The following is a 72,089-nucleotide window of genomic DNA, read 5'->3' on the forward strand; positions in this document are numbered from 1 at the left end:
CCAAAGTAATGTTGAAAAGATGACCAAAGCTGGAGGCATCACAATTCTGGACTTCAAGGCGTAATACAAACCTGTAATCATCAAGACAATATGATACTAGCACAAAAACAGACACATGGATCAGCAGAACAGCATAGAGAACCCAGAAATGGACTCACAAATGTGTGGCCAACTAATCTTCAACAAAGCAGGAAAGAATATCTCCAAAAGACAGTCTCTTTAGCAAATGGTGCTGGGAAGACTAGACAGAAGAATGAAACTGGACCACTTTCTTATACCATACACAAAAATATATTCAAAATGGATGCAAGGCCTAATTGTGAGATAGGAAACTATCAAAATTCTACAGGAAAAGAGAGTCAGCAACCTCTCTGACCTCAGCCACTGCGACTTCTTACTACACATGTCCCTGGAGGCAAGGGAAACAAAAGCAAAAATGAACTGTTGGAACCTCATCAAGATAAAAAGCTCCTGCATGGTGAAGGAAACAACTGACAAAACTAAAAGGCAATTGATGGAATGGGAAAAGATATTTACAAATGACATTATTGGACAAAGTGTTAGTATCCGAAATCTATAAAGAACTTCTCAAACTCGACACCCAAAAAAACAAATAATCCAGTGAAGAAATAAAAAGAAGACATGACTAGATACTTTTCCAAAGAAGTCATCCAGACGGCTAACAGACACATGAAAAGATGTGCAACATCACTCTTCATCAAGGAAATACTAATCCAAACCATGATGAGATACCACCTCACACCTGTCAGAATGGCTAAAATGAACAACTCAGGAAATAAGAGATGTTAATGAGGATTTGGAGAAAGGGGCGCACTTTTGCACTGTTGGTGGGAATGCAAACTGGTACAGCCACTCTGGATAATAGTATGGAGGTTCCTCAAAAAATTTAAAAAAGAATCATTTCTGGGTCGCCAGGGTGGCTCAGTCGGTTAAGCATCCAACTTCCTCTCAGGTCATGATCTCGAAGTTTGTGGGTTTGAGCCCCATATTGGTCTCTGTGCTGACAGCTCAGAGCCTGAAGCCTGTTTCAGAATCTGTGTCTCCCTCTCTCTCTGTTTCTCCCCCACTTGTGCTCTGTCTCTGTCAAAAATAAACAGTAAAAAAAAAAATTTAATAAAATAAAAAAGAATCTTTTCTTAATTTTTGTTAGTTACACGTTTAGTTCTTCACACCTTAAGTCATAAGATGTACATACACTTTATTCTGCTTCTTAAATTCATATTACAATGACTTTATGAGTATTTCTCAATATTAAAGTTTTCTAAGAAAATCTTTCAATGTTGTAAAATTATGTAATATAGTACAAAACCTGACATGGTAGAGACATAATAGAGATTTAGAAAACATTTGTTGAGGGAATAAATGAATAGGGAAGTACTAAGAATTATTTCATAGGATTTTAATTTGTAACTATGATAAACTACACTGTCATGAATGATGCCATGTTGAATGCATACAACTCTTTCTACTACATTTGGAAATTTGACTGAAAATGATAATGAAGGGATTTTTATGGCATAAACATAGACCAAAAGGATAAAGAGAATAATACAAGAGATGATAGGAATAAACTTTGGGAAGTAGGAAAGTAAAAGGATGAGTAACAGCTGAGTTCATGTATATGCAAATGTGAAATAAACTGGCAGTAGGAAAAATGGAAAAGCAAACCAATCCACAATGTAGACTTCACCAAAGATTCAGAAAATGGTGGCACCAGGTACCTCTTCTGCAAGTAGAAGTAAAGATCCTACCACAGACATAGTGGTTGGTTCAAAGATCCAACTGTGTATTTCCAGGTGACTGCCCTTCTCACTCTAACCAAAGATTATATAGTAATTCTCTGGAGGGGGAGAAACAGGGAGGCTGTAGACTAGGTGGGTATCAGGGGGATGTACCATAATGAATACACACAATTTAGCCAGTTGTAGAGAACTCAGCAGAGAAGTCCATTACTTGGAAAGAGGAAATGAATCTATTTGTGGGCTCATTCTCTTCCCTTGTCTTTCACTGGTCAAGGCAAGAGAGCCCCTTGGTCTCAGGTCCTGATTTGTTAAAGGGATTGCCAAGCATAAGCACTCACACACACACAAAATATTTATTATGAGACATGGGCATCTCTGTCACTCAGCCCTGGCATAGAGCAACCCTGAACCCTCAACAGTTGCTCTTGTAGCTAACACTACACAGGCTCCGGGGAAATCCTTCTCTGCAACTCTTACCCTGTTTATCATCTTTATGCAGAAGTCCATGGTGGGCCACTGCTGATGCAAGGATGGATACAGTGCAGAGTATGACAAAACTTATCAGTAGACACACTTAGGTCAGAGAATGTAAGGAATCATTCTTCTCAGACAGCAAGAGTGGAACGGACTCTTACATGACAAATAATTATTTTCTGGATATGCTAAGCATCCATTTTCCTTTGGTACCTATTCCGCATTCTATAAGTACCTAAAAATTAATGCAGCATTTACAAGATTAATACATAGCAGTTCAAAGACATCTTGCAATAGTAAACAATATTACTTTTAAATTTGTGCCAACTCCATGTAGATCTGAATGTAACACATATGAAATATGTAGCTGATTGTTTACCTTGGAAACTAGATTAAGTTTGAGCCCTTCCAATGAGAATAGTTTTGTTTAATAAAAATATTTAGTGATTTAAAGAACAAACATGGTTTCCAGAAGGGAGGTAGGTAGGGGGAAGGGTGAAATAGATGAAGGGGATAATAACTTATCATGATGAGCACTGAGTAATGAATAGAATTGTTAAATCACTCTATTGTACACCTGAAACTAATAAAACACTGTATTTTAATTGTATTTGAATAAAAAAAGTTTTTAACTAAATTTTCTAATTTAATAAATGTTTAAAGAAATAAGATGAGTAAATTTAATATTGATATTAATTCGTGTTTTGTTTTTAATTTTAACATAAAAATATAAATGTATATTACTTACTTTAAATAAAACTTTTTAAAAACCTAAGTGAAAAATAATTTATTTTACATCTCTTTACTTTTTTGACAAAATAGACTTGAGTTGTGTATAACTGAATAAACCTTATTTTTTAATCTTTTAAAGCACTCATATCAGTTCACCCCAAGTTATATAAAAATCTTGATTATAAAAGATCTTGCTGAAATAAAATTTAAAAAGTATATTAATTTATAAAATATATATATATATCATTATTTTTAATACTCCACAAAACATCACTAGTCCATCAACAAAATACCAAGATGTGTCGTGATTCTTAAATTCAGTATTTTGATATTTTATCAGTGTTAATTCATATAAGTAATACAGTTTGATTCATATTTTTCAACCCTGTCACTATAAAGGTATGCCTGTAAAGGTAGGAGATTTAACTTATTTGTTGTATTTTTTCCAAGGTTTATTGAGATAAAATCGATATACATCAGGGGCCCCTGGGTGGCTCAGTCAGTTCAGCATCTGACTCTTGATTTTGGCTCAGGTCATGACCTCATGATTTTGAGACAAAGCCCCAGTTTGGGCTCCACACTGGGTATGGAGGCTGCTTGGGATTCTCTCTCTCCCTCTCCCTCTCTCTGTCCCCTGCTCATGCACATGCACCTTCTCTGCAGCAGGTACAATGGAGGCCAGGCCAACCCCAGCCTCACCCTGAAGGAAGTTCACATAGGCGGTGGCCTCTCAGTGGCAGATGCAGCTAAAAGCCTTGGGTGGATGAGGCCAAATGAATTTAGGAAGACATATGAATGGATATACTTGCTAAAGATGTTCTGCTACTCAAGGAAAAATAGAGAGTATCATGTAATCTGACCCCTAACATGTCAAATCTGATCCAGCCCACCTAGTCCAGAAGCCCATGAAATGAAGTATCATATCTCTGTGTCTACCAATACTCTGTGTGTGACATTCTTACTCAATTGACCTCCACCCACACCCACCACAAGTGCACACTAGCTCCACTGGGGATATGGCAATTTGGAGTCCCAGGTCTTTTCAGTTCAGGGTAGAGCACTCTGTTTAGGATGAGAGATGACCTGAGAGTTGTGCCCCACAGTAGCTCATATGTCCTCAGCAGGGAACCTGAGTCATAGGAACAAAACCGTCAGAACCAGCAGGGCCATCAGGGCAGGAAAATAGGGGAGATTCGCTCAGATCCTACTTGCTTTTGGCATCTGTTTCCAAAACCACAAGAAAGAGTCTTGACCAGAGCGTCTATGCATATTCCTTTACCAGGACTCCTGGTAGAGGTGGTATGAGTTCCACATTCTCAGACCTTTGTGTTTAACACACAATTTCCCTTAACCATTTCTTGCTTTAGCACTCTGTGTGTGTGCTCCATCTAATTAAAGTGAGAAGTGCAGCAGAGTGAAAGAGGGGTCTTTTAAAGGGGGGAGGCAGTAATAAACTCTCGTAAAAGCCACGACTAACTACTCTACCGAAGAGGCATGAGCCATTATCAGACTGAGAGGGCACCGGGTGCCTCATGATGACTGATGGCCCCTACCTACATTAGCCATTATTCTTGAAGACAAGCGTAGAACTCAAATGCCCAGGAGTTCTAGGATATGTACATATATATCCTGTCTGTATGGATGGGTCCATGATTTAGTGCTAACAAACATATCTCTAGGAGGAAAATAGATGTACTAATCGACAAAGATTTAAGCTGCAGAAAGAATCATCAATCTCCCCCGCTGTAATGGTCACTTTGCCTTCCTTTTTTGTAATGTGATTTTTCTAAAGATTTTTTTATTGCTTACTTCTCAGTTTTCACACACTATAATTCCAAGTTGAATTTCTTCTAAGTATATTGCAGGGTACTGAAAGCACAATGATTCAAGAGTGCTCTCATAAATTAATGCTAATTATTCTGTCACTATGTAGATCTATGTATCTACTTATCTACTTACATAAATAAACAGATGGTAGGTAGGTAGGTAGATATAGATAGAAATAATAGATCTGTAGATTCAGACATTTTTAATTCAGGAGTTGAAAGGTATTCCTTTATCTAAGACAATGCATGTTTCCAGCCTCTATTTATTGAGCATTTAATAGTTCAGATCTCCTAGCTGAGCCTTAGCACATAGTGGGGTCTGATATATAGCTTCCATAAGGAATTAGAAAATGGATGGCAACTAAGGATTCAAATAGGATGCGAACACTTTACAAAGGCACGTGCCGTTTTTACAAAGCCGCTTTCACAAAGCCATGTTGACCACACAGATTGTTTGGTGTCATCATTTTTTTCTTTGTTTAAATTAAGAAGCAGAAGACATTTCTTGGGTCCTACTCCATCCCTGATTCCATTCAGAGGATGGAGTAGGCCTCAGGGCAGAGATGAATTAAGGTTCTGAGATCCCTTTTGTGTATAAAACTGGATCATTAGAAATTGTTCTTATATTGGGACATATTAAAATATCCCTAACCTCAAAGTGCTCATGTCAAATAGTAGAGCCTAATTAACTGCATTAAAATATAGTATTTGATGCCATCGGGCTTTATCTCTCCTATGCATTTGTAGGCAAAGAGTGAGAAAATGCTGTAGGAATTAATACACACAAACAATACTAGCAGAGATTGGTATTCCTGAAGCTCAGAGGAGAACTGGCATTATTTCAGAACAGGGTGTACCAAGCAAAGTTCATAGGAGGTGACATCCAAATTAGATCTGAAGGATGAACGGGAGAAACGACACGATCAAAGGCACGCGAGCTTGTGTGAGTGACCATATTGAAATGTCCATGCTGGGGAAGGGCCCAAATTAAGGACAGAAAAAAAAAATTGTGCAAGATTGCAGAAGGAAGATTACTGAAGAATTAGAACTTTGTCCTGCTGGCAGAAAGGTGCCCTTGCAACCTTGGGAGCCAGTAGCAGGGAATGTTTTAAGGAAGTGTGTTGACAATGATATGAGATAGGCCTAATAAAACCCTCAAGAATTATCTTTGATCTGGTTCTATGCTCACTGTACAGTAGGTAATATTGATGGACTTCCGAACAAGCCAAATATGGTGCTCAGTCCTCCTATCTCACTTAAGCTTTACAACTACACTATGAGCTTCACATTTTACAGCTCAGGGGACAAACAAAAGGTTTAGTAATTTGCCCAAATTACATGAGCAACTGGACCAAGGATGGGAGTCAAAGAAGTGTGACTCCAATGCCCATGCTTTTAAGCACAAAGCCATCTTGCTGCCTTCAATCAGTCTTGTTAAAAAATGGCTATCCTGGGGCATCTGGGTGTCTCAGCTGGTTAAGTATCTGACTTCAGCTCAGATCATGATCTCACAGTTTGTGAGTTTGAGCCCCATATTGGGCTCTCTGGTGCCAGCGTGGATTCACTTCGGGATCTCTGTCCCAATTTCTCTGCCCCTCCGCTGCTTGGGTGCACATGTACTCTCTCTCTCTTTCTCAAAAATAAACAAACATTAAAAGAACATTTGTTTAATGGCTACCCTGTAGCTTTCCTAAAGACAAAGGCTAGGCTAGCCAGCCAACTAGAACAGTGTCTTTTTGACAATGGTATGATACCACATTGCTTGTCATAACCCCATCACCACAGGATGGATAAATAAACAGTTCAAATCACAGCTCAATATCGGATTACTTACAGAACATTTAATCAGTTATTCAGTCTCTCTCTGCCTTAGCACATTTATCTGGAAAATGGAGATAACAGAATCTGGCTTTGGGAGTTGCTGTAAGTACAGGAACACATATAAAGTGTTTAGAAGACTGCCTGGCACACAGCATTTAATAAGTGTTTGCAACTATCATTATTTCTTTGGGGCCAATTTAATCAATTAGAAATACAGTTTTAAATTGGCTTCCTATGCAGTTTAGGTAGAGGGAAAGAATGTGATGACTCTATTCTAGTCTGTTTGACATTTATATTTTCCCTTATAGTATCAGCCTCTAAATTTGGAGGGCTAACAATAATCCACACTGTGGCAATTTTACCAAAGAAAATGCCACTTTTGGAAGTCTTTTGGAGCAGTCAGGCACCCCTACCCAAGTGACAATCACAATGTGTCATTCCAAGGACCTATCTGAAACTATGAAAATGGTCATGATTTACATTAATGGACCAATGAATGCTTAACTACAGAGGAGATAGATATTCTGTAAAATTGAACTCAAACTGTCTTTCTGTTCATGATATTGGGCCTTCTCTTTCTTCTGTACCCCCTAGCTACATCAGTTAGGTTTCTTGACCCCACCCAAAGGCTACATTCATCTTGATATTTTCTGACACGTTTCCTTATTCATCACTGTCTCGTAGGTGGTTTCCAATAGTACTTATGTCAAAATACATCTTTATAAATTTTGTATCACTCTCCATGACTACCCAGTAACTTTTACTCCATATTAACTAAGAAAAGAGGGAGTTGAAAGCTCCTTTCCTCTCCTTGTCTCTTTTCCCCAAACTCTTTCTAAATAAATGTGCCAATCCTCCCTCGAATACTTTTCTATTACAAGCCTGAACCAATTCCAGGTCTGATCTCCATGCCAACCCTTCCTTCCTCACTGCCAGTAGTCTCTCAGTTAGGTTCTAACCTCTTCTTCTCAACTTAATTCATCTATGGGAACAACTCAGATGAGTAAGTCAAAATGGGCTAGATATATGAGGCATTAACAAATTAATGCTGGGCTTCTGGGAAGATAGTGGCGTAGGAGGATGCTGGGCTCACGGCGTCCTGCAGATCACTTAGATTCCACCCACACCTGCCTAAATAACCCAGAAAATCGCCAGAAGACCAGCAGAACGGATTCTCCGGAGCCAAGCGTAGACAAGAGGTCCAGGAAGAGGGTAGGAAGGGCGGAGAGGTGGTGCATGCTACACGGACTGGCGGGAGGGAGTTGGGGCCGGGGACAGCCTGCCAGCAAAGCAGAGGCCCCCGAGTCGGGCTTGCGAAAACGGAGGGGCCGGACGGAGTGTGTTCAGACAGCAAGGGGGACTTAACATCTGGAAGGTTATAAGTCAACAGATCTGCTCAGAGAACGGGAGGGCTGGACGAAAACAGGAGGGAGAGTTGTTGACCCATGGACAGCAGAGCGCAGCTTGGCGGGGAACAAAGGCACTCGCCAGCGCCATCTCCCTCGCCCATCCCCCAGCCGAAACCACAAAGGGAACCAGTTCCTGTCAGGGAACTTGCTTGCACTGGGCAAACACCCAACGCTGTGCTTGTGTGGATCCATCCCTCTAGCGGGTCTGACTCCCTCCCAGTGCCACAGGGCCCCTCCCGAAGCGGATCACCAAAGGAAAAGCGAGCTGAGCCTGCCCTTCCCACCCCTGTGCACCTGGCCAATCCACCCCAGCTAATATGCCAGATCCCCAGCACCACAAGCCTGGCAGTGGGCAAATAGCCAAGACGGGCCATGCCACTCCACAGTGAATCCTGCTCTTAGGAGAGGGGAAGAGAAGGTACACACCAGTCTGACTGTGGCCCCACTGGTGGGCTAGGGGCAGACATCAGGGCTGACTGTGGCCCCGCCCACCAACGCAAGTTATTCAAGACAGCACAGGGGAAGTGCCCTGCAGTTCCACACCACTCCAGGGACTATCCAAAATGACCAAACAGAAGAATTCCCCTCAAAAAAACCTCCAGGAAATAACGACAGCTAACGAACTGATCAAAAACGATTTAAACAATATAACAGAAAGTGAATTTAGAATAATAGCCATAAAATTAATCGTTGGGCTTGAAAACTGTATAAAGGAGAGCAGAGACTCTATTGCTACAGAGATCAAGGGACTAAGGAACAGTCAGGAGGAGCTAAAAAATGCTATTAATGAGCTGCAAAATAAAATGGAGATGACCACAGCTCAGATTGAAGAGGCAGAGGACAGAATAGGTGAAGTAGAAGATAAAATTATGGAAAAAGAAGCTGAGAAACAGAGAGATTAAAAAATCCAGGAGTATGAAGGGAGAATTAGAGAACTAAGTGATGCACTAAAGAGAAATAATTTATGCATAATTGGTATTCCAGAGGAGGAAGAGAGAGGTAAAGGTGCCGAAGGGGTACTTGAAGAAATTATAGCTGAGAACTTCCCTGAACTGGGGAAGGAAAAAGGCATTGAAATCCAAGAGGCACAGAGAACCCCCTTCAAACGTAACTTGAATCAATCTTCTGCACAACATATCATAGTGAAACTGGCAAAATACAAGGATAAAGAGAAAGTTCTGAAAGCAGCTAGAGATAAACATGCTCTAACATATAAAGGGAGAGCGATAAGACAAGTGACGGATCTCTCTACTGAAACTTGGCAGGCCAGAAAGGAATGGCAGGAAATCTTCAATGTGATGAAAAGAAAAAATATGCAACCGAGAATCCTTTATCCAGCAAATCTGTCATTTAAAATAGAAGGAGAGATAAAGGTCTTCCCAAACAAACAAAAACTGAAGGAATTCATCACCACTAAACCAGCCCTACAAGAGATCCTAACGGGGATCCCGTGAGACAAAATACCAGAGACATCGCTACAAGCATGAAACCTATGGACATCACAACGACTCTAAACCCATATCTTTCTATATTAACACTGAATGTAAATGGACTAATGTGCCAACCAAAAGACATAGGGTATCAGAATCTCTACAAGAGACTCACTTTAGACCTGAGGACACTTTCAGATTGAAAGTGAGGGGATGGAGAACTATCTATCATGCTACTGGAAGTCAAAAGAAAGCTGGAGTAGCCATACTTATATCAGATAAACTAGACTTTAAATTAAAGGCTGTAACAAGAGATAAAGAAGGGCATTATATAATAATCTCAGGGTCTATCCATCAAGAAGAACTAACAATTATAAATGTCTATGCGCTAAATACGGGAGCCCCCAAATATATAAAACAATTAATCACAAACATAAGCAACCTTATTGACAAGAATGTAGTAATTGCAGGGGACTTTAAAGCCCCACTTATGACAATGGATAGATCATCTAGACACAGAAACAATAAAGAAACAAGGGCCCTGAATGATACATTGGATCAGATGGACTTGACAGATATATTTAGAACTCTGCATCCCAAAGCAACAGAATATACTTTCTTCTCGAGTGCACATGGAACATTCTCCAAGATAGATCATATACTGGGTCACAAAACAGCTCTTAATAAGTATACAAGAATAGAGATCACACCATGCATACTTTCGGACCACAATGCTATCAAGCTTGAAATCAACCACAGCAAAAAGGCTGGAAAACCTCCAAAAGCATGGAGGTTAAAGAACACCCCACTAAAGAATGAATGGGTCAACCAGGCAATTAGAGAAGAAATTAAAAAACATATGGAAACAAATGAAAATGAAATACAACAATCTAAACACTTTGGGATGCAGCAAAGGCAGTCCTGAGAGGAAAATACATTGCAATCCAGACCTATCTTAAGAAATAAGAAAAATCCCAGATACAAAATCTAACAGCAAACCTAAAGGAAATAGAAGCAGAGCAGCAAAGACACCCAAACCCAGCAGAAGAAGAGAAATAATAAAGGTCAGAGCAGAAATAAACAATACAGAATCTAAAAAAACTGTAGAGCTGAAAGATGAAACCAAGAGTTGGTTTTTTGAAAAAATAAACAAAATTGATAAACCTCTAGCCAGGCTTCTCAAAAAGAAAAAGGAGAGGACACAAATAGATAAAATCATGAATGAAAATGGAATTATTATAACCAATCCCTCAGAAATACAAGCAATTATCAGGGAATACTATGAAAAATCATATGCCAACAAACTGGACAACCTGGAAGAAATGGACAAATTCCTAAACACCCACATGCTTCCAAAACTCAAACAGGAAGAAATAGAAAACTTGAACAGACCATAACCAGCAAAGAAATTGAATCAGTTATCAAAAATCTCCCAACATACAAGAGTCCAGGACCAGATGGCTTCCCTGGGGAGTTCTACCAGACGTTAAAAGCAGAGAGAATACCCATCCTTCTCAAGCTATTCCAAGAAATAGAAAGGGAAGGAAAACTTCCAGACTCATTCTGTGAAGCCAGTATTACTTTGATTCCTAAACCAGAAAGAGACCCAGTAAAAAAAGAGAACTACAGGCCAATATCCCTGATGAACACGGATGCAAAAATTCTCAATAAGATACTAGCAAATCAAATTCAACAGCATATAAAAAGAACTATTCACCATGATCAAGTGGGATTCATTCCTGGGCTGCAGGGCTGGTTCAACACTCGCAAATCAATCAACATGATACATCACATTAATAAAAGAAAAGAACCATATGATCCTGCCAATCGATGCAGAAAAAGCATTTGACAAAATCCAGCATCTTTCTTAATAAAAACCCTCAAGAAAGTCGGGATAGAAGGAACATACCTAAACATCAAAAAAGCCATTTATGAAAAGCCCACAGCTAACATCATCCTCAATGGGGAAAAACTGAGAGTTTTCCCCCTGAGATCAGGAACACAACAGGGATGTTCACCCTCACCTCTGTTGTTCAACATAGTGTTGGAAGTGCTAGCATCAGCAATCAGGCAACAAAAGGAAATCAAAGGCATCAAAATTGGCAAAGATGAAGTCAAGCTTTCACTTTTTGCAGATGACATGATATTATACATAGAAAATCCAATATACTCCACCAAAAGTCTGTAGAACTGATACATGAATTCAGCAAAGTCGCAGGATACAAAATCAATGTACAGAAATCAGTTGCATTCTTATACACTAATAATGAAGCAACAGAAAGACAAATAAAGAAACTGATCCCATTCACAATTGCACCAAGAAACATAAAATCTAACCAAAGATCTAAAAGATCTGTGTGCTGAAAACTATAGAAAGCTTAGGAAGGAAATTGAAGAAGATATAAAGAAAGGGAAAGACATTCCGTGCTCATGGATTGGAAGAATAAATATTGTTAAAATGTCAATACTACCCAAAGCTATCTACACATTCAATGCAATCCCAATCAAAATTGCACCAGCATTCTTCTCGAAATTAGAACAAGCAATCCTAAAATTCATATGGAACCACAAAAGACCCCAAATAGCCAAAGTAATTTTGAAGAAGAAGACCAAAGCAGGAGGCATCACAATCCCAGACTTTAGCCTCTACTACAAAGCTGTAATCATCAAGACAGCATGGTATTGGCACAAAAACAAACACATAGACCAATGGAATGGAATAGAAACCCCAGAAGTAGACCCACAAACGTATGGCCAACTAATCTTTGACAAAGCAGGAAAGAATATCCACTAGAAAAAAGACAGTCTCTTTAACAAATGGTGCTGGGAGAACTGGACAGCATCATGCAGAAGAATGAAACTAGACTACTTTCTTACACCATCCACAAAAATAAACTCAAAATGGATGAAGAACCTGAAAGTGAGACAGGAAACCATCAAAACACTAGAGGAGAAAGCAGGAAAAGACCTCTCTGACCTCAGCCGTAGCAATCTCTTACTCGACACATCCCCAAAGGCAAGGGAATTAAAAGCAAAAATGAACTATTGGGACCTCATCAAAATAAAAAGCTTCTGCACTGCAAAGGAAACAATCAACAAAACTAAAAGGCAACTGACAGAATGGGAAAAGATATTTGCAAATGACATATTGGACAAAGGGCTAGTATCCAAAATCTATAAAGAACTCACCAAACTCCACACATGGAAAACAAATAATCAGTGAAGAAGTGGGCAGAAAACATGAATAGACACTTCTCTAAAGAAGATATCCAGATGGCCAACAGGCACATGAAAAGATGCTCAATGTCGCTCCTCATCCAGGAAATACAAAGCAAAACCACACTCAGATACCACCTCACACCAGTCAGAGTGGCTAAATTGAACAAATCAGGAGACTATAGATACTAGCGAGGATGTGGAGAAACGGGAACCCTCTTGCACTGTTGGTGGGAATGCAAACTGGTACAGCTGCTCTGGAAAACAGTGTGGAGGTTCCTCACAAAATTAAAAATAGACCTACCCTATGACCCAGCAGTAGCACTGCTAGGAATTTACCCAAGGGATACAGGAGTGCTGATGCATAGGGGCACTTGTATCCCAATGTTTATAGCAGCACTCTCAACAATAGCCAAATTATGGAAAGAACCTAAATGTCCATCAACTAATGAAAGGGTAAAGAAATTGTGGTTTATATACACAATGGAGTACTACGTGGCAATGAGAAAGAATGAAATATGGCCCTTTGTAGCAACGTGGATGGAGCTGGAGAGTGTGATGCTAGGTGAAATAAGCCATACAGAGAAAGACAGCTACCATATGTTTTCACTCTTATGTGAATCCTGAGAAACTTAACAGAAGACCATGGGGGAGGGGAAGGAAAAAAAAAAAGAGGTTAGAGTGGGAGAGAGCCAAAGCATAAGAGACTCTTAAAAACTGAGAACTGAGGGTTGATGGGGGTTGGGAGGGAGGGGAGGGTAGGTGATGGGTATTGAGGAGGGCATCTTTTGGGATGAGCACTGGGTGTTGTATGGAAACCAATTTGACATTAAATTTCATATATTAAAATAAATAAATAAATAAATAAATAAATAAATAAATAAACAAACAAACATAAAAATAAAAATAAAAAATAAACAAATTAATGCTGAAATTTCAGGGGCTTTTGGAAACAAAAGTTTATTTCTCATTCACTCTAAGTCCAAAGAGTGTTTGGCAGGGGCTCAACTCTCCAAGGTTTATCAGGGACCTAGGCTGACAATTTACAACATTTTATAATGCCACAATCTCATACATGGTTTCAGGAGTTCGCCAGGGCCAAAGAAGAGAGGAGCCAGAGTGTTATCAGGGCTGCTTCCTAGCATGCAAATGCATAGCCTCCTACTCACCCACCCAGTCTGCACTTAGAAGGGCTTACATTTGGTTTCATGCTCTATTGTTGCTGTCTTGAAATTCATCATTTTCTAACAAAAGGCTTCACATTTTCATTTTGCAGCAGGCCCAAAAAATTATGTAGTCAATCCAGAAAGTTGCAGACGAACTCTTCTGGCTATTCCTTCCACCCACTGATCTGCACCAATGGGCAACATGCAGGCCATGTATGGCTTTGATTTTTGCAAAGGTGGCTGACAAATGTAGTTTTCTATACATTGGTTGCTCATGAGCACATGTTATTTTCCCTGCCACATGAAGTTGTCTAAGCAATAACCCAAATTCCACAGAAAGCTACTATGCTAAGAGTTATACAGTCTGACAAAGGAACAGTTTACATTTTATGCAGCCAAGCATGTTTAATAATTCCTGTACACCCAGGTTCTAGATGACATGGGAGAACATGGAAAGATAGGAAGTACTTGCTTTCTAGAACCTTATATTTTTGAGTAGCATTTTTCATGCTTTAATGTACATACAAATCTCGAGTGAAATGGAAATCCTAACTTGATAGCTTTGAGAAGGGGCCAATGACTCTGCATTTCTGATAAGCTCTGAAGTTCTTCTAATGTTACCAGCCTACAGAACCACACTTCAGATATCAAGGTTCTAGGTAATACCATGAAACATAAAGTAACAAGAAATCAATGCAATATATAATTAAAAGTATTTCTGCTAAATACTCATCCAATAAACAAAAAAACATTGTTTGTTCTGATTATTGAAAATATTACATAAGGGGCGCCTGCATGGCTCCATTGGCTAAACATCCTACTTTGGTTCAAGTCATGATCTTGCGGTTCATGAGTTCAAGTCCCACATCAGGCTCTGTGCTGACAGCTCAGAGCCTGGGGCCTGCTTCAGATTCTATGTCTCCCTCTATGTCTCTGTCCCTCCCCGTCTCGTGCTTTGTTTCTTTCTATCAAAAATAAACATTAAAAATATTTTATGAAGTTTTTTCTGTTGGAGATATTTATCTTTGAGCAAATTCGTTTTCTTTGCATTTCCAATATGCTTGCATTATTAATTTGAGAGAGGAACAAAGGGCTCTTCTTATCTGCAGGTTTATTCTTGGTCTGCTTCCATAATTGATAGTGTCAGAGAAGTGTGATTAACACTCCATTTGTGAAAACCCTCTCACCTCAGAATGCACGATTTGGCAAAATCTTCTCCAGCATCTATTCCCAGACAATAGCCTCTTTGTTCTGCTCAGCCATACTATAATGGGTATTGTGGGATCCCATGAGGCAGTGTTGGCAGGCAAGATATTGGAAGGCGGGCTTATTTGGAATAGTATCAGGAAGGATGTATTTTCACTTCAGTAGAAGGTGGCTAGCCAACAACCTGACTAGGCAGAGAAATATTCATCTTGTTTCTGCCCCAACTCTCAGCACCTAAAAAGTTGCAGCATTACATTACTTGGCTAACTTCATGGTTTTAAAACAGAAAAGTCAAACGGTTTATGTAAGAACCAAGGTATAGTATAGTATCAAAAAATAAACAAAATTGAGAGAGGGCATCAGCATCGTGGTGGTGTGAATTATACCTTTTTTTCCTCCCCTTTGATTTACAATGAATCCAACTTCCATTACCACAACAACAAAGTTCCTTTGTGCAGCACACCAGGACACTTAAGGGATCTAACCACTGGTGCTTCAAGAAGTGGGTGAACCGGACCCTGGAGCAGGCAGCAGAACGAAGGAAATGTGGTGGAGCTACTGGGGCAGAGGCAGTGAGAGCAAAGAAAGCAGTGGCCAGCCAGGCACTGAGCCAGCATGACCATTCTAGCAGGGGAGAGGGAACATGAAGGAATGAGTAGGAGTCTGCCCTGTGGGCCATGTGCACTATAGCTGTAGGGACCAGTTGCTCTCTCAGGAGATACTGTGTGAATCAGGGAAGGGAAAGGAAAGAGATATAGGCAGACAAAAAGAGATGAAGGACAGCATCTCCTGCTATGTGCCCCAAGGGCAAGAGGATCACCCACAGATCTTAGGAACTTGAGGATCCCCCATAGGGCCATGGGCATACTCAGTGTATCAAGTGCTAAGTACATACTCACCCCACTGTGCCACTGCCATTTGTTTTTTTCTCTTTCTTTTTTTTTTTTTTTTTTTCAATATGCTGGCTCCCAATCTTAGCTGGGAGTCACCTCCCTTAAGAGAGACTAAACCCTTGTGTTACAGCACCATGCTCTGGAAAATAAGGGTAGGGCTACTATCAACCTGTAGAGCTCTTCAAATCAAAGTAAACAAATATTAAAGCATTATTTACAATAGCCAAGGTTTGAAAGCATCCTAAGTGTCCATTAATAGACAAGTAGATAAGGAAGATGTGGTATATGTACACACACAGTCAAGCACACACACGCTGAAATATTACACACATAAAAAAGTATGAGATTGTGTCATTTATGACAACACGGATGAACCTGGAGGGTATTATACTAAGCGAAGTAAGTCAGATTCAGAAAGGCAAATAACATATGATTTCTCTCATATGCAGAATCTGAAAGAATATATGAGGAAAAAGACAAAAAAGCAGAATCAGACTTATAAATGCAGAGAATAAACTGATGGTTGCTAGAGAGGAGGCAAGTGGAGGGTTGGAAAAGGGGAGTGAAGTGGAGTGGGAGATAGAGGATTTGAGCTGTGGAATGAAGTCACAGGAATACAGAATATACTAGTCAGTGTTATAGTAGCATTGTATGGTGATAGATGGTAGCTACACTTGTGGTGAGCACAGTATAACATATGAAGAGATTAAATCATGATGCTGTACAACTAGAATTAATGTAACATTGTGTGTCAACTATACTTAAATTAAAAAAAAAACAATTTTCATAATGAATCAACGTAAACAAAGCCTTCTCTAAATAAGAAAGGTGTTCACCTCTTCAAATGTAGTGGCAGAGTCACTTCTCATCAAACGTCATGGAAAAATCTTGGTATTATGTATCACAGAAAGAAAATGACAACTTTCCAACAATCAAACCCAAAGACAGGAAATAGTGTCATCTAAGGAATAAAGAACTAAAAAATAGCAGTTATGAAGAAATTTACCAAGCTACAAGAAAACTCAGAAAGGTGATACAATAATCTCAGGATAAAATTAATGAGCAGAAAAAGTACTTTACCAAAAAGATTAAAATTCTAAAAATGAACCACACAAATTCTGGAGCTGAAGAAATCAGTAAGATGAAAAATGCATTAGAATGCATTGGAAGGAGAGCTGATTATATGGAAGAGAATTAATGAGCTTGAGGATACAAATATAGAAATGGTGGAAAGGGAGAACTAAAACTTTTCAGGTGGAAAAGGAGAACTAAAATTTTTTAAAGATGAACATTTTTAAAACCCTATGAGAACTGTCTGACTCCATTAGAAAAGCCAAGAAAAAAATAATGGGCATCCCAGAAGAAGGAGAAGGGGACAATGGAGCAGAGAGCATGTTTAAAGAAATAATAGCTGAGCATTTCCCAAATCTGGGGAAGAAAGTGGATATACAGGTCTATGAAGCTAATAGAACACCTTATTATCTGAATGCAAAAAGACCTTCTCTAAGACCTATTACATTTAAATTATCTAAAGTCAATGATAAAGAAACAATTTTCACGGCAGCCAAGGGAAAATAAAATGGTAACCTATAAAGGTACCCGCATTAAGCTATCAGCAGATTTACCAGTAGAAACTCTATAGAACAGTAGAGAGAGGATGACATTTTCAAAATACTGAAAGATAAAAAAAACCTGCCAGCCACATTTCCTTCTGGCAAAATTATATATGGAGGAGAAATAAAGGATTTCCCAGACAAAGAAATACTGAGGGAGTTCATCACTCTAGACCTACCTTACAAGAAATACTGGAAGGAACTCTTCAAGTTGAAACAAACACAAAAGTATATGAAACTCTGATTGAGGTGATAAACAGTCAGAATTAGAAAACTTTAACTATTTTTTACAATAGCATATTTAACTCTGGGGTGTCTGGGTGGCTTAGACAGTTCATCCCATTTCAGCTCAGGTTCACGATCTCACATTTGGTGAGTTTGAGCCTTGCATTGGGCTCTCTTCTGTCAGCACAGAGCCCACTTCAGATCTTCTGTCTCCCTCTCTCTCTGTCCCTCCCCCACTTAATGCCCTCTCTCTCCCTCTCAAAATTCAACATTAAAAAACAATATTACTGATAAATTAAGAGTATTAAACTCTTAATTATAGCATAAAAGCTAAAGGAAAAGAATATTAAAAATAACTACTACAACTTAGTAACAAACTCATGCATAAAAACAGGTAATTTGTGACATCAAAAATATAAAAGGGGAAGAGTAAAAGGATGGAATATTTATAGGTGAATGAAGATAAACTGCTCTCAGCAGAAAAGGGACTATTTTATCTATGAAATGCTTTATAAAAACATAGCAACCACAAAGCAGAAATCTACAGCAGAGACAATAAAAAAAAAAGGAGACTGAGCAAATCACCATAGAAAATCATCAGCTTACAAAGGTAGAAACAGAAGGGAAAACAAACAGTGGAGAAACAAAATAACCAAAAGGCAAAAGATAAAATGGCATTAATAAATCTTTACATATTAATAATTACCCTAAACATGCGTGGATTGAACTCACCCATAAAAAGTCACAGTAGCTGTATGAATAAAAAACAAGACTCAAATATATTCTGTCTACAGGAGATTCATTCGAGCTCTAAAGACACACACAGATTCAAAGTGAAATGATGGAAGATGATATTCCAAGAAAATGGAAATGAAAAGAAGGCAGGTGTAGCCATGCTTACATCAGATGAAATAGACTTGAAGACAAAAAGAGTATAAGAAAACAGATCATGATGTAATGATAAAGGGGTCAGTGCATGAAGAAGATATAATCATTGTAAATATATACACTGCCAGCAGCCAAGCACCAAAATAAATTAAGCAATGAAAAACAGATCCTAAGAGAGAAATAATCAACAATACAATAATTGTGAGGGACTTCAATATTCCGCTACCCATAATGGATAAAATTTACATATAGAAAATCAATAAGGAATTATTGGAACCACACTTTAGAACAAATTGACTTAATACACATGCATAGAATACTCTATCCAACAGCAGCAGAATACACATTCTTCTCGAGTGCACATGGGACATTCTCCAGCAGAGATTCTATGAGAGGTCAAAAACCAAATCCTAGCAACTTTAAGAAGATTGAAAACTACCTTTTCTAAACAAAATAGTATAAAAACTAGGTATCAACTAAAAGAGTAAAATGAGAATATCTACAGATATATGAAAACTAAACAATACACTTCTAAGTGACACTTGGGTCAAAAATATCAAAAGGGAAATTAAAAAAAAATACCTTGAAACAATGAAAATGAAAGCATAATATATCAAATATTATAAGATGTATCAAAAACAGCTCTGAGAAGAAAGTTATAGCAATAAACACATATATTAAGAAATTGGAAAGATCTCAACCTAACTTTACACATCAAGTTACCAGAAAAAAAAAAATTAAGCCAGAGTTGGCAGAAAGAAGAAAATAATAAGGATCTAGGGGGAAATAAGTGAAATAAAACCCATAATAACAATAGAAAGGATAAATAAAACTAAGAGCTGGTTCTTTGAAAAGATAAACAAAACTGATCTTTAACTAGACTAAGAAAAAAAATTCAAACTTAGATAAGAAAGAGGATACATTTTACAACTGATATTACATAAAAATCATAAAAGACTAGTATGAACAATTATATGCCAACAAATGAACATATTTGCGGAAACACAGAACCTACAAGACTGATTCAAGAAAAAAAATAGAAAATCTGAACAGATCAATAACGAGTAAAAAGATCCAAACAGTAATCAAAAGTCTTCCAACTCAGAAAGCTCCAGGACTAAATGGCTTTATTGGAGAATTCTACACAACTTTTAAAAAAGAATTAACATCAATCGTCCTCAAACTCTTCCAAAAAATTCAACAGGAGGGAATACTTCCAAACTCATTCTATGATGAGGCCGGTGTTACTTTCATATCAAAACCAGATAAGGATAGCACAAGAAAATTATAGACTAGTATCTCTGATGATCATAAATGCAAATTTCTCAACAAAATATTACCAAACTGAATTCAAGAATATATCAAAGGATTATACACCATGACCAGATGAGATTTATCTCTGGGATAAAATATTGTTCAATATTCACATATCAATAAATTTAATGCATCACATCAATAAAGTGAAAGATAAAAATCACATTATTATCTCAATAGATACAGAAAAACATTTAACAAAATACAGTATCCTTTCAGGATACAACTCTTAACAGACTAGATATAGAAGGAACTTACCTCAACATAATAAAGGCTGTGTGTAACAAAGCCACAGCTAACATTATAATTAAGGAAGGAAATTTGAAAATGTTTCCATTAAGATTAGGAACAAGGCAACAATGCCCTTCTCAACATTCCTATTTAATATAGTACTTGAAGTCCTGGCCACAGCGATTAGGCAGGACAAAGAAATAAAAGGCATCCAAATTATAAAGTAAGAAGTACAACTGTCATCTTTGTTAATAATATTCCAAAGAGTGTATCAGAAAAAATGTCAGAATTAGTCAATGACTTGAGTAAAGTGACAAGCTACAATATCAATACACAAAAATCAATCTCTTTCCTTTAAACCAATGATGAAACATCTGAAAAACAAAGAGTTATCCCATTCACAACAGCATCAAAAATAATAAAATACTGGTCTGGCTTGCAAAAGAGAAAGGGGAGGCCCCCATGAGTTCTGACAGCCAGAGAAACTTAACATCTGGAATGATAAAAGTCAACAGCTCTGCTCTCAGAGAGTGGGGAGGGTGAGGGGACACAGGAAGGGAGAGCTGTTGAGCCCCGGAAGACAGAGGTCAGCTCAGCGCAGTGGGGGAACAAAGGCGCTGGCAAGCACCATCTCCTTCTCCCAACCCCCAGCCGAAACCCCAAGGGAACCAGTTCCCATCACTGAACTTGCTTGCACCACGCAAACACCCAACGCTGTGCTTCTGTGGATCCATCCCTCTGACGGGTCTGCCTCCCTCCTGGTGCTGCAGGGCCCCTCTCGCAGGGGACCACCTACAGCAAAGTGAGCTAAGCCTGCCCCTCCCACCCTTGTGCACCTTGCCGATCCACCCCAGCTAATACACCAGATCCCATCAAAGAAGCACCACAAGCCTGGTAGTGTGCAAGTAGTCCAGACAGAGGCCATACCACCCCATAGTGAGTCCTACCCCTGGGAGAGGGGAAGGTAAGGTACACACCAGTCTGACTGTGGCCCCAGCAGTGGGCTGGGGGCAGACATTGGGTCTGACTGTGGCCCTGCCCACCAACACAAGTTACTTCCGACAGCACAGGGGAAGTGCCCTGCAGTTTGGAGCCACTGCAGGGACTACCCAAAATGACAAAATGGAAGAATTCTCCTCAAAGGAAACTCCAGGAAGTAGCGACACCTAACGAATTGATCAAAAACGATGTAAGTAATATAATGGAACAAGAATTTAGGATAATAGTCATAAAATTAATTGCTGGGCTTGAAAAAGTATACAGGACAGCAGAGAATCTATTGATACAGAGATTAAGGGACTAAGAAATAGTCATGAGAGCTAAAATATGCTATAAATGAGGTGTAAAATAAAATGGAGGCAACCACAGAGGCAGAGGAGAGAATAGGTGAATTAGAAGATTAAATTATGCAAAAATAGGAAGATAAGAAAAAGAGAGATAAAAAAAATCCAGGAGTATGAGGGGAGAATTAGAGAACTAAGTGATGCAATCAAATGGAACAATATCCGTATAATAGGAATTCCAGAAGAGGAAGAGAGAGAGAAAGGGGCTGAAGGTATACTTGACTAAATCATAGCTGAGAACTTCCCTGATTTGGGGAAGGAAAAAGACATTGATCCAAGAGGCACAGAGAACTCCCTTCAGACGTAACTTGAGTCAATCTTCTGCATGACATATCATAGTGAAACTGGCAAAATACAAGGATAAAGAGAAAATTCTGAAAGCAGCTAGGGATAAACAGGTTCTAACTTACAAAGGGAGACCCATAAGAGTAGTGGCAGACCTATCTACTGAAACTTGGCAGGCCAGAAAGGAATGGCAGGAAATCTTCAATGTAATGAACAGAAAAAATATGCAGCCAAGAATCCTTTACCCAGCAAGTCTGTCATTCAGAATAGAAGGACAGGTAAAGGTTTTCCAAAACAAACAAAAACTAAAGGAATTCATCACCACTAAACCAGCCCTGCAAGAGATCCTAAGGGGGACTCTGTGAGTGAAATGTTGAAAGGACCACAAAGTACCAGAGACACCACTATAAGAATGAAACCTACAGACATCACTATGACTCTAAACCCCTATCTTTCAATAATAACACTGAATGTAAATAGACTCAGTGCTCCAACCAAAAGACATAGGGTATCAGAAAGGATAAAAAAAAGACCCATCTATTTGCTGTCTACAGGCGACTCATTTTAGACCTGAGGAGACCTTCAGATTGAAAGTGAGGGGATGGAGAACTATCTATCATGCTACTGGAAGTCAAAAGAAAGCTGGAGTAGCCATACTTCTATCAGATAAACTAGACTTTAAATTAACGGTTGTAACAAGAGATGAGGAAGGGCATTATATAATAATTACAGGGTCTATCCATCAGGAAGAGCTAACAATTACAAATGTATATGTGCCAAAAAAGGGAGCCCCAAATATATAAAACAATCACAAACATAAGCAACCTTATTGACAAGAATGTGGTAATTGCAGGGGACTTTAATACCCCACTTACAACAATGGATAAATCATCTAGACACAGAACCAATAAAGAAACAAGGGCCCTGAATGATACATGGGATCATATGGACTTGACATATATATTTAGAACCCTTCATCCCAAAGCAACAGAATATACTTTCTTCTCGATTGCACATGGAACTTTCTCCAAGACAGATCACATACTGGGTCACAAAACAGCTCTTAATAACTATAAAAAAAATTAAGATCATACCATGCATACTTTCAGACCACAATGCTATGAAACTTGGAATCAACCACAGGAAAAAGTCTGGAAAACCTCCAAAAGCATGGAGGTTAAAGAACACCCCACTAAAGAATGAATGGGTCAACCAGGCAATTAGAGAAGAAATTAAAAAACATATGGAAACAAATGAAAATGAAATACAACAATCTAAACACTTTGGGATGCAGCAAAGGCAGTCCTGAGAGGAAAATACATTGCAATCCAGACCTATCTTAAGAAACAAGAAAAATCCCAGATACAAAATCTAACAGCAAACCTAAAGGAAATAGAAGCAGGGCAGCAAAGACACCCAAACCCAGCAGAAGAAGAGAAATAATAAAGGTCAGAGCAGAAATAAACAATATAGAATCTAAAAAACTGTAGAACAGATCGATGAAACCAAGAGTTGGTTTTTTGGAAAAATAAACAAAATTGATAAACCTCTAGCCAGGCTTCTCAAAAAGAAAAGGGAGATGACCCATTTAGATAAAATCACGAATGAAAATGGAATTATTACAACTAATCCCTCAGAAATACAAGCAATTATCAGGGAATACTATGAAAAATTATATGCCAACAAACTGGACAACCTGGAAGAAATGGACAAATTCCTAAGCACCCACACACTTCCAAAACTCAAACAGGAAGAAATAGAAAACTTGAACAGACCCAAAACCAGCAAAGAAATTGAATCAGTTATCAAAAATCTCCCAACATATAAGAGTCCAGGACCAGATGGCTTCCCTGGGGAGTTCTACCAGACATTTAAAGCAGAGATAATACCTATCCTTCTCAAGTTATTCCAAAAAATAGAAAGGGAAGGAAAACTTACAGACTCATTCTATGAAGCCAGCACTACATTGATTCCCAAACCAGACAGAGACCCAGTAAACAAAGACAACTACAGGCCAATATCCCTGATGAATATGGATGCAAAAATTGTCAACAAGATACTAGCAAATCAAATTCAACAGCATATAAAAAGAATTATTCACCATGATCAAGTGGGATTCATTCCTGGGATGCAGGGCTGGTTCACATTCGCAAAACAAACAATGTGATATATCACATTAATAAAAGAAAAGAACCATATGATCCTGCCAATCGATGCAGAAAAGGCCTTTGACAAAATCCAGCACCCTTTCTTAATAAAAACCCTTGAGAAAGTCGGGATAGAAGGAACATACTTAAAGATCATAAAAGCCATTTATGAAAAGCCCACAGCTAACATCATCCTCAATGGGGAAAAACTGAGAGCTTTCCCCGTGAGATCAGGAACACGACAGGGATGTCCACCCTCACCTCTGTTGTTCAACATAGTGTTGGAAGTGCTAGCATCAGCAATCAGGCAACAAAAGGAAATCAAAGGCATCAAAATTGGCAAAGATGAAGTCAAGCTTTCACTTTTTGCAGATGACATGATATTATACATGGAAAATCCAATATACTCCACCAAAAGTCTGTAGAACTGATACATGAATTCAGCAAAGTTGCAGGATACAAAATCAATGTACAGAAATCAGTTGCATTCTTATACACTAATAATGAAGCAACAGAAAGACAAATAAGGAAACTGATCCACTTCACAACTGCACCAAGAATCATAAAATACCTAGCAATAAATCTAACCAAAGATGTACAAGAGCTGTATGCTGAAAACTATAGAAAGCTTATGAAGGAAACTGAAGAATATATAAAGAAATGGAAAGACATTCCGTGATCATGGATTGGAAGAATAAATTTTGCTAAAATGTCAATACTACCCAAAGCTATCTACACATTCAATGCAATCCCAATCAAAATTGCACCAGCATTCTTCTCGAAGCTAGAACAAGCAATCCTAAAATTCATATGGAACCACAAAAGACCCCGAAAGGCCAAAGTAATATTGAAGAAGACCAAAGCGGGAGGCATCACAATCCCAGAATTTAGCCTCTACTACAAAGCTGTAATCATCAAAAAGCATGGTATTGGCACAAAAACAAACACATAGACCAATGGAATAGAATAGAGACTCCAGAATTGGACCCACAAAAGAAAGTATGGCTGACTAATCTTTGACAAAGCAGGAAAGAATATCCACTAGAAAAAAGACAGTCTCTTTAACAAATGGTGCTGGGAGAACTGGACAGCAACATGCATAAGATTGAAACTAGACCACTTTCTTACACCATTCACAAAAATAAACTCAAAATGGATGAAGAACCTGAAAGTGAGACAGGAAACCATCAAAACCCTAGAGAAGAAAGCAGGAAAAGCCTCTCTGACCTCAACCGCAGCAATTTCTTACTTGACACATCTCCAAAGGCAAGGGAATTAAAAGCAAAAATGAACTATTGGGACCTCATCAAAATAAAAAGCTTCTGCACTTCAAAGGAAACAATCAACAAAACTAAAAGGCAACTGAAAGAATGGGAAAAGATATTTGCAAATGACATATTGGACAAAGGGCTAGTATCCAAAATCTATAAAGAACTCACCAAACTCCACACACGGAAAACAAATAATCAGTGAAGAAGTGGGCAGAAAACATAAATAGACACTTCTCTAAAGAAGACATCCAGATGGCCAACAGGCACATGAAAAGATGCTCAACGTCACTCCTCATCCAGGAAATACAAAGCAAAACCACACTCAGATATTACCTCACGCCAGTCAGAGTGGCCAAAATCAACAAATCAGGAGACTATAGATGCTAGCGAGGATGTGGAGAAATGGGAACCCTCTTGCACTGTTGGTGGGAAGGCAAACTGATACAGCCGCTCTGGAAAACAGTGTGGAGGTTCCTCACAAAATTAAAAATAGACCTACCCTATGACCCAGCAGTAGCACTGCTAGGAATTTACCCAAGGGATACAGGAGTGCTGATGCATAGGGTCACTTGTACCCCAATGTTTATAGCAGCACTTTCAACAATAGCCAAATTATGGAAAGAGCCTTAATGTTCATCAACTGATGAATGGATAAAGAAATTGTGGTTTATATACACAGTGGAATACTACGTGGCAATGAGAAAGAATGAAATATGGCCTTTTGTAGCAATGTGGACGGAACTGCTAAGTGTTATGCTAAGTGAAATAAGTCATACAGAGAAAGATACCATATGTTTTCACTCTTATGTGGATCCTGAGAAACTTAACAGAAGACCATGGGGGAGGGGAAGGAAAAAAAAGTTAGAGAGCGAGGGAACCAAACCATAAGAGACTCTTAAAAACTGAGAATAAACTGAGGGCTGATGGGAAGTGGGAGGGAGGGGAGGGTGGGTGATGGACATTGAGGAGGTACCTGTTGGGAGGAGCACTGGGTGTTGTATGGAAACCAATTTGACAATAAATTTCATATTAAAAAGTTAACAATAAAAAAATAAAAATAAAATACTTAGGAATAAGTTTAACCAAGGAAGGGAAAATCTGTACAATGAAAATTGCAAAACTTTGCTGAAAGAAATGAAACAATACAGAAACAAATGGAAAGACATCCTGTGCTCATGAATCAAAATAACTAATACTAACTAATAACTAATAAACTAATACTAACTAATACTAACTAATAACTAATAAACAAAATAACTAATAACTAATAACTAATACCAAACTACCCAAAGCTATCTACAGACTCAACACAGTCTCCACCAAAATACCAAAGTCCTTCACAGAAATAGAAAAAACAATCCTAAAATTTGTATGTAACTACAAAAGACTCAACTAGTCAAAGATATCCTGATGTAGGTGGAAAAGCCAGAAATATCTCACATTGTCTTTCAAACTATACTACAAAGCTGTAATAATATAAATCGTATGGTACTGACACAAAAATAGACACACTAACTGATGGAACAGAAGAGAGCCCAGAATTAAACCCCAGCGTACATGGTCAACTAATATTTGACAAGACAGCCAAGAATACCCAATGGGAAAAGGTCGTCCCTTGAACAAATGGTGCTGGGAAAACTGGAGAAACACAAAAAGAACAATGAAATTGGACCCATATTTCACACCACTCACAAAAATTAACTCAAAATAGATCAGAGTCTTAAACATAAGACCTGATAACATAAAATTCCTAGGAGAAAAAGAAGGAAGAATGTCGTTAATACTGGTCATAGCAATCTTGAGGTGGTTGGGGGCAAGGGGACATGATGCCAAAAGCACAAACAACAAAAGAAAAGTATCAACAAATGGGATTGTATCAAACTCAAAAACTTCTGCACAGCAAATATATATATATATATATATATATATATATATATATATATATATGTGTGTGTGTGTGTGTGTGTATATATATATGTACACACATATATATACATATATGTGTATATGTATATGTATATATATGTATATGTGTATACATACACATATGTATATATGTATATATATGTGTATGTATACACATATATACATATGTATGTGTATATACATACACATATGTATATATACACATATGCGCACACACACAGAATGAAAACACAACCTATAGAACAGGAGAAAATTTATGCAAACAAAAGTGAGATCAAGGGTTAAAATATATAAAGAACTCAGTCAATCCGATACCAATAACAATAAAATCTCACTTAAAAATAGGAAGAATTAAATATACATTTCTCCAAAAAGGACCAAAATGGCCAGCAGATGCATGAAGAGATGTTTGACATCACAATCAGGAAAATGCAAACCAAAACCAAAATCAGATATCACCCCACACCTATTAAAATGGTTACTGTCCAGAAGACAACCAATGTTGATGAGGATGTGGTGAAGAGAGAACCCTTATACACTGTTAATAGGAATTTAAATTGGTCCAATCACTATGAAAAATAATATGCAAGTTCCTCAAAACATTAAAAATAGATCTACCATATGATCTGGAAATCCCACTTTTGCATATTTACCCAAAGAAATAACAACAGCATTTCAAAGAGATGTATACAGTCCTGTGTTTATTGCAGCATTATTTGTAACAGCCAAAATGTGAAACCCAAATGCCCATCAAGAGATGATTAGATTAAAAAATGTGGTACATATACAAAATTTTTAAAACATGAAGTAATTCTCTAAAACAGCCCCCAATTTTTAGTAGAAAGGGGGATCAGTGAATGTTGTGAGCTAATAGCACCCTAGGCTTTTCTTCTAATGGACATTTCAAAGTATCTATTTTTTAAAATTTTTTTCATGTTATTTTTGAGATAGAGAGAGAGCACCAGTGGGAAAGGGGAGCTGAAGTTGGATGCTTAAGTGACTGAGCCACTCAGGTGTCCCTCAAAGTATCTCTTTTTCAATTGAGAGCTTAATATCCTGTCCATAAGTAATCATGATACCCTAGAAAGCACTGTAGAGTTTACCAAGCATTTTCAACTGTATTATGTCATTTCATAGTGAAGAAAACATTAGAAATAGGCAGGGACCATGAGATCTTTGTCATCGCTAAGGAAAGGGAAATGCCAAGATGTCTTTGCATAGGTTGCTACTTAAGCAACTTTAATTCAGACTAATCAATATGCCACCATGGCATACCTGGGGGCAGCCTACCATGAACCCTATCACCATGAATTCTATCACAGTGCTCAGGGATTCTCTGGTATTTGACGAAAAAGACTGGAGTTTCCCTAATAATGTCAACTGAAGCAAGTGGTACCTACCTGTCCGATTCCCATATCTTTTCTCCAATAATACAGCGTCTTCTCAAGTTGGAAACTAACCCCACCAGTGATTAAAGGTGTTTATTCATGAAACTACTTTGGCTTCTCAATGCTGAGATCTACCCCGGGTGATAAGCATACCACCAGAGTCCAGGTGTCAGAGTATAAAGCATCTCGGCTTTTACCAGAGGATTATTTTATGTTCATTACCCCTGCAAATGTGTGTGAAATATATACCACTGTGCTTTTGTCAATACCGTTTTCATCACCGCCAAAGCCAATTTAATAAGCTCAGTTCATCAGCCCTATCCCTTTGAGTACTTCTTTTCCCAAAGGGAAATATAATCCATTTTTAACCATTCACATATTTAAAAGATTCTCTTATGTGCAGTCTCAGTTCATTACAAACAAAATACGTTTTATTCTTCTGTTCCATTGACTCTGGTTACACGTTGGATTGGATTGAAGATGCAGTGTCTTATCATATTTTTAGTCAGGATATAGTTTTCCTGAGTGCTCCCGAGGCTACCTGCACCTGTATTTCCTGCCTGCACTTTCCACATATCAAAACCTGTCCAGGCTCAACAGCTCTGTCTACAGGGACAAGTAGAGCAAAGGGTTCAACAGTGACCTAGGACGTAGATTAGCATAAAAAGGATATTTCATACCTGGGCAATTCATACAAAGGATACACCTTTCCCAACGATCATCACAGAGACATTTCTCCTGATTTTGCCTATATTGCTGTGAGTAATGTTGTAAGAGCAATGCTGGGAAAATTTTACCTTGTTTTTCTTGTCATTTGTCAATAGAAAATTAGGACATATTATAGTTCAGAATAATAATACCATAATCTGGAAAGACTGAAAACCGAAGGGGAAAATGCTGACTTTTTCATTGTTTTCCTCTCTAGTTTAGAGGGTGTATAATCTAATCAAACATGTCACTTTCCTCAGGTTAACTCTGTTATGGTGGGCAGGGTCATTGTTATTAAAATTACTAACTACCATCTGTTGAGCATTGCCTACATGCCAAGCACTGTGATAAACACTTTCATGCATGATCTCCACTAATGCTCACCACACCCCCAAAGTCACGATTATTAGTCCCATTTTAGAGATAAAACAATTGAGGGTTAGAGAAATTTAAAAAATTGATCAACAATTTAGCTTAACAATTCAAATAAAAAGCAGACCCTTCAGGTTTCAAGCCTCCAGTTCCACAACATTACATCCTTTTAATAAGTCAATATAGCAGAGTGTTAATATTTGGCATTGACTGGAAAGAGACCTGTTAGTGATCAGAAATTTTAGGAAGACCTTTGAACTCTCCTGTATATACAGACATTCCTTTGAAAGTAACTAAGGGGAAAGAGAAGTTACATATTGACAAGAATCTGGACAAAGGCAACAAGAACTCCATTTACAGAGAAGCTAATTTAAATAGTACTTTTCTTTGCAGTTTCTTCCTGGGTAGCTGAGTATGCTACAGAAAGCAAATGAAACTGACTATTCCACCTGGTAAAAGACACTGGGCATGTGTCCCAATTAATTGAGTACACAGCTTATACTATATAAATACTGATCCCAGGTAATTTTCATGGCCTGCTAACAGTATCAGTTTGAGAGCAACATGACATTTTGCCACTCTACTGACAAATCACCCTTAAAAAAGCTTTAGCTTCTCCTTCACTTGCCCCAAGGACCCTATTTTGTTACATCAGTCATAAGAAGGAAGGAGTGCCAGGGGTGTGGATACTGATTTCAACTCGTCAATTACCCCTGAGGTAAAACTAAATTTTTTGAAGCTATAATTTGCTAAGTTTTTGTTTTAAGGGAGAAATACAAATTTATCTCTGTGCTGAGAGGAGTTCTCCATGGTATAAAGCAAGGTGTGCTGCCGTCCCTTTATCATGCAAATAAATTAATACACAGAAATGTAATGTAGAATGTAATGTAATAAGGGAGGCAGTCCAATTCAATGTGGAGAGTCCATCATGATGTGGCTTTGGATTTCATCGCCCTGACAGGTGATCTATGTATACTGAGTTTGAGATTTTGATTGATTTTTGTGTACAAAACATTTCATAGTTTGACTTCTACTGAAGACACATTTATTTTATTTGCATGTGCTTTCCCACTCTGATATATACCAATAACTCCGGGTCCTTCTTTGTGAATTGCTGGAATGATTTGAAAGTGACTAAACATGTCCAAAGGATGAAAAAAAAACTATCTCAGAATAATGCTAACCATACTAAGTTTCCTTGCCCTTCTGCAGGTCTTGTGTAAGCACTGAGCACAAGGGTTATATTACATTTTCCCAAAATATCCCTCTTGTAACTAGACACTTTCCTTGAACATGAGAACTTCTTCAGGACTTGAAGGAGTAAGGCTTCAGCTCTCCACCCTGAAAACCCAGTTCCCAAGTCACTTGATAGCTTCTTTTTCATCTGGTGTATTACTTCCTCTCAGACATAATGCTTTTACGGCTAAGCCAAGATGAGAAATCCACCCAACACAATCTAGAGACCTAAAAATGCAGTCACTTAACAACCACCTACACACTTTTGTGTTAGGGTATATCACCTCCAAAGCCTCACCTCCTTGTCTAGTGACACAAGAAAAAGGATAGAAAGTAAATTTCAAAACTCAGGCCAATACACAATTATTTTATTAGATATTTACTAGAAACCAGCACTGTGGTTGGCATTAAGAATATAACACAGAGGGTAGGTGATGGGCATTGAAGAGGACATCTTTTGGGATGAGCACTGGGTGTTGTATGGAAACCAATTTGACAATAAATTTCATATATTAAATATATATATATGTATATATACATATATATGTATATATATATATAACAGAGACGAACATAAAACTTAGAAAACTTAGGAAGTCTTATAACTTTATAAGTTTATATATTTATATTTATTGGGAAAATATTTAGTCCAATACCATATAAAACTTATATTCTACAAGCATGAAAACAAACCAAATAAAGTGTGTTTGTAAATGCATAATTAACAAATAGCGGTAAGTGCCAAGAAACAATGTAAACAGAGAGCAGTCTGCCAATTAAAGCAGGGTTTCTCCTCTAGAGTGGTTCTCAGAGACGATGTGAAAAGAAGAAAAAGCAAGCACATAAATACCAGAGGGGAAATGAATACCAGCAGAAGAAATGCTAAGGTTTTAAAGCTGGAAGGGCATGCTTGAGGACCTCAAAGTTAAGACTAACTGAAGCACAGGGGCACCTGGGTGACTCAGTCAGTTAACCATCCTACTTCGGCTCAGGTCATGATCTCGCGGTTCCTGAGTTTGAGCCTCCAGTCAGGCTCTGTGCTGACAGCTCAGAGCCTGGAGCCTGCTTCTGATTCTGTGTCTCCCTCTCTCTCTCTGCCCCTCCCCCACTTGCACTCTGCTTCTCTCTCTTTCAAAAATAAATATACATTAGAAAAAAGATTTAAAGAATACTAAAGAGTAACTGGAGCACAAAGAATGAGGGGAAAATGATTTCAAGTACAACGGCAAGTTCAGCAAGGGCCAAAGCATTAGGACCCTAGAAGCCACAGTGATACAGATTTCCTTCCAAGTCCAATGGGAAGCCATGAAAGAATATACTTTTAAGCAGGCAAGTGTATGACCAGAGTCACGTTGCTAAACCATTGGTCTGGTTGCTACATGGAGAATATATTTAATAAAGGATCAGAAGTCGAAGTTCTCATCAATGTCTCAGAGCTAAATATGCATCATTGAGAGAATGACATTAGTTCCCTCTCCTAGTCTCCATGAATTCCAACTCTCCTTGGAGCCAACACTATAGAGCAGGTACAAAACGCTGAATGACTCTACTTTTCAACAGAGTGGGACAGACTACTACCTTCTAATGTTTTTCTGTCTCTCTTTTAACCACTCACTTAAATGGCCAACTAACATAAAGAAACAGAATAAGACTGAAGTCCAAAACCAGGAATGGATTTCATGCTAATTTAACATTTATTAAATATCTACTACTAAGTGCCAGGAACTGTGCTAAGTGCTAAAGGCTCAAATGCCTCTTTTCACCAAGAGCAAAGTAACAGGGAAGCCAGACCTAGTAAAACAAACTGCAACTCAAAGAGAGAAGTGTTGTTGGCTGGAGGTACTTACCGGGTGCTGGGGAATCACTGTGGACTCTCTGACAGCACTGCTGGGAAGCAAGGACACTTGCTCTCTCCTTTCCAAAAACCCACCCAAGGTGGTGAGGAAAAAGACATGTCCAAAGATGTTCAGGCATTCTTCCTCCCCACCTGTGAAACAGATGGAACTCTTGAAAATAAAAATTGCACTTTCAACCCTCAAAACCAGGCTCCAAGTTGTAAACTGCATAAACTGAGATGTATTCAACTTTGTTGATGGTGAGTTACAGGAGTTCCTTAGATCTGGAACAAAACTGACTGGGGAATGTCAGGGTTCCTGCATACCTAATTCAGATTCTCCAAAAATGAAGTAGCTCTTACCAATAATTTTAGTACTACAATAAATTTGGCACTGTATATATTAAAAGTATAGCACAAGACCAAGAGAGTATTTTTATAATAATTGTTATTGAAAGCTTATTGAATCCTTGTATACTTACCACGTACAAGGTACTACTCTAAGTACTTCACATTATCTAAGTGCTTCATAATATTATTATATTATTCAATCCTCCATCAGCTCTGTGTATCAGTACTCATGTTAGCTCATTTTAGAGATGAGGAAACTGAGGCCTCGAGAGGCTGAATAACATCCTGAAGTTACAACTAATAATAATAAGAGCTCAGATCAGAAGTAGAGGAGTATGGTTTCAGGCTATAGACTATATAGAACTTATCAAGAAAACCAAGTATCTGTGGGTTCTGATTTCTTTGGTAAAATGAAACAAGGTAAGCTCTTTTTCTCATATATAAGCATTTGTGAAAAGTCACAGAGTTCAATTCTCCTGACGATGATAAGTACTAAACCCAAAAAAATTTCCATTATAAATATATATAGTCATGATGCTTTTCTTAAGCAATGATTTATTTGATTTTAATTTTTTTAAATATACAAAAATACTTTAAAATAAGGAAGTCTTATAAAATGAAGATTCTATTTTTCTAAATGAAAGTAAGGTTTTCTTGCTATAGCTGTCTTGATTGACCAAAAGCCCAAATCATATTATTTCTCAGGTATAATCTCATTGAAAAGAGGAAAATTTTCCCTACAAAATAAATGCTCTGGAGAGTGTTTCTTTCCAGCTGAGTGCTCAGAGGTGTCCTTGTCCTACTGCAAATGACAAAATAACAGAAAAGAAGAGGCATAGAAGAATCCTGAGACAAAGATCCAAGTAATTGGAGAGGTGGAGAAAAGTGGTCATCTGAGAGAAGGTTATATTTTAGTAAAGACTAAGAGAAGCTTAGTTGTGTTTGGTGCCTTAGATTTTAAGGAATGTTTTCACATTCATTCTTTATTTCACAAGTGACTTAAAATATCCCTAAAAAAAAAAACAAAGATAGGATTAGACCATTTTTCTAATAAGAAACTTAAAATTGGAATAAATTAAGTAGCTTGCCCAAGATCATACCAGTGTGAAATGAAGCCAGTACTCAGCTTTGGCTTTCCAACCTCTTTCTCTCTTATTTACCTTTCTTGTCTCCTTAATGATAAACTTTGACTAACTACATTAAATAGATTTTTCCAGTGTTCTTTTTTACTCCCTTTTTTCAAGGGGATGGGGAAAATTATCAAAACTAAAATTGGGCAAACTTTGGTTGCAGTTAGAGAATTATCACTAGCAATGGCCTATTTGGAATCTGTTTACAATTAGAACTGTCAGCTTCCCCTTCTGCCACAACAGAATAACTGCAACCATACTAGTCCTTTCAAACCATATGAGAAATATCTTTACAGACATTGGAAAGCAGCACATGTTCCCAAAACTCATTGTTGTTAAGATTCATTCTCAAACTGATTAACACAAACCCAGTCAAAATCCCAGTAGTTTCTTTCTGTGATTCTAAAATTCCTATCACAACGCAAAGAACCTAGAATATGCAGGATATTTTTGAAGAGAAGCAGCACAATATTGGAGGATGTTATCACCTTATTTCAAGACTTACTATAGAGCTATAGTAATAAAACAATGTGGTATTAAAGATAGACATGCACATCAATACAATAGACTAAGGAGTCCAGAAATAGACCCATACATATAAAGTCAATTGGTTTTTGACAATCACATCAAAATATATCAATAAGGAAAGGAATGCCTTTTTAACAAGTAGTGATTGAGCAAGTGTATACCCATATGAGAAAAATATTAACCTCAACCTCCTATACAAGAAAAGTAACAAAAATTGATCACAAAACTAAACATAAAAGCTGTAATATTTAACTTCTAACTGAAGATAGAAGAAAACCTTCACAGCCTCATGTGAGGCAAGGATTTCTTAGAGAAGACCAAAAAAAAATCACCAATGGTAAAAAAAAAAAAAAAAAAAAAAAAAAAAATAGAAGCCGATACATTAGAGTTTTTCAAAATTAAAACAGCTGTTTTCCAAAAGACATGAATAAGAAAGTGAAAATGTAGGCCAAGAACTGAGAGAAAACATTTACGAAACATACCCTGACAAATAATTTGTGTTCAAATATATGGAGCACTCTTACAACTCTAGAATAAGAAAAGAGTCCAATAAAAATTGTCCAGGAATTGAACACGTACTTTCCCAAAAAAAAGTTTTTGAATGGCCAAAGGCAGTTGAGAAGATATCACCCATCTTTAATTATCAGGAAAATACAAATAAAAGTGACATCGAAATATCAATATATGCTCACTAAAACAGCTAAAATTAAAAAGAGTGACAATACCAAGTATTGGTGAGGGTGTGGACTCCCTCAATATTCTATATTCCCTGTGGGGATGGAAAATGGTACAACCACTTTGGAAAGCAATTGGCAGCATCATTGCATTTGATCCAGCAACTACACTCCTAGACACTTACCCAAGATAAATGAAAACACAATAGCTTTTAAATAAATGTTCGCAGCAATTTTATACGGGACAGTCAAAAACAGGAAAGAGGCCAAGGGGGCATCAATATTAGAAGGGATAAGTAATTGTCATATATTCTTACTATAGAATGGTAAGCAAAAACAAAAAAAAAAGTATGAATGAAATGCTAAAAAGTAAATGAGTCAGCTAAGGTTCTCCAAGATGCAGATAATGTGGAACTGAACTTGAGGAGAGGCTTGCTGGGGAAAACACCTTCAGAGAAAAACGGGAGGGATAAAAGGAGGATGCCAGACACCAAATAGCAATGGACACCTGGCTCCTGTGAAAGAAAGAAGAAAGGAGAAAAGATTGGGTAAGAAGCATTTCACACAGCTGCAGAGTGCTAAGATTTTGGCCAGACCAACGAAGAGTGCTAGAGCCTAACTTGCTAGGTGGAAATTGACGCTTGTTACCAGATAACAAGCATCCTGCCCTAGCATCCTGCCATGTGCCGTTACTGGCTGGGAGCAGCCTGAGAGAAGTGGGGCCTCAGCCATGAACACACTTATGAACTTGAAGCACAGTGACTGAAGCTCTTGGTCAGTTATACCCACTGCAGCAAGACAACTGAGTGGCACATTTTCATGGCCGCCATAATGCAACATGGATGCAAAAACATGAATGAATCCGGAAGATATACACTAATTGAAAACAAGCCAGACGCAAAGACTACATAGCGTATGATTCTATTTTATGTGAAGTTCTAAACCTGGCAAAACTAGTATTCATTAATATTTAGTATTATTCACTAACAGTAATCACTGATATTTCATTGATAGAAATCCCATCAGTGATTAATCAGGTTGTTGGTGATAAGGATAGAGACATTTGTCAAAACTCACTAAGCTGTCATGCTCAAAATATGTATATTTTAATGTATGTGTACTTCATTAAAATTCATTTACAATGTAATTTAGAATTCCAAAACAGAAAAAAAAATGTTTAACAATATTCCATAAAAACATATGTATAATATGCTTCCATTTATTCAAAATTTTATTTATTAGTCTGAAGTAAAACATTAAAACATGGTCACAAAAAAATTTAGAAGCGTTGTCGTCACCATTTTTGATCCCTGTTGATATTCTTTCATGTTAGCTTCACTTATTAGACACCACTCTTGAGCAAGAACTTTGCTACTCTAATTTCAGACACAGATACTTCCTTACTTGCTTCTTGGCTGCAATGTTTATGCCTCTGAATCAAAGTTTGTACACCTGGACCACCTGTTAAACACATTCTTGTAACAAATCATAGGGACCTCCTGTGTTTTTTTAATTTAAAAAAATTTTTAAATGTTTATTTTTGAAGGAGAAAGAGAGTGTGAGTGGGGGAGGATCAGAGAGAGAGGGAGACACAGAATCCCAAGGAGACTCCAGGCTCCAAGCTGTCAGCACAGAGCCCAACGCGGGGCTGGAACCCACACACCACGAGATCATGACCTGAGCTGAAGTCGGACACTCAACTGACTAAGCCACCCAGGTGCCCCATGGGACCTCCTGTTTTTTATGACCTGGTGACATGAAACAGCAATCTTTCTTAAAACACACACATACACACCACATAACACATCAGTTTTTATACCCCCCTGACCATAAATTTTTTGCCAACAAACTGATCTTTCTTGCTAGCCTAACATTTGATGTGCTTGAAATAAATTTGCCTGATAAACTTTGATGTTTAATACCTCATCACCTTTCATGGCTACAAATAATTTTCCTTTTTTAAATCTAGGCCAGAAGCAACGAATATTAGGTGTAACTTTTTAATTGCTTAGTATATGCCAGCCACAATACTAAGCATATTGTATCTGATTCTCAATCACAGTGAGCCTTGTTTTCAAAATAGTAGTTAACACTTGCCCAACATCAAACAGCTATTGATTTGTGGTCATAAGATATATGAATCCACATTTATTTGGCTCAAATGCTTATGTTCATAACCACTATGCCCCTGTGTTGATAGTTTTACAACATCATATATAAATCAAGGTGGTGATGTAAATAATCAGTTAAATCAGACTTTGTAATTGGGATTGAAGGAAAATTAGATACTAGTTTTATCTATAATTACCTGCATATTTTAAGTCAATGTCAAAATTGAGCTATTTTTGATAAGTTAAGCCAAAGTTTTAAATATAGGTCATGTATTTAAACATATTTCCTTATCAACTCCCTTAAGTATGGCTAGAAGAGAGGAGGAATTTTTAAGTGAGTTACAAAGTAACAGTGACTCTTATGTAACCCATTTCAAAAAGCGTCACAGGATCCATGGGCTCTTTGTCATTATTCTCTCAAAAAATAACCCAAAGAGAAAGCAGTGCTTTCTAACAATATGTTAAGGTTATTTGCAAACAACTGCACTGTAAACTTAAAGATCCTGAGATTCAGATGATAATTTTCAAAACAGTTACCACCATTTAATCTCCTAAAACAAAATGAGCTCTTGTGGAAGTCTGGGTCCCATCATTCTACTTGAGCATCTTACAGAAGAACAATCAGCAGCATAAGTAAAGAAGTTGGGTTTTTTTCCCAGGAAAATCCATCCCTTTGCAAGTGACATCACATGCTTTTCAGACCATATGCATTTTTTTCTGCATGAGTTTTTTTGGGAGGCCAGGGGCCAGCCACCACCAAACACACCAAAATGGCTTACTGATTATTCTGAATTAAAGTTACTTAAGAGACATCCTTATCGTAAGAGATAGGTAATTTGAAACTGAATAGACTGAATCAACAAACCTTGTTACTTTTAGTAATTTACTACCTCAGCCTAAATCTGTTTAGAATTCCTTATTAAGTGAAATTCCCAATCCTAAGTATTCTTTGTGCTATGAATTCCTCACATATTTATTGTTTCTTTGTCTTTGGTCATTTCTTAGGGTCTCGTTTTATTACAGGGTCTCTGTGCACCTGTAATTAAACTTTGGTTTCATTCTCCTATTCATCTGTCTCATGTCACTTCAATTCTTAGACCAGGTGGAAGAACCTTAAAGAAAAAATTTTATTCCCCAACCATTTCTTCTGTAAAACTACCTTTAGCAGAGACAACCTGGGATAATTATTCCCTTTTTCTCTTGCCAGAATACAAGGGAAATGTGTGTTTTGAAATGTCGCTCTTTGAAATCCCTTCAGAGGGTTTTTATGTAATGAGGACAGAAGGCCACTTCATCTCCTTCAATCTGAGCAGCACCATATTCATTTTTTCAATGTATTGGTCATCCTCATAAGCTTTCCTTATAAATAAGGGTTGCATGGCTTAGATCCATTTAAAGACCACTGGGTTGGGTCCTATTCTTCTGTGGCATGGTAGTTAGCAAAAGAACAAGAACACAAGCAGGATGCTTGTGTACCTGTCATGCTTAGAAATGACCATGACAAAGATGGCCTTGGTCATCATAAAATGAAAAAAGTCCTGGATGCAAGTTAGTTGACCTGATGTTTGCGGCTGACTCATCCATTAATTATATGTCTGTACACAAATAAATGTATTTCCTTTAATGACCCAAAGTGTCTTCCCCTGCTGATTGACAAATTTCTAACTCCAGTGTAGCAGAGGCTGTTGTTGTCCCACCCAGGTGATCTTAGCCCTTAGTATTTCTATGCATGCCAGTCCATTTCCAACTACCCCAGTTTGCATCACTTTACCTGACAGTAAAGGTCAGAAATCTTGGAAATTAACACACCCCCGCCCCCAGCACCCCATCCCCAGGAGTAGCTTTCCACCATTAGCATTCCTCCTAATCTCCCTGAGTTCCTTAACAGAGTTAACCTCTAGTTCCTCCCAAAAGCAACTAACTTCCAAATGGAAACATCAGCAACTTTGTTCCCATCCCACTCTCATTTCCCCACTGTCCTGGGAAAGGCTCCAAAATTAACAACTTGCAGTTTACCTTTGTCTCAGACTCCCTGGAGAATCAAAACTAAAACTTCCTACATTTTAACATTTGGCCTTTAAAAAGTGAATATAATTCCCTAAAAGACCCAGTATGGTTTTAATAACATCTGCCAACTAATTTTGTGCTATTCTTTTGTTTTTTTTATTTTTAAATTAATTTTTATATGTATTCAGTCGAGAAATCAGAGTACATACAAAGAAAATTTATTTTGTTTTTTTTTTTCCATTTAATACTTTTCCTACTTTGTTGGCCATACATTTGTGGATCCATTTCTGGGTTCTCTATTCTGTTCCACTGATCTATGGGTCTGTTTTTGTGCCTGTACCATACTGTCTTGATGATTACAGCTTTGTAATACAGCTTGAAGTCCAGAATTGTGATGCCTCCAGCTTTGGTTTTCTTTTTCAACATTACTTGGTTGTTCAAGGTCTTTTCTGTTTCCATAGAAATTTTAGAATTGTTTATTCTATGTCTGTGAAAAATGTTGGTGTTATTTTGATAGGGATTGCATTGAATGTGTAGATTGCTTTCAGTAGTATACACATTTTAAAATTAAAGAACCACTAGTAACTCCCCTCCTCCACCCAGAGATAGCTACCTTCAATATTTTGGTATATTTGGTGTATTACCTTTGACAAATCTTCAACTTATGTATCATCATGTACATATAAATATATACGAAGTTTTTTCCATGCAGTAATGTATTATAAATATATTTCCATATCAGTAATTATATTTCTACATCATTCTTAATTTTATATTTTATATATATCAAATTTTAAGATTCCAATACATTCTCTCTCACTCTCTCTCTCTCTCTCTCTCTCGTTTTTTTACTTTGAGAGAGAGAGAACATGCAAGTGGGGGAGAGAGGCAGAAGGAGAGAGAGAATCTCAAGCAGGATCCACATTCAAAGAAGAGCCCAACATGGGGCTCAATTCCATGACCCTGGGATCATGACATGAGCTGAAATCAAGTGCAGACACTCAACCAAGTGAGACACCCAGCCACCCCAAGATTCTGATACTTTCTAATATATTATAATTTTTAAAACAAATTCCATGTTTTGGAACATTTTGGCTTTTTCTAATTTTTTACATCTTAATTTTTAAAATATTTTTTATTTATTTTTGAGAGAGAAAGAGACAGAGCATGAGCTGGGGAGGAGCAGAGAGAGAGGGAGACACAGAATTCGAAGCAGTCTCCAGGCTCTGAATTGTCAGCACAGAGCCCAACGTGGGCTAGAACTTGTGAACCACGAGATCGTGACCTGAGCTGAACTTGGACACTTAACCGACTGAGCCACCTGGGTACCCCTAATTTTTTACATTTTAAACTGTGCTTTAGTAGATACTCCTGCATGTTCACTTTGTACACTCTCTCAACTACTTCTTAAAAGTGCAATTTCTGGATCAAAAGGCAAGCATGATTTTAAGATACTGAATACATCATGCATAACAGGTTTACCAAACACCCCACCTGTAGTACATACATATGACACCCTCATCAATGCCTGGCATTATTATGTGCTTAAAGCCTCTGTCATTCCAACAGCTACAAATAATAGCTCCTTGTTCTCTGATACATAATTTTGCTTGCTAATAGGATTTAATATTTTTTCATGTTTATTAAGCACTTACATTTCTTCTTTAGTTTAATTGCCTGTTTTTGTCCTTTTCTCGTTTTCTCCTATTGGGATTTTTTTAAAGGTTTGCTGTGCATAACAAGAATTAACCTATGATGTCCAAGTTGCAAATCTCTTTTCCAATTTAGAAGTTCCTTTTAAACTTTGTATTGGGTTTTTCCATGTAAGAATTGATCATTTTATCTGATGGAAACAATCAACCCTCATTTGTGGTTTATGCCTGTGGCGTTACTTCAAATTTATGTAAATATAGACTTCTATTTTCCTCTAGCATTTTTCTGTTTCATTTTGTTTTTTAGACTGAAATCTTTATCCATCTGGAATTAATTTTATTTTTAGGTATGAGGTAAAGATATATCAGTTTTTTATTTCAATAATTATTATTGCACTCCCACTAGGCCCTGGGGGTAAAAAGAAAGAAAAAATAGCTTCTCTCCACAAGCTCAGGCTGCTGAGAAAATATATGTTCTTGTCTGTATTTCCTACTTAAGTGACTCTTATGACCATAGACTCCTTTTTTGAGGCACTTGGGTCTTTGGAATAAGATAGTCCAAACTGACCCATATGTGGAATGAAACTCTTGAAATTCACAGACTTGTAGTGTTCCTTTTCTGCAAGAATACTGAAGGAGGACTGGAGAGCCCAGGATTTAAGTCAGGACAGCTCTGACACCAACCATTTCTTAGCATCTGAGTTTAACTATCCAAGTAAAAGACCACTCTGCTTAGACGACATTGCCTGCTTCCAAACTAACAATAACCTTCTCATTTCAGCCTCCTTTATAAACAGAGTGCAAGCTCTGCAAAGGAATTGCTTTGAGAAACAAACAACAAACAAACAAACATGTGATCTGAAAGTAAATGCTAAATGCCAGGCTAGGAGCTTTCGACTTGTGAAAAAGCAATGCTTCGAGATGGACGAAACCAAAATTACCAGCACCCCTCCACATACATTCACTCACACAAGGGTACTCAGCCGTTTCACACACTTCCCACATGAAGCACACTGTGAGGGTAGCCATTTTTATCCCCACTTCCAGATATAGAAACTGAGGCTCAACTACAAATGAGCAATGGAAAATCACAGTGTCTCCGGGAGTCTGTGGGTCCCGAGGCTTCTGCAGACGGTGACAAAATACATACAATTTCTCCAACAGCCCACAGCACACTCCTCTTCTTTCTGCCTCTTCGTAGCTCTGTGACCTACGGCAAATTACTCAACCTCTCAGAACTTCTGTTTACTTATCTTCGAAGCAAAGGGACTGAACTAGATATTAAAAGCCCTTCAGTGCTAACACTTTATAAGTTAATTTTCCAGTGTTAACATTCATAACTCCTCTACAGCTAAAGGTAAAAAAAAAAAAAAAAAAAAAAAAAACCCTCAGAACTCTGAAAAACTCATAAGAAGTCAAGCTTACATTTGAATTGCAGTCAGTGAGAGCTTGGTGATCTTAATCTCATATTTATTGGGTTGCTCAGGTGTTCAAGATTGACAGCATTGATAGGTTCTCAAGAGAGAGTTTGAGGCGCAGGGTCACTAACACTGTCCACTGCATTAGCAACATCATTTAAGGAAATTGGTTCTCCTCCCCTTCTCCTATCTCTGCTTGAGATAAGGCACTACATTTTTTTCAGAATGGGAAGAGAATTATCGACTAAAGATAGTCTAACAGGCCTGTTCCATTTTAGGAGCTTTAAAACTAATAGCAGCTAAGAATAAGCTATAGAGGGGCTATAATGGCAAAATGAGCATCAGAAACCTGGATCTCTTTTCCTAGAGCCCAGCTATTTCTACCCTGTCAGAGTAAATTATTGACAAAACCATCTGGCCCTTTACAAGAGAACAGCCTACTCTCCGGTTCCGAGCAGGTGATACGTTTTAGTCTGTCAATGGAGAGAGAAGCTGATTTTGGTCTCAAAGCATTGATAATTTCTCTAGGCTTACATTTCCTGTGTGTGAACTGTTCTTATCTCTAAATGCCAGAAGGGAAGAACATCAGTTTTAAGGCTGAGAAAGATGAAATAAAAAGCAAACACATTGATTGCAAGCATACCTGGACTATGGGTATTCAGTGCTGCTTGACCTGGATAAAGAACTGTATCCACATTCTCCAGAGCAAATGTGGTCACAGCGTTCCACCCTCCACCTGTTTCTACAGCATTAAAGCTCCTGTGTCTGTACAGAGAGGGAAATGTCTTGTCCTCTGGGGGGAAGGAGAAGCTTTTCCTTTTTCTCATACCAGTGTAGATCTTCCTGGGTAGATACGGGGTCAGAGCATAAAGTGCTACATCTCAGGAAGTTTCTACTCAGCAGGACGGTACTTATTTCTTTCTGCTCAACGAGTCTCACCCAGGACTGGCAAAGCTGGATCTGGCTCCATTGCAAGCCTGGCCTCCAGGCTGCCACTCCGATTTAGGAAGCTGAGTGGGAGAAAGTAAAAATGGCATTGCCATGTGCTCATTTCTGTTCCACCTCTTGGAAAGCTTTGTGAGGAGGAAATGAGTCTCAGAGGGAATGCTTGTCTGCTTGTCCCCTAGTTCACGACGTCCATCGTCACCATGAGTGCACAATTTATACTGCCTTCCAGTTCCCTTTCCTGAAAATAGCCCCCATTACTCGAAAACAAGGCAGATGCTATCAACTTAGGTTTCCTCTTTGAATTCGAACCAAATTTCACCGTGGTTCAAAAATATCCTGGGTTTGTGATAAGGGCTTATGATAGCTATTTCTCTGTGTATCGAGTTTTCTTTTTCTATTTTTAGCTATTTGCACTCATTTTAGAGTTTCAGAGTACTTAGGTGAGTGTTCATTTGCTCATGCCTCTTACTAGACGCATTTACCCTCTTGAATCAATGAAAACATCCTGTTTGGGGATTTTCGGCGATTTGAAGTTATTTTTTATGATGGTATAACATTATGCATGTGTCAAAACCTATAGAACCTTATAGCATGAGCATATATAGCACATAGCATACAACAATTGTGAACCTTGATGTATGAAAATTAGAAGAAAAAGTCATTTAGTAGGTCAGGATCCCATGCATCAATGCAGACTATAAGGGAGAGAATCTAACTGTGTTATAAATGTTTGAAACAACCTCTCTGAAGGGTATAGGGAAGAAGAGGTACTAACCTAAGTAACTCTGGAAATTAGATTTTGTAAGGCTAGAGGCAAAAGGAACTATACACAAACACCGATTTCTAGTTGGTAACATTATTGCCCACGGGAGGGTAGGTAACAATTCTGACCTGCTATGTGTATACGCTGGAAAGGAACAATTAAATAAAAAGGTGGCAGATTATGGGAGCAAGGATTCACAATGTTAAAGTGAGGATTTACAGAAAAGCAAGGGAAAAGGCTAGAATGATCCACACAGTAATGGATGAGAGACCTCAAGAAGAAATCTTATTTAGCTTAATACAGATACAGACAAATACATAAATATTTACAGACACATGTTATACATGGCTTAGCATATACACATATATTTCTTAGTTGTGCCAACTAAGAGGGCCTAAAAGAATTAACATCCAACAGCAATCATCACACCTAGCATCCGGATTTTAATTTCTAATACCATTCTCTAATAAAATAAATGACAGCTCCTTGGAAAATGGCTGATTCCAGGACTGGAGCAGGACTTATACAAGATAAATATACTTATAAATAGAGAAAGCTCCCATGCAAAAGGATTCCAAATGACTCCCCACTCCTGCCGTGGGAACTGTGCATATAGCGACTTCCTTCCAAAGAATACAGTATAGAAAGAATGGAAAAATCACAACTTTATAGTAGAGCCTTATGACCACTTGGCTAAGCATTAACATCAAAAGTAGTAAGTCACATTGGTAGTATGTACTCCTAACACAGTATGATGACAATAGCTTTTTGCCTCTGTGTTCTTCCTCCCGAAACCCACAATACCAGTCTAACCATGAGAAAAAAATTACTTTTCAGTATACGGCTATCCTATGATATACCTGCCAGTATTCTTCAAAACTGCCAAAGTCATCGAAAACAAAGGAGAGAAACTGTCACCACCAAGAGGAACCTAAGAAGATATGACAACTAAATGTAGTATAATAAGTTGGAGAGGATCCTAGAAAAGAAAAAGGACATTAGGTAAAAACCAAGGACTTTTTTTTAAAAAGTATGGACTTTAATCAATAAAAACCTATCATGTCGATTAATTAATTATAATAAATGTACCACACTATTGTAAGATGTTAAAAGTAGAGGACAGTACATGAGAATGTGCAGGAACTGTCTGAACTAGCTCTTCAATATTTCTGAAAATCAAAACCATTTTCTAAATATAGATTTTCCCCTAACAGAACCAATGGGAAAGGGAGACTTTACAATTTTAATCCAAACATATTCCACGTTTTAGATCAGAGGCACTGTGCATTTTGGGCTGAAAGATAAAACTCTGGGCAGGCGGGGAGAAATACCCTCTCAAGAACAACATCTTCAAAGTCATTAGATGCCATAAACAGACCATTTATCCTGAGAGCCCCCATGTCAGTAACTAACTCACCATCAGTTAAAGATATCAGAAAAGTAAGTGGCAACAAACAGGAGAGATAAAAATGTCATCAATAATGATAAACAGACTAGTAAATGAGACTGCAGCTTTTCATTAAATTCTACTACCACCCTTTATACGTAAGTCCATTAAAACACATTCAGTGGATCTACAAATAAAATCACAGTATTTTCCTCTGATTCCTTTTTTTTTTTTTTTCCTGTGTTCCTAATCTGGGAAAATAGTATCATGACTCATCCACATAGCAAGCAAAGGACTTTGGGGTCATCCTTGAAAACATCTTTTTCTAAGAACTCGTATCCCAGCTAGTAACAAATCTACTCATTTACCTCTTGAATATAATTCTCAAATCCTTTCATTTCTTGCACCTCCAATAACATCACAATCACCACCAACAGAACCACTCTTCCATCAACTACCGTTATCTCTCACCTGAATTAATGCAATGAATTCTTAATTCTCTAAATGCATTCAGACTGGCTGTGTGCTAATCCATTCTTCACGATGCAGCCAGATTCATCTTTGCAAAATACTGAAATATTTATAATTCATTTAAAGTTTTCAATGCTTTCTCATGGTCCTTAGCATAAAGTCCAGGGACTTTAAGATAGACAACAGCGCTGTGTATGGTCTCCTGCCTACCTCTCCAGACTCCCTCTTATCTTCCGCACTCCAACCATAGGGATCTTGGCGATCCTCAAACTCACCATGCTGCCTTCTGTCCTGACTCCCCTGTGTCTGCTCTTCCTTTTTCTCTGAATGCTCTTTCCCCCTCTTAGTCCTTAGTTAACACCCACTCGTCTCTCAATATTCAAGTGGCACTTTCAAAGGACTTGTCTCCTAACTTTCAGTATCTCAAAGGCCAGATATCTTTAGTATATGCACTCTTAGAACTTCGTCCTTTGATTTCATAACACTTAGCTTGTAAAAGTATATTCATCTTTTATAATTATTGGAATTATGCTCATCTCTGTCATCAGGCTACACTACATAAGAGAGACTATGTTTAGTTACGCTGATACTCAAATATTTTCTCAATGAGTAAATAAAGCATACGGACTTTTTCATACAGTCCTGTTAGGTAAAACACTTAAAAAGAAAATTTTAGCCAACAGGTTTTATGTGGTACAAATGATCTGAAGATACATTTACCTAAAGAGATGAAGAAGGAATTTACCCAGATAAGTCTTCTCTTTCTGTCAAAATCATGACCTGGTTGACTGACTTCCAGGAAAGTGTCAAAACTTAGATAGTTGGTAATACTGTTCTTATTCTCATCTTGATAGAAGGCCAAGTTATAATCAAACTGCCTCTGAGAAAAAGAAGGGGCAGTTCACCTTCCCCTAACTTTCAGATGCTTCCCAAAGTGTTCCTGGGGCTTCTCCACCAATTCTAGATGTTGACTCCTTCAGCAGAAGTGTCAGAAAACTCACTAATTATGGCTTAAGCAAATAAATCTTTTGTCCTCACATAATGATAACCCAAGGCAGGAAGTTTAGGACCTTACTTGTTCAACTATACCTTCAAGGACCGGACTCTTTCTCTGGGCTCTGCAGTCCTTAGCATATTGACTTTTCTCTTTATGCTTGGCACTCCGAGGGTAAAAAAAAATTGCCAAATCTGTGAACATCATTCAAATTTCAGGCAGAAAAAGGGTATAAAGAAGCTGTCTGTGTACTTTTAAATGAGGAAGGTAATTTTTCCCCAGAATCCACAGGCAGATTTTTCTCATATTTTATTGGCCATAATTTGCAAACATGGACACCCATTGCTACAAAAAAGGGGGGGGGCATGGAAAACAAGTCCCTTTAATTGGGTAGGCAAGAGAGAAGAAGGCTGGAAAGACATTTGAATAGTCAGTCTGGAGTATCTACCATATTAATGTTTTTTTTTTCCTTTTACATATTAATTAATAATGAGGAGGGGATATAGTATAGTTAGACTTCAGGAGAGAAAAAGCAGAAATGTTGACTGAGAATAGTCTTGTCCAAACTGTTTGACTATTTGTGGAGGTGCGCGTGTGTGTGTGTGTTTACCTGATTTGACCATTATGACAGATTGATTTTAAATATAACTTTCCTAGGAATAAAGCTGCCTCCATATTTAACATGAACCTCTACTTCCTCTCCTAATAATATAAACGTCTGTCCTTCTTCTCAACCTATTAAACAAGTTGATAATATAAGGTACGTTTTGGGATCAATGTTCTCTGAAATTCAGTACTGAGAAAGTGTATTCCCTTGGACACAAAGTGTATACCTGTGCTAAATCTATAAAATCCAATGAATATTAATTGACTCTCCCCATAATATCCTCTTACATCTGATGCTTGAACTGTGTTCTCAAGTCCAAATTTAAGAATCAAAACACATATATACCTTTCAGCCTAGAAAAAAAAGAGGAATGCAGTCTCATGGTTATGTGATTTAATTTGAACCTTTGTTACAAATCCTATGCCTATCCCAGAAGGAGAACACGTTTTTCAAACTATAGACATGTGCTCCTATAGCAAATCTCAAAGGTCTGTCTCTCTCTCTCTCTCTCTCTTTCTATATATATATATATTTATATATTTATATGTTTATATATTTTGTATATATTTATATATTTGTGTATATATGTATATATATGCCCCTCATATACATCTTCAATTAGAGAAGTAGGGAGTGTAAGAAGAAATCTCCACAGCTAACATTATGAATTATATAATTACATGCATTAAAGACTAAAATCCATATTTATAAATTTTTCTAAGATATGTTCTCTATGATAAGTGCACACACAAAAAATAAAACATACTGTGATCTGTAATTCTGTTAATGTACTTCAAGAACAATGAATATCAAATCACCTAAATGTAAGTCCTAATGCACAACATTCACTCAAATATTTACTGAGAATGCATACCAACATTCATTCAGTAAGCAATTATTAACCTCCTGCTATGTGTCAAAGGGGGGATCTCAATAAGAATAAGATAAGGGATCCCAGCCTAGTAGGTAAGTTAGTAAGCCATAATATAAATAGAACCCTACTGGGCAAGAGCACAAGCTTTAGACATACTTTGAACTCTGCTTTCCATACTGGTGACCCTGGAAAAATTAAATTTTCTGAGCCTTATTTTCTTCATCTATAAAATAGACACGATCACAGAACCTACTTCATATGTTTTGTGTGTGCATCAGGTAAGATACAGACTAAAGAGTGCTTAACATTCAGGGGCTTCTCAATCATGATAGTCTTTAATATTTTTTTAATTTTATCATTATTTACACATGCCATGAAATTTATATGAGGAAGAGAGTATAAGTCTGAAAGACATTAGAAAGGATTTCAGCACAGGGTGGTATTTGATCTGAGTGTCAAATGATTAGAGGAAATTCACTAAGGAGTTGAGAGTCAAGGAAGGTACTTCTGGACAGAAGGCACAGTGATCTATGACGGCTCTAAGGCTTGAAATCTCACAAACTGTAGGGGAAACTAGGAAGGAGGGGAAAGGAGGAAATGTCACTATGATGTTGAGGGTGAAATAGAATATGTCACCACAAAATGTGCCATTTTGTCATGTGGATTGTTTTGAGCTGAAGGCAATTAAGACTCAGCAGACAGAAAAAGTGTTTTACCTTTGTCCATAACTGCCTGAAGAAATTCACACAGGGCAAATGTATCAGGAAGAGATCTATAACCAGAGATAACTTTTTATATCAGAAAGACATCTGCATGACATCTGCATGCAAACGTCGGTTAACTAAACATTTCCTCTTCATATCTTCTTGCAAATTGTCTTAATCCCCTTCGAGGCCCCAGGCCCCTACCCAATTCTCCTTTGCTGAGGATGGTATATAACCTTCAATTGCCTGTCTTAGATTTTCCTTTTTTTATGAGGCTTCTGTATAACACCAAATTAAATTTGTTTTTCTCCTGTTAACCTGCCTTGTGTCAGTTAATTATTTCCCAGCCAAAGAAAGTTGAAATAAAGAAGGGGAAAGCTTTTGGGGCACCTGGGTGGCTCGGTTGGTTGAGGGTCCGACTTCAGCTCAGGTCATGATCTCACAGCTCCTGAGTTCGAGCCCCGCGTCAGGCTCTGTCCTGACAGCTCAGAGCCTGAAGCCTGATTCTGCTTCTGTGTCTCCATCTCTCCCTGCCCCTAACCCACTCACATTCTGTCTCTGTCTCTCTCAAAAATAAATAAAAACATTAAAAAAAAAAGTTAAAAAAAAAAAAGAAGGGGAAAGCTTTCAATGGTGGTGCATAGGGAGATAGTGATTGGGTTGCTTGGGACACTTTGAAATTTAGCCACAGAGGCTGGAAAATTAAAGTATATTCAATTATTTGTTTTGTTCTCTTGTGAGGCATCACTTATCATTCACCCTCAGTTTTTATTCATAATTTCTCTTACATACATGTGTATGTCCACATGCACATGGACAATTTATATCTAACTGCCAAGTTCAGAAGGAATGAGGTTTAAGGGGACGACTACCACAGAACTGAGGTGATTGTAGAACTCAGCTCTATGTATAAGATTTCTGTGATCCAGAAAAAGAGGCAAAGATTTGAATATGTGACAGCAACCCAGACAGCGATAACCCCCCAATTCCCTTATTCTGGGCTGAGAATTTCCTGGAAGGCATTATTCTCGTTTATGACATTTAAGCCCAGAGCATTATCAATGGCCCCACTTACTGAACATGAAGAAGACATGTGTCAGGGTTCCAGACCCTCAACTCATCTGCTACACAAACACACCAAATTACACCTGTTTATATAGCCATTCGCCCTGAAAAACTAAATACTGGCCGAACAGCTACTGCAGAACAAAAAATGGAGAAAACAGCAGAAGAGAATGGCAACAGAGCTGGAGACACATCAACGCAAGGAACCCCATTCCCCATCCTGCAAAAGGCAGTTGGCCTTATAGTACTAAGGGATGGGAACAGATTCATTGGCCTTGGGCACAGACAAAAAGCTGTGGTTTAAAAGAACAACTACTGTATAAAAGGTCCAGCTCCAGAACTCTACCCAATGGCAGAGGAACTACTGGAACATTCTGGGTCACGGATGCTGGCAAGCAAAACAACTTACACTCCCCGTCCACCTTGACAGTGAAGACAGGAGCAGGGTCCTGATACCAAAGCTGGCCTGCCTCCTCCATGAGCCCCAGTTTCCTACTCACACCAGCCCCAGATGCACAGGAAAAAAAAAAGCTGTTTATTTTTGTTTGTTTCAAGTTTTTATTTAAATTCCAGTTATTTAACGTACAGTGTAATAATAGTTTCAGGAGTCATATTCAGTGATTCAGCACTCCCTTTTTTAAAAATTTTTAATGTTTATTTCTTCTTTGAGGGAGAAAGAGAACACAAGCAAGGGAGGGGCAGAGAGAGAGGGAGACACAGAATCCCAAGCAGGCTCCAGCCTCTGAGCTGTCAGCACAGACCCTGAAACAGGGCTCAAACTCATGAACTCCGAGATCATGACCTGAGCTAAAGTTGGATGCCTAACCAACTGAGCCACCCAGGTACCCCAATTCATCACTGCCCTATAACACCCAGTGCTCATCACAAGTGCCCATCACCCATTTAGCCCATGCCCTTGCCCCTCCAGCAACCCTCAGTTTGTTCTCTCTAGTTAAATGTGTCACTTGGAGCTCCTGCGTGGCTCAGTCGGTTACGTGTCTGACTTCAGCTCAGATCATGATCTCCTAGTTCGTGGGTGTGAGCCCAGTGTGGGGCTCTGTGCTGACAGCTCAGAGCCTGGAGCCAGTTTCAGATTCTGTGTCTTCCTCTGTCTCTTTTCCTCCCCTGCTCACTCTCTCTCTCTCTCTCTCTCTCTCTCAAAAGTAAACATTAAAAATTATTAGAAAAAAAACTCTCTTATGTTCTCTGGTTTAAATCTCAATGGGCATATAAAACAGCCAGCCCTAGAATAAAGCCACAAAGTGGGGTACCTTCTGGAACTCTCTTCAGGTCAAAGGGGCTCCCGGGCATGGTTTACACCCTCCCTCTCTCCTAATCCCATGAACAAGAGAAGAGTCCAAGTGCCCTAACTAGTCTGCCATCTCAGTGAGCCCTAGATTTTCTGACCCAGTCCAGCCTGGACTCCATGAAGCACAGAAGAAAAGCCAGTGTAAAAGAACAACCGACATAGAGATTACTAAAATAATAAATAAATAAACTTAAAATAATAAATAAAGAAGAACCAGCATATAAAAGAGCTAACCAAAGAACTCTTCCAGATAAGAAATAAGGTGCTGGAAGTCTGTCTGGGTTGGAGAGTTTGGACAATCGATGGTTACCTCCACCCTAAAAGCACAGAGCAGTGCAGGGTCTAGTCACCCTAAGTAGCCTATTGTCTCAGGGGGCTCTGGGATCCTAGCCCACACCAGCCCCAAATGTCCCAAGGCAATCACACGGCAGTGCACACCAGGACACACTGAGGAGTGCTCATGATAGCCCCAGGCTTCACGCCAAAATGACACAGGGGCAAAGCACCCTGGAATTCTTGAGACATACAGGCCTTTGGAACCTCTTGGTTGAGACCTCTTTTGGATCCAGCCACCCCATCAGGGCACCTCCTATACAGAGTGCTCTCTAACATCCACACCCACAGCAGTTTCAGCTCCAGTCACCCAGAGAGGGTACTCCCTGCACTGAGCACCCCAGGACCCCCCAGCTTGCACCTACTTTAGTCTCAGCTGTCCCGTCAGCATACCCTCAGTGTGGACATCCCCCAGACACCCTAGCTTTTACCCACTTTAGCTTCTGCTATTTTGCCAGGGCACACTGTGCAGAGAGCCCAGGAACTACACCCGCCCATGCCCTCTTCAGCTTATCTGTCCTGCCAGGGCACTCTGCCTGGAGCACCCCAGGAACCCCCAGCCTGCACCCTCGTAGGCTCCAGCCATCCCTCCATGGCACCCTCCATGCAGAGAATCTTAGAATACTCCAGTTTATACCCACTTCAACCTCAGATATTCTGCTAAAGTGTCCTCTTTGTAGAGCCCTGAGATCCATGACTCATACCCAATTCAGCTTTGGCTACCCTACTGAGCACCCTCAGCATGGAGAACCCAAGGTCATGCTGCCCACATACTGTGTGAGTTCAAGGCCCCCTGCCAGAACAGAGGTACCCCAGCTTGCACCCACCTCAGCTTAAACTGTCCTGCCAGGGTGCCCACTGTGCAGACAAGCCCAGGATCCCCTGGCTTGCATCTACTCCAGCTTCAGCTGTTCTTCCAGGATGCCTATTACATGGAGAGCCCCAGAACGTCCTGGCCCACACCGTATCTCAGCTTTGCCCAGCCTGCAAAGGCACTCCCTACACACAGAGCCCCAGAACACCCCAAATGACATCTACTTTAGCTTCAGCTAACTTGCCAAAATGTCCTCTGTGCATAGAGCCTTGAGAGATCCCAGTTGGCACCTATTTAAGCTTTACTTGTCCTGCCACGGGTGTCATCTGCATGTAGAACCCTGGGACAGCCCAGCCTGCACCCACTTCAGCTTTAGCTGTCCTATGTGGAGAGCCCAGGTATTGCACTGACCTGTGTGGCATTGCTTTGTGGGGAGCCCAAGTACTGCATTGACTTGTGCCCACTTCAGCTTTAGCTGTACTTCCAGAGCTCCCATTGTGTGGAGAGCCACAGGACCCCTCATCTTGAACCACTTCAGCTTCAGCTGTCCTGCCAGGGTACTCTCTGCATGGAGAGCCTCAGGACCACCCCAGCCCACACCCACTTCAGCTCTGGTCAGCCCACTTGGGCAGCCCCAGCATGAAGAGTCCCATGACTGCAAGTCCATACCAGCCACAGCTCCAGACAGGCAGCAAAAGTCACCACGTACATACGACCTACAAAGGGGATGACCATACACAAGGCCATTCCTCCAAGTTCCTGAGAAGTAGGTGTACCACCTAATCCTCAGAAATAAACAGAGATAGTAAAGCAAAATGGGGAGATGGGAATATGCTGCGAAAGAAAGAACCAGATAAAACCTCAGAAAAAGAACTAAATGAAATAAAGATAGACAATATGCCTGATAAAGAGTTTAAAGTAATCATTGTAAATGTGCTTACTGGTCTAGAGAAAGAATAGAACTCATACCTTCAAAAAAAGATCAAACAGAAAAAAAGAAGCAATCAGAGTTGAAGAATATAATAACTGAAATGAAAAATACTTTATAGGGAATCAACAGTACATTAACAGATACAGAAGAATGATTCAGTGACCTGGAAGACAAGGCAATGAAAACCACCCAAACTGGACAGCAAAAAGAAAACAATTTTAAAACATGAGTATACATCAAGTATTCTCTTAGTCAACAGCAATAAAAAAAACCCATTCATATTATAAGGGTCCCAGAAGAAGAGAGGGAGTTAAAGAGAGGGGTGAAGAAAACTTATCTGAAGTAATAATAGCTGAAAGATACCCTAGCCTAGGAAAAGAAACAGACATCCAAGTTCACCAATCACAGAGAGTTCCAAACAAGATAAAACCAAGGCAGTAGAACCCATGAAACATGATAATTAAGTATCAAAAATTAAACATTAAGAGAATTTTAAAAGCAAAGAGAAAAGAAAAAAGTTACATGCAAGAAAAAACCCTTAAGGCTATCAGCTGATTTTTTGGCAGAAATTTTAAGGGTGAGAAGGGAGTGGCATGATTTATTGAGTGCTGAAAGGACAAATCCACAACCAAGAATACTCTACCCAGCAAAGTTATCATTGAAAATTGAAGGAGAGATAAAGAGTTTCCTAGGCAAAAAAAAAAAAAAAAAGGAGGAGTTTATCATTATTAAACCAGCCTTACAAGAAATGTTAGAAGGAATTCTTTTTAAGTGGAAAAAACTATCATTAGACATGAGAAAATTATAAATCAAAAGATATGAACTATGTCAGCATATAGAGAAAATATGGAGTAAAAAAGTGTTTTTTTAGAATATATTTGAACTTAAATGACCAAATTAATATAGACTACTACATACCAAAATATAATATATGAAACTCATTGAAACTACAAACCCCAAACTTATAATGGGTATAAAAAAGATAAAGAGGAAGAAAACCAAGCATAACACTACAGAAACTCATCAATCACAAAGAAAGAGAACAAGAAGAAACAGAGAACTCCAAAACAACCATAAAACAATTAACAAATTGACAATAAGCTCAAAACTATCAATAATTATTTTTAACATAAATAGCATAAATGCTCCAATCAAAAGATACAGGGTGGTGGAATGGATAAAATAAACAAAACACAAAAATGTTTATATACTGCCCACAAGAGACTTACCTCAGATCCAAAGACATATGCAGACTGAAAGTGAAAGAATAGAAAAGCATTCACCATGTAAATGGAAGCAAAATAATAATAATAATAATAATAATAATAATAATAATAATAATGTCAGGGCAGTAATATTTACATCAGACAACAGAGACTTTAAAACAAAGATTGTAACAAGAGGCAAAGAAGGACATTACATAATGGTAAAGGTATCGATCCAAAACGAGGCTATAACAATTGTAAATATCTACACACCTAATACCAGAGCACCTAAATACAAAAGTCAGATATTAATGGATATAAAGAGTAACTTATGGTAATACAGTAATAGTAAGAAATTTTAACACCCCACTCACATCAATGGATAGATCATCCAGGCAAAAAAAAACAAACAAGGAAACAGTGTCTTTGAATGACATATTAGCCTAGAGGTATATAACAGAGACATACAGAATATTCCATCCAAAACAAAAGAATACACCCTTGTTTCAAGTGCACAGGGAACATTCTTCAGAATATATCACATGGTAGGCAACAAAAAAGACTCAATAAATTTAAGAGGACTGAAATCATACCATGCATCTTTTCTGACCACAACAGCATGAAACTAGAAATCAATCATAAGAAAAAAAAACTGGAAAAGAAAACAAATACATGAGGCTAAAAACAATGATACTAAACAACCAACGAACCATTGAAGAAACCAAGAAAAAATTTAAAAATACATAGAGACTAATGAAAATGAAAACACAAGGGTCCAAAATCTTTGGGATGCAACAAAAGCAGTTCTAACAGGAAAGTTTATACCAATATAGGCCTATAGTATGAAACAAGAAAAATCTCAGATGGACAATCTAACCATACACCTAAAGGAACCAGAAAAATAATCATGTCCACCCTTAGTTGGAAGAAATACTAAAGATCAAAGCAGAAATAACTGACACACGAACTAAAAAACAACAGAAAAGTTCAATGAAACCAAGAGCCGTTTCACTGGAAAAATACACAAAAATGATAAATTGTTAGCCAGACTCATTAAGAATAAAAGGAAGAAATAAATGAAAAATAAAGAGGAGAAATAAAACTGACACCACAGACTTGCAAAGGATTAAAAGAGACTACTACAAAAAATTATATGCCAACTAATTAGACAACTTGGAAGAAATAGATAAATTCCTAGAAACATACAATCTTCCAAAACTAAGTCAGAAAAAAAAAAAATAGAAAATCTCAACAGATCAATGACTAGTAACAAAATTGAATTGGTAATCCAAAAACTAAAAACAACACAAAGCTCCAAGACCAGATGGATTCACTGGTGAATTCTACCAAACACTTAAAGAAGAATTAATACCTATTTCCTTTCAATTATTCCAAAAAGTAGAAGAGCAATCTATTTCTTTTCAAATATATTCTACACAGCCAGCATTACCCAGATACCAAAACCAGACAAAAATATCACAAAAGAAAGGTAACTACAGGCCAATATCCCTTATAAACATAAATGCACAAATCCTTAACAAAATATTAGCAAACTGAATTCAACAATACATTAAAGGATCATTCACCACAATCAAGTGGTATTTACTCCAGGTATACAAGGATGGTTCAATATTCACAGATCAATAAACGTGACACACCACATCAAGAAAAAGAAGCATAAAAACAATCTGAACATCTCAATAAATGCTGAAAATTATTTGACAAAATTCAACATCAGTTCATGATAAAAACTCTTAATAAAGTAAGTTAGAGCTTTTCCTCTAATACCCAGAAAAAGACAAGGATGTCCAATTTCAACACTTTTGTTCAACATAGAACTGAAACTCATAGCCACAGTGACCACACAAGAAAAATAACATACATATTAGTTAGAAAAAATTAAACTGTCACTATTTATAGATGACATAAAACTGTACATAGAAAACCCTAACGATTCCACGAAAAACTACTGTAAGTAAGAAATAAATTTAGAAAAGTTGCAGGATACAAAATTAATACATAGAAATCAATAGTATTTCTAAACACTAATAATGAAGTAACAGAAAGAAAATCTAAGAAAACAATCCTATTTATGACTGCACCAAAAAAGAATAAAATTCCTGGGAATAAACTTACCCGAGGAAGTCAATGACCTGTACTATAAATATTATAACACACCAATGAAAGAAATTAAAGATGACACAGATGAAAAGATATTCCATGCTCATAGACTGGAAGAATTATTGTTAAAATATCCATACTACCCAAAGCAATCTACAGATTCAATGCAATCCCTACTAAAATACCAAAGGCATTTTTCACAAAAATAGAATACTAAATTTTGTATGGAACCACAAAAGAACACGAATAGCCAAAGCAATCTTGAAAAAGTAGAACAAAGCTAGAGTTATCACAATTCCAGATTTCAAGATATACTACAAACCTGTAGTAACCCAAACAATATGGTAATGGCACAAAAACAGATACAAACATCACTGAAAGAGAATAGAGAGCCTAGAAAAATACCACAAGTAAATGATCAATTAATCTATGACAAAGAAGGAAAGATTACACAATGCAGAAAAGACAGTCTCTTCAATAAATAAATGGTGCTGGGAAAACTCGACAGAAAACAATGAAAGTAGACCCCTTAATTACACCATATGCAAAAATAAACTTAAAATGAATTGAAGACCTAAATATGATACCTGAAGACATAAAAGTTCTGTAAGAGAACCTAAGAAGTAATTTCTTTGACATTGGCTATACCAACAGTTTTCTACCTATGTCTCCTAAGGAAAGGGAAACCAAAACAAAAATAAGCTCTTGGGACTACGTCAAATTAAAAAAAAACAAAAACAAAAACAAAAAAACTTTTGCACAGTAAAGGAAACCATCAATAAAACAAAAAAGGCAGCCTAATGAATGGGAGAATATATTCACAAATGATATATCCAATAAGGGGTTCATATCCAAAATATATAAAGAAATTAAACACTAAAAAAAAAGCTCACAAAAACTGTGCAGAGAATCTGAGTAGACATTTTTCCAAAGAAGAGATACATCGACACATAAAACCACAGACACATAAAAAGATGCTCAACATCACTAATCATCAGGGAAATACAAATCAAAACCAGAATGAGGTATTACCCCCACATCTGTCAAAATGACTAAAATCAAGAAGACCAGAAACAACAAGTGTTGGCAAGGATGTGGGGAAGAAGGAACCCTTGTGGGCTATTTGTGGGAATGTAAGCTGGTACAGCCAGTGTGTAAACCACTATGGAGGTACCTACAAAAATTAAAAATAGAAAGGTCATATGCTGCAATAATTCTATTACTAGGTATTCATTCAAAGAAAATGGAAACACTAATTCAAAAAGATACATGCACTCCTATGTTTATTGAAACATTATTTATAATAGCCTAGATATAAAGGAAACCCAAGTACCTATAAATAGATAAATGAAGAAGCTGTTATAAAAAAGGATGGGATCTTGCCATTTGTGACAAAATGGATGGACCTAGATGGTATTATGCTAAGTGAAATAAGTCAAGCAGACAAAGACAAATACCACATGATTTTACTCATATGTGGAATGTAAAAAACAGAACAAATGAACAAACAATGAAAAAGCAGAATCAGGGGCACCTGGGTGCTTCAGTTGGTGGAACATCTGACTCTTGATTTCACTCAGATCATGATCCCAGGGTCATGGGATCGAACCCTGTTCCAGGCTCTGCACTGAGGGTGGAGCCTGCTTGGAACTCTCTCTATATATCTCGCTCTTCTCCTGCTCCTCTCCCCTGCTAGCTCTCTCTCTCATAGATAGATAGATAGATAGATAGATAGATAGATAGATAGCAGAATCAGACCTATAAACACACAGAAAAAAACAAACGTTGTTAGAGGGGAGGTGGATAGGGTGGTATGGCCAAAATATGTGAAGGACAGTGGGAGATACAAGCTTCCAGTTAGGGAATGAGTAAGTTATGTGAATAAAAAGGTAGGGCACAGGGCATATAGTCAAAGGTACTGTAATAGTGTTGCATGGTAGCTACACTTGTAATAAAAGTAGAACAAATAGACATGTTGAATCATAATGCTGTACACCCGAAACTAAAATAAGAATGAGTGTCAAATTTTAAAACCTTTTCAAAAAAAGAGAACACATCTGGTAGAATGATAATAGCCAACAGGTATTAAGCATTTGATATAGACCAATCGATGAATTAAGGCTTGGAATGCCTGTGTAACTTAATTCGCACAACATAGCAGGTGCAATTAACCCCAAATTACAAACGAAAAAATCGAGGCTGTAAGATGAAGTGACTCTCCCAAGCTTACACAGCCAATGAGTGGCAGAACTAGAATTCCAACTCAAGTCTGTCTGGCTTAAGAGCCTAAGAGTCTCATTCATTCAGAGACTCTGGAAAGGGTAAAAGAGGCTCTTTGACAGTCATAAAGGATTTTCTCAGGTCTTTTATCCAGTATTCTAGATTCTTACTAACTTACTGAGTTGTCCTTGCTATATCCAATGATCACCTTTCCACCGACCATGTGTATAATTTATTATGGTAGGTAAACACTACACATTTCCATCCTCAAGAGCAAATATCCATTTGTTTTTTACCTCAACTCCCGTGCAAAATTACTTCAATAAGACTTTTAAAATCCCAACAAAACAAATCCATCACATCGGTAGACAGATAAAGCAATAAGGGTAGATTTCTTAAGTAACCTTGACTCACAGTATACCAGAGAGAGGGATGAATAGGTGAGTCTATATAATCCTTAATAAAATCATGGATTACTGTTAAACATTTTCATTATGTCCCTTTAGAGAGACAGAGAGGATTAGGGAGATCCAATCAACTACGCAAATTGAATTATCACACAATGTCTCCATTGTTCATTTGAGCTTCTCAAATGATTGAATAAGCTCTCCTTTTATTTGATCCTAATAAGGAAGTGTAGCTCAACTGGTGCCATTAAAGACCAAACAAAATTGACGATGCAATGAAAATCTGTTCAGTGGCTAGAATCACTAACTAGTATGTAATGAGCCTTTTTATTAAAGGTAGTGTTTAATATTCATGATTTATAATAATTAGTGATTTCTTTTAAGATGGACTAGTTAGTTGGGGTTTTGTGTTGTATATTATGGCAGTAAAATTTAACGATATTTTTCTGTAAAGAGAAAAATCATCTAAATTTTTTTAAAAAACAATGTACAAGCAGAAAACTTTTTTAAAACATGGAGAAAAAAATGCCATCGGGTTAACTACAGCATGGATAGGATGGATTTTGAGCCAATCTTCTAACATATGCAGTAAACACATATCTATGTGTTAAGTTAATGGAAATAATAAAGTTTAAATCAAGTATTCACAAGAATTTTTAACAATTTTCTCTCTCCATGTGTGTGTATATGTGTGTAGAGATTGAGGGAAATAACTATATTTTATTTCCTTTCATAAGGTGATCCTGCTGATGACATGGTCTCTTAGTAACTAGTTTTTAACACATCAGATGAGTTTAGAATACACCAGAATCTTGGGAATTTATGGAAGTCAGAGATAGCAGGGCATGCATACATTGTTTAAAGTTCCCACCAAGAAGATGGTTGTCTAGACATTAAGAAAAAGGAATCCAACAAAAAAGAACACAGAATTTAGAGGCTGGAAGTCACTGATTTAAATCCAGTTTCTGCCATTTACTAATGTTGTTAGTGAAAATAACCTCTTAGAACCTGATCTGTACAAAATTGTTCTGAAAGTTACACGAGGTGTTAAGTACCTTGTGTAGAATGGTGTTTCATAGTAGGCATGCCAATGTAGCAATTATTACTAGTACTATAAATACTGCTATTAACAGTAAAAATACATCATGTGCATATCCTATGCCAGATACTATAATGGAAACTTCAAACACAGCAACATTTTACTGTGCACAGAAACAACTATAGTTCTGTACATAGTGGCTTAACTGTGGCTTAACTGTATAGTTCTGTACATAGTGGCTTAACTAGTGAGAACTGTGAGAAGTGGCTTAACTGTGTGCCAGATACTATAATGGAACCTTCAAACACAGCAACATTTTACTGTGCACAGAAACAACTATAGTTCTGTACATAGTGGCTTAACTGTGAGAAGATGTTTTTTTCCTAACTTGGCTCAAAGTCCAAAAAGTAATTGTAATTTGAGTGTATAGGTACTGTAATGCATATACTCAAATAGTAACTTATGAAATGAACATATAATCACTTAGTCTCTGAAATTATTTAACAGATCAGGCATTGTGCCTATTTCATGGTCTTTTCTTAGCACCAAGTGTAAGTTAACATTAACTCAGAATCTAGTTCCATAACGTTGGGGACCTTGTCCTTCTTTGTGACTGTTACATCACCTGAACTTTGCAGAATGCTTGGCACATATGAGAAAGAGTTAAACATTTATGGATGAAAAAAAATACATGACTAGATGGTCTTTCTGCATGACATTGCTCCTATCAGCCAGTGAAGTATAATACATTTGAAGATATGGATTTCTGATGTCACACACATCCTTACAGTGACACGGTAAGAACAACAAAAATGGAGAAGAAAAGGTCTTGGAATTTAAGAATGGGACAATCTCCTTTGGCCTTATGAGCCATATCTTTTGCAGAGATTTTATTTCAATGAGAAGACTGAATTATATTAAGGGTGAAAGTGATAAGCTCTCAGAAAAATTCAAACGCAAGAAAGCATAATGAAGCGGACATTAAGAAATCAGATAACATTTGGCAGGTTCTTAGAATGCAGCCAATATTCATAACGAAACTTTATGAATTTGTAAGATTCCAGAATGTCAGGGATATAAAAATTAAAAGATAACTAGTACACAAGAAAGTAGGAGTTCACAAAGGAAATATACGCACAGAGACAAGGTCAGACAAACTAAAACTTTAGTTCATGCTTGGATTTTGGCCCCTTGCCCTTGTACACTATGCTATATTACATGGAATCCAGAGGATGCCTTTATACATTAAGAGATCTAAGGTTTCCTTTTCCCTAGGACTCAGTCTGGCTTCTGCTGGCCCTTCTAACAAGGTGGGACAAAGGATGCAGAATGGACTTCTTACAGTGATAACAAAGGCTCAACTGTTTTGCCTCTCACTAAGTATGTAAAAACAAAAACACAAACCACAAGGGATCCAGAGAAAGATAGGACTGATTCTTTCTCAGGTGCAAACAGCTGTTAGCCCACTTTAACTCTAGCTTCATGGATGACTGTGACCAAAAGGAGAACAGATGAAAGCCAACAAATCTGAGAGATATCACCTCCACAATGTAATGGAACTAAAACAAAGATGGTACCCAAAAGATGGAATCCCAGGACACCTGGGTGGCTCAGTCCATTAAGCGTCCAACTTCACCTCAGGACATGATCTCACAATGTGTGAGTTCAAGCCTTGCATCAGGCACCAAGCTGACAGTGCAGAGCCTGCTTAGGATTCTCTCTCTCCCACTCTCTCCCTCTCTGCCCCTCCCTCACTTGCGCACTCTCTCTCTCTCTCTCTCTCTCTCTCTCTCTCTCTCTCACACACACACACACACACACACACACAAATAAATAAATAAACTTAAAAAAATGATGGAATTGCATGATAGTGAGAATGACTCACTCAGTATTTTTGACAGTAATCCTAGGATGGAGAAGTAGAGAGAAGTCTTGATTTTACTTTCCAAATATGCATGCAAAATGCCCGAAAAACTGTGATTGACAAATCCAAGCTTCTGGAATTAAGTTTAAACTGGCCCCCTGTTTCTCTTTGTAAGCTTTTAAATTACCTTTTGAATGGATTTCCCATAAGAGAAGATTATCATAAGGGATGATGGTACTGATTCTTGCCAGAAAGGTCATCTACTCAGTCCAAACATTATTCCTAATGAGGACTGTGGGCACCTGCCCATCAAGAAAGAAAGTATCCTGGCAGCAGATCTCCTAATTCCCTGCTCAGCTGTCAGCTTCCTTTCCAGATGGTGATGACGGATGGATGCACTGACCTGGACTAATCTTTAACTGATACTCCAATCCTGTTCTTTTATTGAGGACTCATTTATGCCAATTATAATCTTTGATTAAGCTTGTGCTTGACAAATGAGCCTTATTGCAAGTCTTCACTTCAGACGGGAATTTACAACTATAGGTTAGCATAATCAATACTCTGGACAGTATAATGTCAGAAACAGGATTGGCCAGAAAACCTAGTGTGATGCATCTTGTAGCATTCCATCCATCACAGCTGCCCACTAAGAATGAACCATGGTCATCCTCTATTAATCTCCCCCTGTTCTCAAATGTACCACATTCAATCAAGAGCAAGGCTGCAGGAAATGAGATGGCCTATTAAAAAAGACACTGTTTAGAATGTCTCTGCAAATGACCACTAGGAATCTTGACAATAAAACGAAGTTTCCTTTGCTCTTCCTGGATTAATACAACATCAATTATGACCACGTGGTAGAGATAAGATGTAGAACTGATTTTTCCAAACTCATGAAAATAAGCATGGTTTCAGAACTATTCATGCACTCCTCTAACAAATGAAAAGTCATTCTTTGGAGCAAGCCGAAAAACTAGAAGTCTATATACTTGTGACACATCAGCCTCATAGAATACTCCTTGCTGAAGTGCTCTTTAAAGACTGTTATCAGAAGTTGCTATAAGAAAAGGAACTTTGAAATCCACTTCTGCTTCATTTTACAATGAGATCTCAGCTGGAATGAGGCTCAGGCTTGGGTATGCTGGTATGTCCAGTTATGCAACATCGTGCTAGCAGGTCATGCCCCCAGCTGCCCTTGGGCCAAAAGAACCTCATGGGAATATACATAAAGCATGTTCCTGGTGTGATTCAGTGTCATACAAGTATATTGGACAGACTGAGGCAGGAGCTTGAGAAAACAAGAATTCCTGACAGAATGGCTTCAAGTGACAAAGAAGTCAGACATGCCAAGGTAGATGAAGCCTGGCACTTCTGAATGTGTTGGGAGCACCAGTAAAACAAAGAACTATTATCGCTAGTGATAAGCCACTAACCAGTTTGAACAAAAAGAATAAGGAAAGGACCCAAATAAATAAAATCAAGAATCAAAGAGGAGAGATCACAACCAACACTGCAGAAATAGAAATAATAAGAGAATATTATGAATAATTATACTGCAATAAAATGAGCAATCTGGAAGAAATGGACAAATTCCTAGAAACATATACACTACCAAAAGTGAAACAGGAAGAAATAGAAAATTGGAACAGACCCATAACCAGTAAAGAAATCGAGTTAGTTATCAAAACTCTCCCAACAAACAAGAGTCCAGGGCCAGATGGCTTTCTAGGGAAATTCTACCAAACATTTAAGGAAGAGTTAACACCTATTCTCTTGAAAATTCCAAAAAATAGAAATGGAAGGAAAACTTCCAAATTCTTTCTATGAAGCCAGCATTACTTTGATTCCAAAATCAGACAGAGACCCCACTAAAAAGGAGAACTGTAGACCAATTTTCCTGATGAACATGGATGCAAAAATCCTCAACAAGATATTAGCCAACTGGATCCAACAATACATTAAAAAAATTATTCACCATGACCCAATGGGATTTATAAATGGGATGCAGGGTTGGTTCAATATCCTCCAACAATCAATATGATGCATCACATCAATAGAAGAAAGGACAAAAACCATATGATCCTCTCAATAGATGCAGAGAAAGCATTTGACAAAATACAGCATCCTTTCTTGATAAAAACTCTTAAGCAAGTAGGGATAGAAGGATCATACCTCTAGATCCTAAGACCCAACAGTAATATCATGCTCAATGGGGAAAAACTGACAGCTTTCTCCTTAAGGTCAGGGACAAGATAGGGATGTCCACTCTTGCCACTGTTATTCAACATAGTATTGGAAGTCAGCCTCAGCAATCAGACAACACAAAGAAATAAAAGGCATCCAAATTGGCCAAGAGGAGGTCAAACTTTCCCTCTTTGCAGATGACCTGACACTCTTTCGGGAAAACCCAAAAGACTCCACCAAAAAACTGCTAGAACTTGTCCATGAATTCAGCAAAATGGCAGGATATAAAATCAATGCACAGAAATCGGTTGCATTCCTATACACCAACAATGAAGCGACAGAAAGAGAAATCAAGGAATCCATCCCATTTACAATTGCACCAAAACCCATAAAATACCCAGGAATAAACCTAACCAAAGAGGTGAAAAATCTATACACTGAAAACTATAGAAAGCTGATGAAAGAAATTGAAGAAGACACAAAAAATGGGAAAAGATTCCATGCTCCTGGATAGGAAGAACAAATATTGTTAAAATGTCGATACCACCCAAAGCAATCTACATATTCAATGCAATCCCTATCACAATAACACCAGCCTTCTTTACAGAGTTGGAACAAACAATCCTAAAATTTGTATGGAACCAGAAAAGACCCCAAATAGCCAAAGGAATCCTGAAAAAAAAAAAAAAAAACCAAAGCAGGAGACATCACAATTCCAGACTTCAAGCTGTATTACAACGCTGTAATCATCAAGACAGTATGGTACTGACACAAGAAAATACACTCAGATCAATGGAACAGAATAGAAAACCCAAAAATGGACCCACAAATGTATGGCCAGCTAATCTTTGACAAAAAAGGAAAGAATATCCAATGGAATACAGACAGTCTCTGCATCAAGTGGTGCTGGGAAAACCGGACAGCGACATGCAGAAAAATGAACCTGAACCATTTTCTTACACCATACACAAAAATAAACTCAAAATGGATGAAAGACCTCAATGTAAGATAGGAAGCCATCAACATCCTCAAGGAGAAAGCAGGCAAAAACCTCTTTGACCTTGGCTGCAGCAACTTCTTACTCAACACGTCTCTGGAGGCAAGGGAAACAAAAGCAAACATGAACTACTGGGACCTCATCAAAATAAAAAGCTTCTGCACAGCAAAGGAAACAATCAGCAAAACTAAAAGGCAACTGAAGAAATGGGAGAAGATATTTGCAAACGGCCTATCAGATAAAGTGTTACTATCCAAAATCTACAAAGAACTTATCAAACTCAACACCCAACATCCAGTGAAGAAATGGGCAAAAGACATGAATAGACACTTCTCTAAAGAAGACATCCAGATGGCCAACCGACACATGAAAAAATGCTCAACATCACTCATCATCAGGGAAATACAAATCAAAACCACAATGAGATACCACCTCACACCTGTCAGAATGGCTAAAATGAATAACTCAGGCAACAACAGATGTTGGCGAGGATGCGGAGAAAGAGGATCTCTTTTGTATGGCACTGATGGTAGGAATGCAAACTGGTGCAGCCACTCTGGAAAACAGGATGGAGGTTCCTCAAAAAATTAAAAATAGAACTACCCTGGGTCGCCTGCGTGGCTCAGTCGGTTAAGCGTCCGACTTCAGCTCAGGTCATGATCTCGCAGTTCGTGGGTTCAAGCCCCGCATCAGGCTCTGTGCTGACAGCTCAGAGCCTGGAGCCTGTTTTGGATTCTGTGTCTCCCTCTCTCTCTCTGACCCTCCCCCATTCATGCTCCGTCTGTCTCTGTCTCAAAAATCAATAAACGTTAAAAAAAAAAATAGAACTACCCTATGAGCCAGCAATTGCACTACTAGGCATTTATCCAAGAGATACAGGGATGCTGTTTCAAAGGGGCACATGCACCCAATGTTTATAGCAGCACTATCAACAAGAACCAAAATATGCAAAGAGCCCAAATATCCAATGATGGATGAATGGATAAAGAGGATGTGGTATATATATATACAATGGAGTATTACTCAGTAATCAAAAAGAATGAAATCTTGCTATTTGCAACTACGTGGGTGGAACTAGAGGGTATTATGCTAAGTGAAATTAGAGAAAGACAAATATCATACGGCTTCACTCACATGAGGACTTTAAGACACAGACAGATGAACATATGGGAAGGGAAACAAAAATAATATAAAAACAGGGAGGGGGACAAAAACATAAGAGACTCTTAAATATGGAGAACAAACAGAAAATTGCTGGGGGGTTATGGGAGGGGGGATGGGCTCTCTTCCTGAAATCATTATTGCATAATATGGTAACTAACTTGGATGTAAAATTAAAAAATAGTATTTTTTTTAAAAAGAGCTATTATTGCTAGGGGTCCAGCCATACTCCAGTAGGATCCCATCTCCCAAAAGCAACCCACATAACAGGAAAGGAATGACCAGATGGAAATTGGGAGGATCATGTGGAACTAATGAGGAAAACAGCCACCTGGGGATTCTTTGGCTTCAAAGGCAGGTGTGCTGCTCTATGGGCAGCCCACAAAAAGTGAAAACAGGAGGCCAGGCCTGGCATCTGTAAGGTAATGAGTAGAGTGAAAGTAGACAACAGAGAAGTGGAAAATGGCAACAGTCTGTATGAAGAGTGGCCAACACAAAATTAAAGGGGAGATCTTACATAGAGATTCAAGAACAACAGTGAACCAAGATCCTACAAATTTCTTTCTAGATCATGATTTCTCTTTGCAGTACTATTACACTAATTTTGGTCCATGAGTCTTTTTAAGAGCTGGCGCAAGAGCAAATAAATATGATGTTCTTATTGCATGGTATTCACAATGGGGTCTAAACTCCATCCAAATATGATAATATCTTGTCTTATTGTTATGCACTGTGGATGGAATCAGATAGATATTCTTAGCTCATTTCTCTCATTACCCACCTACAAGTCTGTTAAAAGGATTAAATACCAACGTAAAAATATTTTGTAAACTTTAAAATGCTAATCGCAATGTTCAATTGTGCTCTTACATGAAAGACACAGGGAAACTTCTTCTATTCCAAGTCATCTTCCATATGTTTATGCTACAGTATTTGATATTGCCATACTACTCAAAGCTTTGTTAAAACTCTAAAGCCTGATAGTAAAGAAAAAAGCAAATGTTTCTGAGAAGGTGGCATTATAAATTATAATCAGTCCTTAACACCTTACTTCAAAATCACATATTGCTTAATCTTGCTAAGATGTAAAAACTGAGAAAATGAGATCCAGGACAAGTCAGTTTAGGGGGAAAGAAAAGAAGGAAAGTAGCAGTTCATGGTTCCTGAGACCAATGATCCTGTTGGGTTTCTCAGCAGGCAGCTTATGGGAATTTTGTGCCCGGTAGCAAGTAAGAAATGAAAGGAAGGAATAAGGTACAGAAAGAGTTCATCAATTCATTTGACTGCACAATTCTGTCCATGGCTGGTCCTGTCTTATTTGTGGAATGCATCAGGAGGTGGAAACAGGAATCAAGAATACCAGTTAGTCTGTTCCATTAATCAAACTGAGAGTGACTAATAGTGTGTCTGAATAAGGACTTCTCCCATAATTAGAGCCTGTATGGTAAGTTTACATCCTCAAATATACCTTAGCTACAGTTCAGAGTAGAGGTTGGCAATAAAAACAGCTAGGGTGAGATCAACACTGGGTGGCATGGAGGAATCACTGTGTTCAGTTACATAGTGTCCAATTATGCATCCATTGTCCACAGAATGTCTTTAGTGTTGGAGGCTGGATGCCCAGTAGAGAGAATACATTTGACAATGCTTAAAAGGAAAAGCAGGTATTTTGGTTTATTCTATTACAAAAGCAGTTCTAAGTACTCTCTGAATGAGGCTGGAGATAAAGACTCATACAATTTCCATCATGTTTCCCAAAGATGCCTGCCCCAGTGGGTGTCTTCTGCTGACTGTTGAGTTTCTTATAACTGCTGGCAAGAGACAGACAGATGCCAGAAATAAAGCTCTGGTCTCTATTAAGACTTGATCCATTTAGTCTTATATTTAGCATTCCTTAAGGGAGAGACTTGTGTGTTAAAGGCCCCAGAAGAACTGTCCTTTGATCAAATCTCCATACAACACCCAGAAAACTATTTTTTTAATGAAGATTAGACATCTCATTCTGTTTCACACACCCACATAAAACCCTTATAATCTGTGGCTTTTTCCCTTTTGTCCAGCTCTTTTAAAATGACCCACAAGGCTCCTCATGATCTGGCCTTCTATGGGTCCTTCTTGAACCACTCTTTTCCTTCTTTTCTTCACTCAAGCTGCCCTCTTGCCAGGAAATCAACCTCTGTCCACTCACCTTCCTCCCCACTCTGTATCTAAAACATTCTAAATCATGCTTCAGATTTCAATTAGAAGTTTAGATTCCCAAGGGATTGCTTTGACCTCAGATTATGCCTGGTCCCCTATGACATGGACCCAGAACACTTTGTAACCCTCACACATCATACTCAACACAATCATGATTAAATATGCACTTAGGCTATAATAATTTATGTTTGGCTTCCTCTCTGGAACATACATTCCACAAGAGTGGGTCCATATCTGTCTCATTTGGGACTGTTCTCAGTGCCTAGTATATTGTTGTGCATACCTTAAGTGCCTAATAAATAAACATTAAATGAAAAAAAAAAAATAGAGGAAAACCGAACTGGGAATTACTTTCTAGACATGACAATGTGTTGACATGGTAAATATGTGAAGCTTTTCCTAAGAAAACATGGAGGTTGGGAACAGAGAAACTGGGAGGCTGATCATCTTCAGGGTTCCCCTATCTATCCTTCAAGCTTCAGCTCATACAGTTGCGAAGACTTCTCTGATATCTTCAAGGATAGGTAAGCCCTTTCCACTATGTATTTCCAATGATCCACACTCATACCACTACCATAACCTCATCACATTGCTGTCATGATTCACTTTCCTGTCTGTTTGTCCTGATTCCTTGAAATCAAGTTTCTGATTGCTCATTTTTGTGTCCTCAAAGCATGGCCAAGAGCCTCATATTTAATAGGAAATAAATAATAATTTCTAAATGGCTGGATAAAAGATGACTAGAACATATTTTGCTGAAGGAAATTAGAAAACTTGACTGCTATAGGTCAAGGATCTAGGACTAAGGGAGAAAAATGAGTCTTATGGTGAACTTAGGCTTACTAAACACTTTTTGACACCAGGAAAACCATGAATATAGACATAATCATGCTTGTTCCAATGATGTATCAGTGATAAATCCTGAGCAAAAGATTTTGAGAGGTATTCTTTTAGGTGCTTTTTTGACTGCCATGAAAGGAGTGGATCTCTTTAAGACATATGGACAGGGCTTGACGACTGGAAGTCAACACCCACATGTAATAGATAATTAATGATAAATTTCATTGTATCTGTTTCAATACCATACTAAGTGTCACCTTTCCTCAAACTCTCCCCCTCTTAATTTAGATCTTTAGACCTTACACTTGTAACATTTGAAGATGTGGATCTGGTTTTCTTCCCTCCACCACAGAGATCAATTAGATTTTCTAACAAATAATTCCTCCATTACTGATTGTAGTCACACAGAACAAACACAAGAAGAACCAGAGAAAAGGATGTGGCTAGTTCAGTACAAACATAAGAGACCATAAGAAAGAATAGTGAATATATTACCTGGCTAACACTGATAACTCATTATCATTGTCAAAACTCATGAGATGGATCAAAGTTCTAGAGACTGAATAACCCAAGGTCCCCACATAAATGTACATTTTGTGGCAGGGTCCCCTCCCTAAGGAAAGAAAAAAATCTCAAGGCAACCTGACTATACGCGTACTTAACAACATTCCTCACAACCTGGTAACATGAGACCAGTTAATCAGACTACATGTTTGTGTGTTATCATACATGAAAAACAAAGTAGTAAAAAAATATATTAGAAAGTATGCCACGTGATGTTCAGGGCTCAGTTCTTTGGGTACAAACCCAACTGAGCAGTGCCTGGAGGAATAAAATTGCTTAAATTGCTTCCTGTAAAGAGAAGCCTCCGTGTCACGACTCTCTGTATGAGAATCCTGCTACAATTTGACCTTTGAACAACTTGGATTTGAAATGCAAGAGTGCACTTACACATCAATTTTTTAAAATAAATGTGTTATCAGTAAGGCTTGTGGTTAACTGTAGGTTATTAGTAGTTAAGTTTTAGGGGAGTCAAAAGCTCCATGTGGATTTTTGACTTCGTGGGGGATCAGTGCCCCTAATCCCTGTCCCTAATCCCCATGTTGTTCAAGGGTCAAACGTATTAGCATCCAAATTAGGCCAACTGTTGCTTCCTGTTTTTGGTTACAGGCTTATTGTGATAGTTTCTCTACATTTGATAGCAAGTAAAATTAAAGACAATGTCATAACTACTACTGAGGGAGTAGCCATGCAAAATAGGCAAACTCCTAAGTCTTAGGACACATTCATAAGTAAACTTCTAAGTTTCATTTAGGCTAAATGTGCAAATGTTATAACAGAGCTATGGTCCTATAGGTCACTTAAAAATTTGCCTTCAAGGGGCACCTGGATGGGTCGGTTGGTTAAGTATCTGGTTCTTGGTTTTGGCTCAGTTCATGATCTCACAGTTGGGGAGTTCGAGTCCCACATTGGGCTCTGCACGGATAGCATGGAGCCTGCTTGGGACTCTCTGTCTCTGTCTCTCTGTCTCTCTCTCTCTCTCTCTCTCCCTCCCTCCCTCCCTCCCTCCCTCTCAATCTCTCTCTGTCTCCCTGCCCCTCCCCATGTTTCTCACTTTCAAAATAAATAAACATAAAAAAAGTTTAAAAAAATTTTTCCTTCAACTTTTATTATTTATTAGTTTTTTTTGAGTAACATTGCTAAAGTAGAGTGATGAGAATTTTTAAGAATTTCTAATAATTTAATGATTTTTATTGTATAAGAATATCTATTTCTTTATACCTATGTTTTTTAAATTAGTTCTTTAACACAGTACTATAATAATAATCTGAATCATATTCTTTCATTTAGGCAGTCTTGCCTTCCAAATAATATTGGTCTTGAGCAGAACACTGGAATGTGTTGACATTCTCAAAGGAGGGTTTATGTTTACAGGATTCTGCTACCCAAACAATATTACACTATCAGAGAACATTTTGAGTAGCTGCACATACCTATTCAAATTCTAATGAAACATAGACTAGAAACATTTAAACTTTCAGTAGAATATTATTTGGAGAA

Source organism: Panthera leo, chromosome A1 (assembly GCF_018350215.1).
Source record: "Panthera leo isolate Ple1 chromosome A1, P.leo_Ple1_pat1.1, whole genome shotgun sequence".
NCBI classification, from domain to species: Eukaryota; Metazoa; Chordata; class Mammalia; order Carnivora; family Felidae; genus Panthera; species Panthera leo.